The following is a 72089-nucleotide window of genomic DNA, read 5'->3' on the forward strand; positions in this document are numbered from 1 at the left end:
TTAAAAAAAAAAAATTCAAAGGGCTACATGCTCCCCTATTATGTATTGTAGCACTATTTACAATGGCCAAAGAATGGAAACAGCCTGTGTCCAATGACAGATGAATGGATAAAGAAGATATTGTGAGTGTATGTACATGTATGTATTACCAATCCATAAAAAAAGAATGAAATGCCATTTGCAACATGGATGGACCTAGAGTTAAATGAGATCAGACAGTCAAAGAAAGACAAATACAATTCCACTCATATGTGGAACTTAAGAAAACTAATAAAACAAGGAAATATTAGAGACAAACTAAGTAATAGACTCTTAACTAGAGAACAAATTGATGGTTACCAGAGGCAAGGTTGTTGAAGGGTGATGGGGATTAAAAAGTACACTTACCAAGAGAAAGAGTAATGTACAGAACAGCTAAAAAAAAAACAAAAGCATATGCTCTGCAGACTCGACCCTAGGTCATTTCCCTATTTCTGCAAGTGTAACTAGAACTGACATACTCCGTAAGTGGCAGGACTCCCCACATGCAACTTTGGCCTGCAGGACACTGGCTATGCCAGAGCCAAACAGAAGCCTCTGAATCTGCTGTGCCCTCCCTTCCCACACCTACCAGCCAAATCAGTATGCAGTGCGCTCCTTTCAGATTACAAGAGGACCAAAAGCAGTTTACATTCACATGTAGCAGACAACATACATGTACAATTTTGCTCCAGGCCCGTGTTAACTCTCCTACCCTCTATTCTAAGTTTGAAGCAATCTGAGTATCTGGTCATTCCACAGAACATCAAATCGACACTGTTAAGCTTATTGAGTTGGATGAGACAGAAATGGCTAGCACACTGAGGCCCTGATAAGACAGACTGCATCAGCGCCCCCAGTGTGGGAGATAAACCTTATTAAGAATGTTTCCAATTAAATCTCCCCATGAAAGGGAAAAATGACTTGAGGCTCATAGAGCACTCTTTTTAAAAAGAAAATAACCAAATAACATACAAAAAACAAGGAAAAAAGGCACAACTGGTCACCACTATGAGATGATAATAAAATGATAATTTTGAAACTTTCAAGTAAAGGAAAAGAATCAATCATTTACCCTGTTTTTCCTAAACTAACTATACCACTGGTTAACCAAATAGTAGATGAAGGCAAAGTTCTCTATGACAACTAACAAATAATTATCAAATTAGAATACTGCCAACCCCTAATAAATTGATAAAGGGATTGATCATCAATGGCAGTTAATAATCCAACAAGAGACTAGACATTATGTGCCACCTGATGGAATACCACCACCTATGAAAGAATGCTGCCCCCTACACCAACAAAAACAGCAATCTGAATCTGAAGTCTCTAGATTCAGGATAAATTTACTTTCCAAGGAAATACAAAGGTCGGAGGCGTTAGTATCAAAGGAATGCAATCAGCAAAATATGGGAATTTCTACAGGACAAATAACCTGTTTTCCTCATAAACTAATTACAAGGGGAAAAAAATGAGAAAGAGATATGGAGGGGACACAACTCTAGTATATGGATTATAATTGGGTCTTGATTCGGAGTTTATAAACATTGAAATTTTGTTTAGGAAACTTTTTTGTGTTTTAAAGAGTATGTATTTTAATATATATGCTGAAATACTTATGAATAAATGCATATGACATTTGGGATTGAGTCCAAATAATAGGGGAGAGGGGACACACAAGTGTGGTTATGGATGGAACAAGATTAGCCACGAGCCAATTAACTATTGAAATAGAGTGATAGGTACTTGGATCTTCATCATTTACTACATGCTTTTATATGTGATTAAACATTTCTATAACGAAGAATTTAAGATTATCCCTCTCCCCCACCCCCAACAAAAAGCCAAATCACCACTAGAATTCATGAATAGTCTTTCTTTAGTTTTCTTCAACTAGGTCTGAATGACCATTAAGGACCACTGCGTAAGTACTGAAAAACAAACACTTCTTATACAGGTTAATAAAACAATCGAGATCAGATGAACAGAATCATGCAGGAAGGCTACACTAAAGTAACAGGTGAGATTGAGGATTCACTTCTGGTTCTAACTTTTTAGCCTACATACTTAATACCCACTGTCCAAAGAGTATGCAATACATTAGGAAACAAAATATAAACGAATATAACATTTTAGTCACCACCTGCAAGACAAAGGCCACTCAGTCATATGAAATCAACCTAATACTTCACTAAATAAGTTTTAAGAAAGTTACTACATTTCAAAAAATTTTTCTTCTTTATTTAAACATAAAACACATTTACAGCATGCAGGTTAACTTAAAACTTAAAGATTATATGGCGTCTTCCCAAACCAATTATCTTTGAGTGTGTCTTCAAGCACTGAAAATAAACCAACATATTCCACAGGTATATTCAGATTCTTTTCTGTCACCTTCTATCAAATTGAAAGTTATGAACAGTAGCTTGCTTAAATTAGACAAATAATTTAATTGATCACCATGAATAAATATTACTTTTATTTCATTGAGTTTCTCTTCTGAACCATTTATCAATACCATTCAGAGGAACGTTAATAGTAAAAAAAAAAAAAAAAAAAAAAAAAAAAAGACACCGCAAATTGAAACAAGTGTCAATGTTCCAGATGATCAGAAATTTTATAAGAGTAAATCTTATGTTTAATGACCTACCATAGCAAAAAGAGCAATTTACTGAAAAACTAATTTATGAAATTCTTTGTACACTTCGTGAAAGTCTGAAATTATAAATAGAAAAGAACCATTTCAGTATTTTAAAAAACCCTAACATTGTGAATTCTGAACCACATGCTAATTACAATTGTTTGTTACACAGCACCAATACCCGTGATACATCTTACAAGAATGAAACTACCATAATGTTCAGATAAAAGAGAAAAAAAATTCTGCTTCATTTAAGAATACTGCCAAAGAAGCAAGCTTTCTTTTGAAACAAAATAATGTCTATGTAAATGCAGCCCAACAGTTCTCCATTTAGAAAACTATCACCATAAATAGGCTATAGCACTTTCTTTCTTTCTTTTTTTTTTTTAAAGTTAACTGTATTACTTCAATCTTGCTGCACACCAAGTTTTCATCTCAATTTCTGGAGTGTTTCTTTTGACCAATCTGAAAAGCAACACCATCATTTTGAGTGTTAAAAAAATAAATAAATAAATTTATCTTTTAAATCAAAACTATTATAAAAGTGGAAATTACAATAGTTAAATAGAAAAATAAGCCAATTATGATCTGAGTCTTCTGACTATGGCTCCAAATTTAATACAAATATCTGTGTATAAAACTTTTTCAAAAAGTTAATTCTGCCAGCCAGATCCCAATACAGAATTTTCCAACTTTCTCTATTGACTGAATCACCTTAAAATCATCATTATCTGCAAATTTCTGCTAATATAAGTATAGTCACCCCACACATAGATGAGGCAAATATTTAAATCTCCCTCCCTACTACATTTTGAACTTCTGAAAATAAACTTTTGACGTCGTTTTATAAGCTGAGGAAGAAGTGGCAAAAATGGATACACTTAGTACAAATTACCAAATTATGGGCTATAGCCAACAAAATTTCTTTGAGGATTATTAGTGACTTGCACTTTGCTATTTCTAGACTAACTAAATAAGAAATAAATTATAGTGTATGACTTAATGTAGCAGGTTAAAAATACCTCAGGGATTTCAGACCAAAATTCACCTCTAGATTTATAAGCTCACCATTAAGTTCTCCACAATTTTTCTCAATTTCCATTGGCTATAAATTTAGATCAACCAATACAGTAGTTAAGAATATAAATGCTGTTTAAACCTGTAGTATCTTACTTCATTTCATTATAAGAAGATGACAAATCAGTATCTAATTCTTACATTAATTAACAGGCTCACCAGAATGAAGCAGAGTGTTTTCATTCCATCCCGCCATGTTGATTATAGAACTGGGAAGAGAAATAGAATTCCTTCTCCAAATCCTCTTTCTTAAATGGAGATTTGCTTTTGATATTATAAAATATTTCTATTCAAGATAATTCAGCAACAGGCATTTCATGAAGACAATTAATTAGCCGTGCTCAGTCTCAAATGCCTTGTTACGCAGTTTTAAGGTTTCAGTGCTCAAACAGTAGTTTTCAGAAGCAACTTCAGACACAGTACAAATAATTTTAACTCTGAAATCATTTCAAGGGATTTTAAAGTACAGTACTGACCTGATAGATTTTGTGGGCATGTAGTGTTTTAGGTGGTGAAATTAAAGACATTTAATCTAAATGTTCCATTTTCCCTAAAGTAAGGAAGACATTTTATTAAGAAAAGTAAGAAGCAGTAGCAGCTAGGTAACTTAAACTGAGATTAAAAAACAAACACAAACAAACAAACAAACAAGTACAAAAAGCACAATCCTATATGGTACAATTAGCTTGGCACAATGAAGACTAAATTTAAGACACAAAAGACAAACTGTGTAATAAATAGAACCACAGTTGTAAACTGTCATCTTTTCCCCTCCTAAGACGCCAAAATTGCACTCTAGTTGTGTTGGGAAGCAGCAGAGTTTACAAGAAGAGTGGGTAGGAAACGGCTGTACAGGCCAGGTATAATTTATACATTAAAAAAGGGTTATAATTCTACAATTCCCAGGGGGTAGAGGTTATAGTCACTGAATGACTCTGCCTGATATTATGTCCTCTTCATTCTTCAATTATTTTCAACACCTGAAAATAGATGCAAAAAAATTATTTATATAAATTAGTTTAAAACAATCACAAAAAGAATGAAACAAGTAAATAAAACATAACAATATATTTAAAAACATTTTAGCCAATAGCTTAGACCACTTGCCCCCAAATGATTTGATTTTTCTTTTTACTTAGCTTCTGCTTCAAAGAAGCTCTTTGTTTTTATCTCCCCAAGAGAGTTATGAGTGAGCATATGTAGGAATTACATTAAAAAAAAAAAAAAAAAAAAAAGATGGTTAATAAAATGGAAGCCAGTGGACGGTGTCAGTGACATTCTTAAGCCAAAAACCATGATGTTATATTCATGGTAGCTGTAAAAAAAACAAAAAAACAAACCACTAAGAAGTGTGGGTTGGAGAGAGGGATAGGTAAAAACAAGATAGATACAGTAGGAAAAGAAGCAGTGAAATAAACAACTCCAGTTGTTGTCACCTGGTGGCATTCTTGTATTAAGCCGCCCATTTACCTGTGTGTTTAGGAAAACTCAACTTTTTTTTTTTTTTTTTTAAAGATTTTATTTATTTATTTGACAGACAAGAGATCACAAGCAGGCAGAGAAGCAGGTAGACAGAGAGGAGGAAGCAGGCTCCCCGCTGAGCAGAGAGCCCAATGCGGGGCTTGATCCCATGACCCTGGGATCGTGACCTGAGCCGAAGGCAGAGGCTTTAACCCACTGAGCCACCCAGGCACCCCAAAAGTCAACTTGTTGACAGTATTACGGAAGAAAGACAAACAGACATGTAAAACTGGGTTCTAACAGAATCGGTATTATTAACACATTGCTGTCTTCCCCAGAAATAAACCCAGTGTTTTGAAATGTTTTGCTTAATAAGTAAAAATAATTTAAACATTTTTCTACATATTATTCAACTTTTCAACAGTTTATCACTTATGAAGCTCATATACTCCGCAATCATGGTTTAAGACTGAATGATCCAAGGCTTTAAAAAATAAAAACCACTATCCTTCTGGACCAGCAATGAAACAATCCTGTAATCAACTATACTTCTACAATTACTACTTCAAGTCTTCAAACCCTAGTCTGGCTAGGTTAGCTATCCCCCTCATGTGCTAAACTGCTGTCATTACACTGGGATCAGCATTCTACTTTCTAGCTAAAACTTAAGTTATACATAACAAAAGGCCCTGGTCTAACCTCTCTGCAAACAAGATAGGAGTTCAAAGTTTACAAGTGAATTCTAATGCGAGGACAATACCCAAAAGGAATAAACTTTTATCTGTATCTCTATTTATGCTGTGAAAATCCCTTTGCCCACCTACACTTCCAGAAAAGGCAGCCTGCCTATTACCGAACAGCTGCTCTGTACTAGGTAACATCATTTTAACTTGCATAATTCTCAAAAGTGACTTACATTTCACTAACAAAGGGGCTCAGCAAGTCATTACTCCAAACAGGGAAAAACAGAGGCCGTCTCTAATTGGCAGGAAAGCAATCTACTGTATGTCTACGGATGTGACACAACACATACTAATTTATTTGGTAGTCTTGTTAAAGATGCTTACGCCCCACCTTGTAAAGCTTTCATTATATAGGGAATAGAGAAATAAGGCTATCACATATAGAAACACACCCAGAGGAGGCATATGCTCAAGGTAACTGGCCTAGTCTCCTCAGTAAACCAATGTCATTAAAAAGGGGGGATTTTTCTAGATTAAAAGAGACTTCAGAGGTCTAACTGAATGTAAACAGTGGTCATGGATTATACCGTGGTTTAGATAAACCTAAGGCCTTAGGCGGGAAAAAAACAATTAGAGAAATCCGAATATGGACTGGCATTAGATAGTATTAAAAATATTTTGTTGTATGCAATGTATTGTGGTTATGGAAAAAATGTTGTTTTATAGGTACATTAGTTTTAGACCACAGATACATAATTTATTTTCATGCTTAAGAAATTTAAAGGAGTAAAAAAAAAAAATAAGAAGTCAAATACTATAAAAAGTAATATGCTGATGGTCATAAAAATAGGAAAGTTGGGATTTAAACTGTCACTTTTCTAAACAACAAAAAATTGGAGTTTCTGCTATATGATGGAATACCAGCAGCTTACTACCTAGTTGTGTTGTACAAGAAAATGTTCAGAACATATTACTAAGTTAAAAAAGCAGGTTACAAGGGCATCTGGGTGGCTCAGTCGTTAAGCGTCTGCCTTTAGCTCAGGTCATGATCCCAGGGTCCTGGGATCGAGCCCCACATCAGTCTCCCTGCTCAGTGAGGAAACTGCTTCTCCTTCTCCCACTATCCCTGCTTGCGTTCCCTTTCTCATTGTGTCTCTCTGTCAAATAGATAAAATCCTTAAGAAAATAAATAAAAATTAAAAAAGCAGGCTACAAAGAAACATATGTACTAGGAGTAGTAGAAGAGTATTCATCAACAGTTTAAAATTAATTTTTAAAAGATCTTATTTATTTGTGAGAGAGAGAGCACAAGCAGGGGGAGCAGCAGGCAGAGGGAGAGGGAGAAGCAGGCTCCCCACCTGAGCCACCCAGGTGTCCCTTGAAATTAATTTAAATATTCTAATATGCAAAGAAAGCACCAGGAAGATACAATGTATTGGACAGTATCTTTGGATGATATATATATCCTACTTTGCAGGTAGTCTTTATCCTCCTACAAGGAACAATCACTCATGTGATCAGAAACAGATTAAGACAAATCTGTTAGGAAAATCATTTGCAACAGATAAATGGAAAGGACAAAGAAATAACTTAAAAAAAAAAAAACCAATCCAAATTCTTATTTTTTTTTTTTAAGATTTTATCTGACAGAGACAGAGATCACAAATAGGCAGAGAGAGCGAGGAAGCAGGATCCCTGCTGAGCAGAGGACCCTAAGATGGTGACCTGAGCCAAAGGCAGAGGCTTAACCCACTGAGCCACCCAGGCACCCCCGAAACAATCCAAGTTCTTAATAAATCAACAAGATGTTTATTTTGGACTATTAAAATGGAAGCTTAAAAACTATTAATATTCAGGGGCACCTGGGTGGCTCTGTCGGTTAAGCATCTGCCTTCGGTTCCAGCCATGATCCCACGGTTCTGGAATTGAGCCCCACATCGGGCTCCTTGCTCAGCGGGAGCCTGCTTCTCCCTCTCCTTCTGCCCCTTCCCACCACTCATGTGTATCCGCTCTCTCTCCCGTTTCTCTCTCAAATAAATAAGTAAAATCTTAAAAAAACCCACAAAAAACTATTAATATTCCATGCTGGCGAAGATGCAACAAAATGGACAGTATCCTTGGCTAATATGCAATTTGACCTAATCTTTCTGGCGAGCCATATATTAAAATGTATCAAGAGCCTAAAATGGTTCACACTTTCTTGGGATGCCTAGGTGGCTCAGTGGGTCTTGCCTTCAGTTCAGGTCTTGATCTCAGGGTCCTGGGATCAAGCCCTCCATCGGGCTCTCTGCTCAGCAGGAGCCTGCTTTTCCCTCTCTCTCTGCCTGCCTGTCTACTTGTAATCTCTCTTGCTGTCAAATAAATAAAATCTTTAAAAAAAAAAGTTCACACTTTCTTTTAATTCCACTTCTGGGAATCTTCTGAAAATAATCTAAAAGGTGAGGGGACACAAAAAGGTATTTCACACTTGAAATTCTCCAAATAGAAATTTCCATATATGAAATTTGAAATGTGACACATTTGATAATATAGAAAAAAATCAACTTAATTAAATGTCCAATAAAAGGGAATAGTTATAAACCATGCTATATCCACTAGACAGAATATAAGAGCTTTTAAAAACAATCCAGTATCTTACACATTAAAAAAAAAAAACCCCAACTAATACGAAAATCCAAAAAATGTAATATTTTTATTTTAATAATCAATGGCTGAACATTTCCATTTAGAGCTATAATTTAAAAGCCAGATTTAAACTACATACCTGTAGTAATGTGTAAAGATTACACTTGTTTGCCTCCTCCACCTCGAACTGCTACTGGCTGGCTGTTCTGAACAAATGCACCTCCTCCACGAATTGCACTTGGATGAGTTGGAGAAGCCGCTGGATGTTGCCCGGGACGAATAGGCTTAGCTAATATGAAAAAGAAGAACTGACTTTAGAATAAATCTTAACACATGACTGTAGTGACAGTTTAGGTCTCTCCTTTTCATTCACAATTCCCAAATGTGGTTTTTCTTTGCTATTCTGTTCCTCAGAAAATTTTCTTTTTGGTTATGACCTTTTCACCGGGACCTATATAATCCCCAGCCTCTTAAAAACCTTATTCCTCTATGAATGATTACTCTAAAGCATGTAATATTATTACTGACCACTTATTTTCTTGCAAGTCTCTCTTTGCTTTAGGAATGCTCTCTATATAGTTTCACCACTTCTGACCATTCCTGCATGTCCATCTAGTTCTCATTTATTTTCTTGTCCTGTGAATGTAGCTATCCCTCAATCTGCTCTTTATGCCCAACAATGCCACTCTTTGGTAAATTAGAAATACAATACCTCCATAACAACACATAATCAATCAATCAGATTATGTTTTCAAGAAAATAAAAACATTCAAACCAAGCAAAGTTTAAAAGGTTTTAATGTGTTCTACTAACCAATTTGTGCAGAATGTCCTCTTCTGGCCATATTCTTTGACCTGACTGCTTCCTTTATACGATCTACTTCTTGCTGATAGCGTTTGCGATCACGAGATGCATTTTCTTTGGCTTCTTTCAGTGCTGACTCCAAAGCTTTCACTCTTTCGGCTGTAGCTCTAAGTCGCTTTTCCAACTTAGGAAGTTCACAGCGAAGATCTGCATTATCACGTACCAACTACAAGTACATAAAGAAAATAAGTAGTTTAGCTTTAACAAGATGATTTGAGAAAATACAAACATTTCATAATTTCTCTTTAGAAAAAAAAGTAAAACTACATGTTATATTAACATTTTCCATTTAGCCATTTTAACTTAGGCAGCAACACACAAAGAATACATACATCCATGCATATAATCTATATATGTATTTCTCACAGATATAATTTCACTCAATTTTGGGGGGCGCAAGGGGAAATTATTTTGTCTTCTCACTAGGCAATGACCATAAGGTGTAACAGTGTTAGGTCTCTTAAATAAGGTACTAATCTGGTAAATACCATTTTAAGCATTAAAATAAGTGTGGAAAGCAAAACCGCTAAAAATTCCCTTTACTCTAGTACAAACATCACACTTATATGAACAAAGATGTGCAATTCCGTATGCTAAAAAACTTTAAAAATAATTAAATCACATATTATAAGCCACTAAAAAGCAAAACAACAAAAACAAAGACCCACACAATAAGCACAATTTTTTTAAAAAATGAACTGCCTCATTATTTCATATAGTTCACACTCTGGGGCATTAAATGACAGACAAAAATTACTGTATTTTAACTGCAAAGTCCTGTTTACTAAATATTTAAAAATTACCATGAATAAGTACGAAAAACTGACATGCCTGAAATCCTAGAAAATAAATACCCATTTTCATTGGCCTCTTGATAATAGGGTTGTTAAAAACATTAACTTCCCTAAAAATTGCTAGTGATTTATTTATATAATTGTTAGATAAAGCAATAGAATAGCTCAGGGCATGAAAATTCCTTAGACCTCGGAAATACTCAAACACTTGCCATTCCTCAATTATTTTCTTATAATTTTGCAGTTACCTATAAAATAGATTCTTTGTTACCTGTTTGTGCACTTTAGTGAGTTGTTCAAGGTTATTTTCAAGAAAGGAGATCTTTTGCTTTTGAGCAGCACTGCCTCCAGTGTCATCAGAATCGATCTCGGCACTCTAAGAAAAGAAGGTCAATGAATACTATGAAAACACTGAAAGTTAAAAATTCTAACCTCATCTATACAAAAATTGTTATGACAACGTAAAGTTACTCACTTACAGATATAAATAATTAGACATAGTAAGCACCACTTATATAAATACCCACCTCAGTATTATCTTATTACCTTTTTAACTCTGGTGGCGAGGTCCTGAACAAAGAGTTTCCGCAGGTTGTGTAAAGTCTGAAGTTCTTTTGCCTTGAATTAAGAACAGCAATGTTTTTGGAATTTGGTCTTTAAATATTTAGTATAACCAAGGGGAAACCCATTAAACATCCCACCATCTTATTTATTTTCGAGCTTTTCTTACCACTGTCTCTTCCAAACCCTTCAAATCTTGTCTTGCTTGTTCTCGTCTATCTTGCATGACTCTAAACAGCAGAAAATACATATTTTCGACTCTGATTCCATGAAGTTAGTTTTATTTTCAAATAAATTTTACACGCCTTACAATCTCCTTCTAAATCTATAGTTTATTAGACAAAAAACTTACTACTACAGCAGTGTAGAGATGAAATAAAATGTAGCAGAATTCAAAGAATTAGGAAGGAATGGTTCTTATATTTTAGAATATACCACACAGAACACACTAACTACTATTTATCCAAAATAATTCTGCTTAAACTTGGAATTATAAATTATTGAAGACTAAAACATTTTATGTATTTCATATTAAACAGAACTACGGTTGAGATTTGGCAGTTTGTATAACACCAACTCTGAAAGCTGGTCCTGACATGTGACCGTACTAATAAGAGCAGTTCCATTTGTAAATCATCTGTCATATATTCAAGAAGTGAGAAGTTATAGTCATGAGTTTTCTACCTGCTGAGATTCTAGAAAACTGAGTACTAAGTATACTCTCAGTACACCAGGTAAAAGAAATGAGGAACACTTCTTTTTAAATTTCACAGAAGGCTTTTGTGGCAGATTCTGAAATCTTCTAAATGACTTAATGATATTTAAGGTATATTTTTATCATGAAATCCTGACAGAAGCCTGGGCCTGCCATCAGTGAAGAATATAGGACCTTGCAAATTTTAAGGTATATATTAAAATTCAGAAGGTTTAAGAAAAATATCCTTTAGCTGATAAAAACTTAAAAATGTGTCCACTGGGTACATCCAAGAGCAATGCCTGCAGTCCTCTAATTTACTTTTGATTTTTTTTTTTTTTTAAGATTTTATTTACTTATTTGAGAGAGAGAGAGACAGTGAGAGAAGAGAGAGAAAGCACGTGAGAGCAAGTAGCAGACTCCTGGCTGAGCAGAGGGAGCCTGACACAGGGCTCAAGCACAGTCACGACCTAAGATGAAAGCAGACATTTAACTGACTGAACCAATCACATGCCCCCAGTTGTTAGTTTTTAAATTTGAATTAAAACATTTACTCACGTAAGTTCATGTAGTTTTCTGCTCTTTTCCTGATCTGTAGCTTTCAACTTCTCATGCTCTACTCTTAGACGTTCCTGCTCTAACATCATTTTCTGGTTTTGGCTGACAAAAGGAAAAACGTAACACAATATCAATATCAAAAAAACTATCAATTTTCTGAGTGGCACCATTAAAATTCTTTCAAATTCTTAAATTCCATCCTTTCTCTACTAAAATACTCAAGACCACCTGTAATCCTGTCCCCCACAGGGGAAGGAAGAGGACCTGGCTACTTTTAGTCATGAAATATTTCTCATATTTTGGTTTGAAGCCATGAATCTCATTCTGTATTTATCATTAAGGCATTAACATTAAGACCCACATATCAAAATTTGTCATCATTTTTTGTTACTCTCCTCTGGTTCCTACTCAAATCATGATTTAGTTGCAGACCTCCAATTTTTATAAATTCTAGGCTATGTATACATATAGCCATGGAAACACAGAAAATGAAAAACCAAAAATACAACTGTTTTTTTTAAAGTTCTTGAATTAAAATAAAAACTTAAAAAAAAAAAAAACTCCCAACCTTCTAAAACCCACATTTCCAAAAATTTTTCTCTGTTAGGGAATTTTTAAAAAGGAAGTTGATTTTTAAAATCCTTTTTTCTTTTTTAAGATTTTATTTATTTGAGAGAGGGAGAATGAGAGGGAGAAACAGAATCCCCAGTGAGCAGGGAGCCTTGACATGGGGCTCAATCCCATAACCCTGAGATCATGACTGGAGTAAAACTGAGCCACCCAGGTACCCAATTTTCTGAAAATTTCACCTGGAACTTAGAAGTTATGCTCTTAACTAAAAAGATTCTTTACGTGCAAGGCAAAATGAAAATTTTCAATGAAAACTGGACACTTCTGAAAAGATAGTATTTCCTCTTGCTAAACAGTCAATCTTTTTGAGTTAGCTTCTAATATCTCAGAGGGAAGAAAAGTATACTTACTCTTGAAGATCAGTGATGAGTTTTTCTTTTGCCTCAACTTCATCTCTCAAACTACTAATCTGTTTTTGATGTGTTTCTCTGTGGCTTTGGATCTGCTGTTCAACCGCTTGCTGAAGTTATTGGGAGAAAAGGATTTAAATCAGATTAATCAAGATTAAGAATAAGAACAATGGATTAAAGTCATTAGAATCCAACATTACAGCAAACTTGCCTTAACTTCATTTGCAGTCTGAACCTTATTTAAGTGCTCCTTTTCCATCTCATGTACTTTCTCTGTTTGGGTAGAGAGAAAATAGGGAAGAAATAAGCCTTAAAGTCCTTCCTATATACCAAGGAGTCAAAGGTTTTATGAAGGATCTGTTGCTTGGCAGTACTTGATTTTAAATTATCTAAATGCTCCATAGTATATCTTGCTCTCCGGCCTCAGAACATGTTTACTAATAATATAGTTATAGCCTTTATGTTGATATTTTAGCTTATTTTCTTTGCCTAATCCTGGAACAGATGGGTTATGGCATGGTAGGGGCTAAGATAGCTTTCTCTATCCCCCTATGTTAAGATTTATACACCGCCCTCACCCCCCACCACACACACCCCTCATAACTTTGTGGGAAATTCCTAGATTGGCCACTTCCATATTCAAACACAATTTTAAAAATAGGTTTCAAAACCATTTTAAAATATATTATTTCTGTTCTAAGTTATCCATATTCCCACTACTTTCAGTGTAAATTTAATTTACTACAATTATACTAAAGAAAGAACCAATATACGTAGAACTCATAAAAAAAAAATCAAAAGTTAATACCTTGTGCTCGAAGCTGGACTAGTTCTTCACTGAGGGAATCAACTGATTCCTCTAGCTGTCTTTTCTTTTGCTCCACATTTTGAAGGTATTCAGTCAATGATTTGATTTTGGCTTCATGCTTTTGGGAAAAATGTACTGATATGAAGTGCCAAAAAATAAAAATCTCATGCACATTTTTCTTAGGGATAATCTGAACTTAGCAGGTTTTCTCTGTATATCTAAATATGTAATATTACAATGATAATTTAATTAAGGAAACGGTCCCCTGTATAGCTTACAACACTTGCAAACTATGGTACTGAAGGCAGAAATAGGCAATATCCTTACTAGTCTCTCCATCTAACATTACTCTTTTCCCCTACTTCTACAACTCCTATCTTGGATGAATGGCCTCATCCATTCAGTTGCCAAAGCCAGAAAAATGGTTCTGTAGTTGTCTACCCCAGAATTCTTCTAGATTTTTCAAAAGCCAAATCAGTCACATTTTCTAGCAAATTTCTATATATAACATATACATGTCACTAAATATAACGCAGTTAAATTCACTCACATACTGCAGTGAACGAGGGAAGAACTAATTGACCTTTTTACTGTTATCCAAAATAACCCACAGAAGGTCATTTTCCTTAAAATTTTTATAATCAATAAAATGTATATATGGCTGTTCAAAGTGAAGAAACTTTGTTCTGTTATACATACTTGAGAGATACGAAGCTGGCATGCTGCTAATTCCTTTTCATTTTCTTCCATTTTTTTGTTGCTCTCAGTTTGTGTGCTTTCTAACTGTTTGCAGCGTTTTACCATTGTTTTTACTTCTGACTTCATTTTGCTAATGTAGAGCCTTGCAACAGTGAACTCTTCATCTATCATGCCAGTTCCTTCAGGCTGCTGTAAGAAAAAAATAAAATAAAAAATTAAAACCGAAAGTGTCCAGTTTGTGGTTACCTAATTAGACTCTAAAATCTTTTAACAAAATAAGTATTACCCAATATTCATTAAAAAGTATGGAGTTTTTCTTTCATTAAATATTGTTCTTAATAAAGGATAAGTAAACTTAGCTTAATTTTTACCTTTCTTGTTTTCTAAAACTTAATGTTAATACATGCTTACAAGGGAAAACAACAAATGCAACCTAAAAACAAACTGAAGACACTGCCTCTTTCAATTTTTAGATTTCCTCTTCACTGATAATCATATGTAAGCCCAGTATAAAACTTAGTAATGATGTTTAGGGGCAGAGAAAGGATGACTTTTAAGTTCAATAAAGAAGAACCGTGGTGACTGTATATTCCCTAAGTTTCATTAAAAATTCCAGTACAGTATTCAATGTCAAAATTAAGTGGAGCTTGAGAAGAAAGACTGCCTTTGTTTGTAGAAGACAGGATTGTTTAAAAAACAACAACATCTAGAAACAGTAAGCCATTATAGTTAATATTGCAGAATACAAGATTAACTTAAGAAAAGTCACATTCTTATATCAGCAATGAAGAAGGGAATGTGAAATTTAAAAAACAGTGCGGGTGCTTGGGTGGCTCTGTGGGTTAAGTTGCTGCCTTCGGCTCAGGTCATGATCTCAGGGTCCTGAGATCGAGTCCCGCATCGGGCTCTCTGCTCAGCAGGGAGCCTGCTTCCCTCTCTCTTTCTCTCTGCCTACTTGTGATCTGTCAAATAAATAAATAAAATCTTTAAAAAAAAAAAAAAAAACAGTGGCACAGACATTAGAATGAAAAGAAAAAAGTAATACTTAGGCATAAATGTAATATAGCAAATATAAAATCAATATGACAAATCAATGAAGAACGAAACAAAATGGGAAATATTCCATATTCATCGATAGAAAGACTCAATATTAAGATGTCAGTTCTTCCCAACTTGATCTACGGATTTAACATAATCGTAATAACAATCCCTGCAAGTTTATCAACAGACACTAACTAAAGTTTAAAGGGAAAGGCAAAAAACCTGAATAGCCAAACACTACTAAAGAACAAAGTCAGAGGATTGATACTACTCAACTTCAAGATTTATTTTAAAGCTAGAGTAATCAAGATGGTGTGGGACTGGCAAAAGAACAGATGGTAACTGGAACAGAACAGAGCCCAGGAACAGACGCACACAAATACAGTCATCTGTGACAAAGGGGCAAAGGCAATTCAGGGGACAAAGGACAGTTTTTTCAATGAGCTGTCACAGAAAAACTATCAATCCAGATGTAAATAACAAAGCTTGACAGACCTTATACCTTACAGAAAAAAGAAAACTCCAAATGGATCACAGACCTAAATGTAAATTATATAAAACCAAAAATCTCCAAAACAGGAGAAAATCTAGGTGACCTTAGGTTTGGACATGAGTTTTAGATACAATGCCAAAAAACTCAACCCTGAAAGAAAGAATTTGTAAGCTAAACTTTTATTAAAATTAAAAACTTCTGCTCTGTAAAAGACACTGTTAAGAGAATGAAAAGATAAGCCACAGACTGGAAGGAATATGTGCAAAACGCTTACCTGTAAAGGACTGCTACCCACAACATACAGAGATCTCTTTAAAACTCAAGATAAGAAAACAAACAATCCCACTGCAAATTAAAACAGTAAGATAATACTATACATATACATCTCAAACCAAAAAACTGATGACCTCAAATACTTGTCAGCATGTGAAGTAACAAGAGCGCTCATTCGCTGCTGACAGGAATAATACAAAATGCTACAGCCACTTTGGGGGTTTCTTATAAAGCCAATTCTTAACGTATGTTCTAGCAATTATGCTCCTAGGTATTTTTACCCAACTGAATTGAAAAGTTATGTCCACAGGAAAATTTGCATACGAATGTTTATAGCAGCTTTATGTGTAATGGCCAAAGACCTCAAGTAACCAAGATGGCCCTTGATAGAGGAATGGATAAACTGGTATATCCACACAGCGGAGTATCTGGTGATAAAAGAAATGAGCTATCAAGCCATGAAATAACTTAACTGCATGTTGCTAAGAAAAGCCAGTTGAAAATGAAAAATACTGTATGATTCCAACTATATGGTATTTTGAAAAAGGCAAAACTATACCAGAAAAGATTACACTGGCTGTTGTTCAGGGGAGAGAGGTTAATAGGTCAAAAAGTACAAGGGATTTGTAAAGGAGGTGAAAACTGTTCTATATATATATCTATATATATATTTTGTAACATGCATCTGTTAAAATCTATTAAGTGTACGACACAAAGAGTGAATCATGATGTAAAAACCACAAAGTTAATAAAGCAAAAGCAATGCTTAATGATGATGTTAAGAGGAAAAGAATTACATACAAATGACAAAAATACTGAGAATTATTTTTTCTTTCTTTCTTTTTTTTTTCAAAGAACCTATTTGTGAGGCTGACTTAGATCAAAATGCTATAATGGTACAGTGAAAAAAAACAGTCTAGGGAGTCAAGGAACCTGTATTTTATCAATCGCGCTGCCACCGAAAAGAAACAATTCCTTCTCTTTTCTCTCTATTTACCACTTTTTCACTTAAATTAAGACTTAGTTGAACATAAAATGGAAAGACTTTTCTAAAAAGAAGCTGCGGGCGCATCAGTGGTTCAGAAAGCTAAACATCTGCTTTTGGTTGAGGTCATATCCCTGGGTAGTGGGATTGAGCCCCATCTCAGGCTCCTGGCTCACCAGGGAGCCTTGCTTCTCCCTTTCACCCTGCACATTCTCTCTGTCCCTCAAATGAAATAAAATCTTAATAAATAAATAAATAAATAAATAAAAAGAAGACGCAAATCTAGAACAAATTTTGAACACCTATCTCGTGTTTAATGGTATGAAGTAAAATTTACTTTTTCATCCCCGAAGAGTCCCACATAGCTCTATCATATTAGTTCACCCTCAATGTTCAGATGGAACATTCTGGAGGGAAGTAGAGTAAGTCAAGTCACCCAGTATTTAACATTTTTCTTTTGTCTCAATGGCATGAGCCAACATTAAAAAATGATTAGGAGACGAATCCTCCATCAACACACAGCAGCTTTGAATAACAATTAACAGAAGGAATGTGTACTCCATATTGGAAACTTTTATTTCATTTTCAAATCTTGTTAAACTGGGCATCTTATTCTTAGTAGGCTGTCACAATAAACCCTAGTGTAAGTTTGTTCTTTATTACATAATTAAGCTTTAATCAAGAAGAAAAAGTGCAAACAAATACCTACTGCAACATACAAATCTTTCGTATTATATACATGTGTTTGCAGTTAAGAGTTTTAGTTTGCTTTTTTTGGTCTAAGTTTTAAAATTTACGAGGTCACTAATCTTTTCTTCTTATCACATGCCCAGTGCTAACATAACCAATGTTAGCATCTTAAAAAAGATTAGAAAGAATAAAAGACATATAAGTACTGCAACATTTTGATTACTAGTAACTCTGAAGTTCAAGGTAGTATTCTCTCTACTGTTACATGTCTGAAATTTTTCACAGTAGAACTTTAAAATTAGTAGTGTTCATCTTTTTTTATCTTTTCAAACATTTAAAAGCAACCACAGGCCAATTCATTTATGAGTTAACTCCCTGAGCTAATCTTCACTGTTCCCCAGTTACATACTTTCATGTACAGTAATTTATTAACATGATCTCTAAATGTAAAATCTTTACATGGTAGAGAAAAGAACCAAACAGGGATCCAAATAAATGATACTGCTTTTGAGCATCTCATATTCTCTTCCTCTTTCCTCACCTATTTAAAATGAAATTAATAGCTACATCTTCTACACATTGTTGTTTTGAATGAGATAATGGGTATGAAAAGAACTTTGTAAAAGTTAAGTAGTAAACAGAAGTATGAGTTCTCTACTGATAATCATACTTAGTATTTGGTTAGTATACTTACCTTTACGTCATTATTTCCTACAGCAATTCCGATTTCTGCAAGGTCTTTTAGTAAAGATGCCATCATCTCAGCAGCTCGTTTCTTCTGGTGGTTGGTCATTTCCTTAAGTTTCTGAAGTTCAGCATCTATACTTGCTAAGGTTGCCTAACAGAACCCAAAACAAAAGGCACAGTTAAACCTAGTAAGTGAAAGATTACTTCAAATATTGACAGGTATTTCAGTTCACCCAGGACTCACAAAAGCATTATTTTCTATTTTCAGTTTTTTGAACTAACTGATCTACTGAGTTCTGGGATAGCTCCCAATTTAAACTTAGAAAATATTTTAGACCTAGCAGACTCTGTAAAGTAGCCAGATTATGCTCTTTGAAAACCAGACAGTTTGTACCATTTCACTATATATTTTTTTTAAAGATTTTATTTATTTAGTTGAGAATGAAAGAGCAGGAGAACACAGGCAGGGGGAGAGGCAGAAGCAGAGGGAGGAACCCAACATGGGTCTCCATCCCAGAGCTGAAGGCAGTTGCCCAACCAACCGAGCCACCTAAGCATCCCCCCATTTCACTAATTTTTGAGACTGGGTTATGTTTTCTACCTAGAAGTGAGAAACTTCCAAAATAATTAGATTGAATTTTCTTTTATTACCATAGTATATGTCTTATCTTTGGAAACAGAGTCTGAGCAAAATAATGTAAGAATAGAACTGAATTTTCTAGATGGTTTGTGTGTTTTATCTATTTTCTACATATACAGTCACTGGGAAAGTCCACTTGATAATTACTACTTCTTTGATATTATGACATAAGCAATTATCTAGGAGATACTGATGAAGTAGCATTACTGAGTTTAATTAAGTTTAAAATAATAGCTGCTTTACCAGCAACAAAATCACCATAATTTTGAAAAGTCCAGCCCCAGTTGGCCATATTAAAACTAATCACTATACCACAGGTCAGATATTTAAAGTCAGTAAGTTGCATTAAAAATTGCAGTAGCGGGACGCCTAGGTGGCTCAGCTGGTTAGACGACTGCCTTCGGCTCAGGTCATGATCCCAGAGTCTTGGGATCGAGTCCCGCATCGGGCTCCCAGCTCCACGGGAAGTCTGCTTCTCTCTCTGACCTTCTCCTCGCTCATGCTCTCTCTCACTGTCTCTCTCTCAAATAAATAAATAAAATCTTCAAAAAAAAAAAAAAAATTGCAGTTGCTTGGGGCGCCTGGGTGGCTCAGTGGGTTAAAGCCTTTTGGCTCAGGTCATGATCCCAGGGTCCTGGGATGGAGCCTGCACTGGGGCTCTCTGCTCAGTGGGGAGCCTGCTTCCCCCACCCCCGCCTGCCTCTCTGCCTACTTGTGATCTCTATCTGTGAAATAAATAAATAAAATCTTTGAAAAAAAAAATGCAGTTGCTTTTAATAAAGATGCCATTATTTCGGTTTGTTGTTTCTTCTGGACATTTCCCTAAGTTTCTGAGTACCAGTAGTGTGTCCACCCAGTTTAATCTAAAATACCAGGCATACCTGTCAAGTCTCATAAGGTAGTGTATATTAACATCTAAATCACCAGGTATTTCCTCTAACAACTGAGTAGCAATGCTGTACACATATAGAACACTGTAAGGATTCTCACTTCTACTACCAACGTAGTGCTGACAGATTCAGCTTTGTAACTGAGACACAGAGAGAACTGTCATAAAGACTGAAACTGGAGACCGAAGACCAACTTACAGCTTAGAGTTGTAAGAAATTCCCATTGTTCTTCCAAACAGTAATTAGATGTGCTAATAATGCAAACTCAAGGGCACCTTGACCTCCATACTATTAAATTCTGATTTTGGAGATTAACAGGGAAAAATGAATTTCTCATCAGGGGCATGAAACCTTTAAAAATAGATTGACTGCTTTTCTTTAAATAGGTGAACATGGATAGGGAAATAAGTAGTGAACACTGACACTGAGTTCAACTCTAGATGTGGTTTCCAGACAAGAAGTTGGTATTGACAGTAATAAAATGTTAGTAGTATGAGGGCTCTTCCATGATGCTACTGCAAGTATAGTAGTCACAATCACAGTTATATACTACCTTTGGCATCACTCTAGGAGAGTGGCAAATCCTGTTTTATAGCAATAATAACAAATAAAGATCCTTATTTATTGCAGAATCGCAAGGAAGAGCCTTCACTTCACTTCGCTACTAGGTAGGCTCTGTGCCAGGGGCTGGGAATATAATAGTAAACAAAACCCAGGTTATAGAAAATTGTATCTCCTTCTCTTATTTTTATGTGCACATTTCTTACTTAGCAGTCATCTAATAACACTACTGAACAATCAGAAGTTAAACTTATTTTTCCTTTAACATTAGACTATTGGGAATAGCCAACAAGTCTTCAAATGGCATTTTAATTACCTTTTAACAGATCTTCAGGAACTAAAAGATAACTCTCTTCCTTCACCTCTAAGGTTTTATATAAAGGAGGGACTGAAGTTAAGGCTTAGAATGCCTTAAGAAAAGATACTATCAGTATGAAGCTTACTAGAAAGAAGTTAGTTAATTTCAATTAAGAATGCTTTTACTAAAATATTAAGAAAACAGAATTATAACCTACCGATTTCTGATTTAGTTCATCACTAAGCAATTCATATTCCTTAGTTTTATCTTCAACTTCCTGAGATTTCTGATCATAATTGACAGCAAGCTCCTCTAAGGCTTGCAAAACTTCTTTTACTTCTTCTTTAGAGGCATCATTTTCTGCTTGCAGGCGATTCAGTTCAGCTTGCATGTTATCTTGATCCCTTCTCGTAGATGCCAAAAGCTATATGAAAGAATAAAAGTATACAGGTTTTAAAAAGGTATACAAATTTAACAAAGAATAAAATGCGGATGCTATTAACTGTGTGGACACTTATTCATTCAACAGATTTACTGACTACTATATGCAGGCACTGTGATAGACACTGTGGGAGACAGCAAGAAAATGAAAAAGACTTTGTCTTTGAAGAATCTAGTAGAAAAAAAAAAGGTACATAAATAGATGCAATACATGACGGAATGTTAACTAAGCCATAAAGGAGGGAGTGGACATGACAAAGTGCTTGGCAGTATGTATGTATGTATTTATTTATGCTTGGTAGTATTTAAAACAGTATTTCTGCAGGTTATTCATGAAGAAGGTGGCAAGAATTGGGCCAATTTTAGTCATGTGCAAATTAATTTAATGGAAAGGAAAAGGCATACTAGGTTCATGAATAATGAGCACAGAAAAAGAAATTAGTAGATATCTAGAAGATATGCTTTAAAGTTTAGATTTTCTTTGGTCAAAAAGGGGTGGCACCTGAGCTATGCCTCAGGAAAACTTAGCATCAACATACAAAATTTGAACTGCAGAGAAGCCAAGAGGCTAGTTAGAATACTGCAAACGTCTATGATCAGTGGCTTTTAAGTGGGAGAGGCATCTGGAAATTTGTAGGAGTATTTCTTTCTTTTTTTTTTTTTTAAAGATTTTATTTATTTATTTGAGAGAGAGAGATCACAAGTAGGCAGAGAGGCAGGCAGAGAGAGAGAGAGGAGGAAGCAGGCTCCCTGCTGAGCAGAGAGCCTGATGTGGGACTCAATCCCAGGATCCTGAGATCATGACCTGAGCCGAAGGCAGCGGCTTAACCCACTGAGCCACCCAGGCGCCCCTGTAGGAGTATTTCTAATGGTGCAGAATGCTAATGGCACTTAGAAGTGGGGCCATGCAGGGGCGCCTGGGTGGCTCAGTGGGTTAAAGCCTCTGCCTTCAGCTCAGGTCATGGTCTCAGGGTCCTGGGATTGAGTCCCACATCTATGCTCAGCAGGGAGCCTGATTCCTCCTCCCTCTCTCTCTGCCTGCCTCTCTGCCTACTTGTCATCTCTATCTGTCAAATTAAATAAATAAAATATTTTAAAAAAAAGAAGTGGGGCCATGCATGTTAAATGTCCTATAACAAACAGCACAGAATATTATAATGAAGAATTGTGTAGATGTTTATTAGTGACTTTTCTGAGAAAACATGCCATAACTGAAGTACAAAGATGATGTGACCAGGACTAAGTTGACTGATGGTGGCTATCTCTTCCTTATTGAAACTATATAATCTTTGCGCCCATCTCCAAAACAAACCTTGAATGAAGTACCATTTTTTAATTATCCCCCTGCTCTGCCAGATAAGATAAACTGAGGATCTAAACTAGGTGACACACTAGAGAAGAAGAACTTGAAAGAACTATTATCAAAGTAAAGAAGGCAAAAATGTACAGGTTTGATGAAGGCAGACATGGTGGGAGAGTAAAAAAGGTTTCATTCAATGACATTCTCAATCCCACAGTCATACCTTAAATTATACAATTCTCAAAGACAGGTCCAAGCAATTCAGAGATAAGTTATTTTCTTTCTTTAATTATCCCTTTAAACCTCTATATGTGTTTAAGTGAGGAATGACAATACAACATTGTGTTTTTAGTATTTCTTCCTTCACTTACATGTGGAAATACTCTCCACAAAGGGAGGAACAGTCTAAAGTTATCCCAGCCCAGTATAGTAAGTCTTTCTCAAGAATTAATAAGACATGTTTCGGGGGAGATAAGGACATAAAACAGCACTGTACGTCAAGCAAGGAAAGTAGAAGACAGAATTAAAAACTCCAATAGAACTATATGAAAAGAATACTGAATAAAGTTTCCTCTCCCCTCCAGTTAGAACTCAAACTGAAAAAAACAGAAAAACCTTAAGAGGAAGTGAATCTTTGCTTTAATCCAATGATGTATCATATGCACAGTGAAGCATGGGAATATTAAAAAAACTTGTTGATGTACTCCAGTATATTCTAAGCTCTGTAGGTTCTTTTATGTTTAAATAATAGTGACAAACTATAAAGCTTTTTTGAAAGCAGTACATAAGGTATTCAACTTACTTCTTCTTGATCCAACATTTGTGTCTTCAGTTTCTCTACCAATTGGCTCTGTTGATTAATTTCTTCATCCTAGAATTTTAAAGTAGTAAGTTAATGAAGTAGCTCACAACCAAATTCTATTTTCTAATACAAATAGGAAGATTACTATTCCCACAACCAAAATATTTCAGAACTGTTTCACTAAATTCAGCCTAGCTTATTTCAATCTCCTAGAAAAAAGTTGAAATAGCTGGAATTTCTTTCAGTTAATAACTGTAACATCACCCAATTTAAAAAGGCTTGTTTATTAAAAAAAAAAAACAAAAAAAAAACAGTTTAAAAGCAAAAACAATAAACATTTAAATTTATTACTGAAAATTATGGCCAGGCAGCTATTCCAAAACTGCCATATCTGTTTAAAATACATCTAAGGGGCGCCTGGGTGGCTCAGTGGGTTAAGCCTCTGCCTTCAGCTCAGGTCATGGTCTCAGGGTCCTGGGATCGAGCCCCACATTGGGCTCCGTGCTCAGTGGGGAGCCTGCTTCCCCCCTCTCTCTGTCTGCCTGCCTCTCTGCCTGCTTGTGATCTGTCAAATAAATAAATAAAATCTTTAAAAAAAGTAAGAAAATTAAAAAATAAAATAAAACACATATAACATATCACCTAAAACCAAAACCAGAACTATTTACTTCTCGTCTCTCCACTGCTCTTGTTTTCCCCTTCTTTTTCTGGTTCATAATTTATTTTTCACACTACTAACGGACATAATCAAAATAGGAAAACACTATTTCCACTTTATTTTGTTCCCTCTCTAATCTCCTGCATCACCTTTGAGTCCTTAGATCCCTGATTCTAAGAAATCGTTTCATTAAGGCTCTCCAATGACCCAATGCCGAATTTTCTTTTGCAAATTCTTTTAAAAGGAAAAAAATAATTATGTCTCACAATTTCTGCATTAAAACAGAAACTGTGATTTTGTATTTTTATTAATACAGATGACCCTTGAACAATGTGAGGGTTAGTAACACTGACTGTCCCCCACCACAACAGAGTTAAAGATCCACAAATAATTTCTGACTTACCAAAAATTTAACTCTTACTAGCCTGCTGTTGAATGGAAAAGCTTACCAACGAACAAGTAATACATATTTTTTGTTAATGTATTATATTTATTTAAAAATTATTTTTATTTTTAATTTTACATTTATATTTTACATTTATAATTATATATTTTATAAAATAAAATTATTTTATATTTAAATATAATCCATATTTTAATATAGCAAGCTAGAGAAATGTTATTAAAATCACAAGAAAAATATATATTACTGTATTTATTGTAAAAATCCATATCTAAGCGGATCCATGCATTTCAAACCAGTGTTATCTGAGGGTCAACTTTACAATGATTTTCATAAGGTTAACAGAAACCAAAGAAGATGTATATTAAAATTAAAATTAAAAATAAAAATACCTATGCCATAACATTCTAAAACAAACTAGAAGATGAACAATACCTACCTTGTCATCAAGTTGTTTGTATAATTTAGCAATTTCTTCTTCACACTTTCTTCTTTCAGCATCAGTAAAGTTTCCAGTAACTCCAATTGTAGCTGCTGGTTTATCATTGGTAATAGTAATATCCTTATCTACTGCAAAAGCTTCCAAGTTGGCTTTCTCTTTGTCAAACTGCTCATCAATAGGCACTGTCTCTCCTAAAATAAGAGAAAGCATAGTTAATAAACTATCCACCTGTCTAAAATGAATTAAATTTTATTCAATTTCAACAGCTCTCACCAACTTTCTTATCAGCTAAGTCTGAGATTTGAGAATTTGCAATTACTTTTGACTCACCTCCATCTTCTAAATCCAGTCACCAAATCTTACAAATTCTATTGCTTCACCCTACTGTAGGAACCTTGCCATCTGTGACTACTATAGCTTCCAAGATGGCCTCTGTGCCTCTATTTATCAATACAGATAAAATTAGGATTTAAAAGATTTTATTAAATTTTAATTGATGATCCCTAATTCTTAAAAAGTAAAAATGGATATGGTTTGTTATTTTTATTTATATTTATTATTAGTCTCAAATTTATAAAACAGCTTTACATTCATATTCAACAAACTACAAATGACATATTCATAAATTATTACCATTACGCCATCGGTTGAGTTCATTTTCAAGCCACTGAATGGTATTCCGCAGGGTCTTATTTTTTTCCTTTTCTCTTTCATATTTCTTTTTCCACTGTTCTGCAGTTAATTCTACATTTACACAAACTGTGTTCTTAATTGTTTTGGCCCTAAGAGAAGTAATAGCAGGAAAATAAAAAGTAACTAGAATTAAATATTTTCAATTGAAATCCATAGGTGTTACATGTATATGAAGTGGTGTGTGTGTGTGTGTGTGTGTATATGTATTTTTGGTTATGCAATTTGACTATTCTTAATTATCTTTATAACTAAATACAAAGAACTGTAATTACTATAGTGCTTATTCACAAGCTAAGTAAATTTGTGTCAGTTCTCAAATTTGTGAATAGCTTAAAAAAAAAACAACAAACAAAAACAAAAAAACCGGGCGCCTGGGTGGCTCAGTGGGTTAAGCCGCTGCCTTCGGCTCAGGTCATGATCTTAGGGTCCTGGGATCGAGTCCCGCATCGGGCTCTCTGCTCAGCAGGGAGCCTGCTTCCTCCTCTCTCTCTCTCTGCCTACTTGTGATGTCTCTCTGTCAAATAAATAAATAATCTTTAAAAAAAAAAAAAAAAAAAACCCAAAAAACTGATGAGGATAAAAAAACAAGGGCCCCTATTTTCCCAATTCATTTGCAAGGATAAATTAATAAAAAAAAAAGTACTGTTGAAGGTCAAAGATAAATCACCACTACCGACTTTCCTAGGTTAAGCAATTCATATTTGGCTATCCCATTACGTTAACCTATCACATATGTCAACATATACAGGATTATATTTGTCAAGCTTTTCTTTATTATCTGATTTAAATGCTTATTTTCTTTAATGCTGAATTAAAGCTTCTCATATAAATTTGACTCAAGTTAACATTTAACTTTGATATGTACTAAAACTTAATTCAAATCCAAGCAGCTTTAAAAATGGACCTTGTTTACATTATCTCTCAATTTAAGAGCTGCCTAGCATATTACAAAATGCACTGATTTGAATAATACCTACCTGCATTTTCCTAGACCTAATAAACAAAAGACCTATCATTTACACTTTGTATTTTAACAACTAACCTTTGACCAAACAGGAGTGTAGATTTTGTTTCAGATTCATTGTATGATGATGGAGAGCAGCAAATTACAATAGTGGTTCTACAGTTGCCACCTAATGAGTCTTGAAGGATTCTTGTCATTTTACTATCTCGATATGGAACATATGTCTATGAACATAAAAAACATAGAAGACCAATGGGTTTCTAAGGAATAAAATTTGTTACAGAAATATGTTACACTTTAAGTAAGTTACAAAGGGATTTTGGTTATTTTAACGGATTAATATTAAGAGAAGAACTAAGATCTACATACTAATACTATAAATTCCTGTAAGACAACTAATTCACACACACTGATTCAAACACACCAAATCTTTCACTCAAACATCCATGCATCTACACATATGGATCCCCAGAAGACAACAACAAGGAAAGAGAAGATGTGCACTCACGCTCCCCTCAGCCAGAGCAGAAATGACATTGCCAAGAGCAGAAAGGGATTTGTTGATGTTCTTCGCTTCATCCAGCACAGCGCCTTCAGCTCCAGTTTTACTAACCTACACATACGATTTCAAAAGAATGAAACAAAATTTTAAGCTTCTTCAAATTTTCTAAAAAGTTCAGGTCATCAATAGCCAACAAACAATAGCACAAAAACCTTCATGATTTTATTTGGCAAGTATTTATTCTAAACTATCACTATTTCTTGAGCATTAGACTTCTGAGAACGTGGTCAAGTAACTAGTTACATGACAAGAATGTCAATAAGGAGATAACAAATTTTATTTCAAGTTTGTGCTCTTGAAAATAACAAATTTACATGTACATTTGCCATTTACTATTTATTAACCCCCTTTGCTTCATTAAAAAAGGGAAAGCTTTTAACATTTGCTAAAGTATGTTGATACTGTAACTATTACAGACTGAATTTAAATATAAAAGCAAACTTCTTTTAAACAGATGTGAAATACATATGTTAAAGATAGAATAAAATAGTATGTTAACAATACTGGCTGAAGAAAGACCTCTCAGAATTCATAAAAATCAAAGACAGGCTTTGAAGGATGTGTTCAAGACTTAAGTAAAAGGGAATAGGCATGTCATTTTAATCAGAAGAAAAATTAGCAAAATGGCCAAAATTGTTACAGAGATCAATTATTAAAATATTTGAACTTATTTTAATTTTCGCATAAACTAGAATCAGACTGGTATATGGTATAGTCTGTAATTATTAAATAATCAACCAAGGGAAAGAAAGGGGTACAACCAAACCAGAGAAGACTAATGGATAGTTACCAGTTTTCACAGGGAGCCCCCAGGCAGTATGGTAAGGAAAAGGATACCTAATAAAATTTGTAACAATATATGCTAAAATAAATTCTCAATAAAATCATACACCTTAAGTCAAAGGTAACACCTATTGACTGAACTGGACTATGGCACAAATGGCAGTAATTTGGAACTGGTTAAGCATTGTCATCAAAGCTTTTAACTCTCAGAAATATTAGCAAATCCAATTTTATAGTTTCTAATATGTTAATAATGAATAATGTCAAAGTCCAAATTCAAGCAAAAGTTTTTAAAAATGCTTAAGTATCTACCAGAATATAAAGATTTTACCTTTTCACTACCAGCTAAATCAACCAGATAAAGTTTTCCACTCAGCTTTTGTTCTGTTTGCGTGTTCTCTTGTTTTACATTAATAAGAAATATACTGTGACTCCTAGAGCTATGTTCATTCATATCTGCAATGAAATAACACAAACAACTATAAACAAACATGGCATTCCCTTACTAATAAGTTCTAAAGCATTACTTTACATAGAAATCTAATACAGTTAATCAACTTCATAAAGACATTTAAATGTCATAAGACATTTAAGGCAGCTTTGAACCTTAACTAGTGTTAATTAATAAACATCCTACTTACTTGTAACTGCTACATGTCTGTTGGACTTTCCTTCGTCGATGGTATCCATAACTTCATCTGGACTACATACAAAACGCTCTGTGCACCCCTATAAAATATTTTTTGAAGTATGTCAATAGCCTTAAAATTGTTTATCACAGGGCTTTTCTAAACAAGCATTCTGTATTATTTTATAAGTACCTTTACATAGGGTACTCGATTTTTATCTTCATGAACTGAAAGGTTGGTCTTTGAAACTGAAAAAGAAAAATGAAGAGTATCAGCAACATTCTCCTCAACTCAAAAACTAGCTATGAAATAGCTTATTCAATTGATTGTTTCCTTTCCCAAGTGACCTAATAATAGATAAATTTAAAAAATACAACACACCGCTATTAAAAAAAGACTGCAGAAACAGTAGGGGATTTAAATAGAAAACTAATTGAGCAATATAGAATTTTAGGTCCAATGCAACCTCTACCACACACATTTGAAAATAACAATAACCCAGAGTGGTTTAATAGTCTGTCTGAGGGCAGTGAATCTAACTGACAGCTGACAGAAGACAAGGACTCACAACCTCTAACTGTAATTCAATTCTCTAATTACTACCTAAGAAACACAAACACCCATAAATATGTGCTTTAAGTAAGTTATTCAACAAGTCAAAAGCATTCAACTAACTTTAAAAGAACTTTAAAATATACCTGTTTCCTACAATTTAAGTCAATTTCATATAGGTCTCTTAGAAATGATTTCATATCTACTATTAAAAAAAGGTAACATGCTATTTTAAAATGCTAAGAGCAAAATTGTAACTTACCATCTAACAGGTCCCTTATCTTATCCAAATAAATTTCAAAATATGAAACCTGAAGGTAAAGAAATGAAGGAAAAAAGATTAAAATTTTAAAATAATTTATTCACTTGTTCATTAAAGTTAATGGGGTCCAGACTAGGGGACAGAGTTATCAACAACTCAGCCACAGCTCATGTTCTACCGGGAAGATATGAACTCTCTAAACTGGTCATGTAACGAAATAGCAATTTCCATTATGTATCTTCATCTAAAATGAATTAGACTCATGAGAACAGTAAGAACCTTTGAGTTCAGAGCACCTGGGTGGCTCAGTCAGTTAAGCAGCTGCCTTTGGCTCACTCAGGTCATGCATGATCCCAGGGCCCAACAGGGTGTCTGCTTCTACCTCTGCCTCCCTGCCCCCACCTCCACTTGTGGTCTCTCACTCTCTCTCTTAAAAATAAAAACTTTACCAGAACAACAACAACAACAACAACAAAAACCTTTAAGTTTAGTAACAAACTCCTTCACTTTTATAGAGAAGGAGGTGAAGACAAAAAAGAGGTTTTGTGACCCTGTTTAAGGTCATCTAATGGTATAAAGAACCCCAGTTTACTAACCCTAATGATCTTTCCACTGTAACTGTCCAAAGAACTTTAAAAATATTTTTTAAAAAGGAAGAACATTTATTATTTCTTGGAGTAAAATTATTCTAGGTGTAAAACAACACAATCTTTCCGCAAGTTTTATACCTTAATATGAAATTCCAAATTTTCGTCCATGGAGTAAATGTAATTAAAAATATCTTGCACTATTCTTGGAATAATCCCCATGCCTTCTGGATCATGAAGTTTACCCTAAACAGAAAATGAAATGAGACTCAAAGAAATATGAATTAAAAGTAAAAATTTTCAATCTACAATTTGCAGTAAACAAGGGACAGTAATTGTAATTGTGGCCATTTTTTGGTGAAAACAGCTCTACAAATACCCCCAAAAAATCCAATTCAAGTATTACACATTGGTAATTTAAATACTGCATGTCAACAATAAGGGTTACCAATGGTTCTAAGCCTTTTATTTTGGATTTAGATTATCCATGCTTGTGCAATAAACTCATTTTCGAAAGAGGTTTTTAGTCTGTTTCTTCCCACATGTCTTTATTGTTCCTTCAAGTCAAATCAACACAAATGCTAGAAATGTCTTCATTCTCTGTAACTTTATGGAATAAGTAATATGAATTACACTAAAATAAGCAGTCATTTTAGACAGAATGCTCAGATAAATGATAAAAGCAGATGCTTTGTAGCAGCAGCATAAGATAACAAATGGGCTGTTTTCTAGATGAAAGTTTAGGCAGGACCACATCTTACTAATAACAGCACCAAAAACTGTGGAGACATTCTTATTAAAGAGTTGCAGATATTTGGAGAGAATTAATTGCTCTGAATAGAAATGAAAACATATGAAACATTTAAAATTTCAAATTTCCATTATAAAGTAACAAGAAATTTCCATTAATTCTAAAATGCTCATCTTTTGTGGTTATGCTAATAAAACAAAGTTAAGATAGGATTTCAAGTATATAATGTCATTATTTGAACTCCAGGACTGATTAGATTACAACAATGAGGTTATCTGTATATTGTATGTATCAGAGAATCCAATAAAGAGTAAATATGTTTAAGCATGATAAAATAATTTCACAAATAATGAATGAATGCACACTCTTTTCCGCAAACTACAAGGCAAGTACAGATTATAAAATGTTACCTCCATTGTGTGTGTCTTCCCAGAGGACGTCTGTCCATATGCAAATATTGTTCCATTGTATCCTTCAAGTACATCTATGAGAAAATAAGAGATTTTATACCTCAGGGGAATTTTTTTTCCTCTAAAAAAGAGTCATAAGAAATTACTTAAGTGTCTTAGAAAACACTGAAAAAATTCACATAGATATTAACTGTTTCTCATCCATGCATAATAAAATCTACACAAGAAAATATTGGGGGGGGGGGTGTGACTGGGTGGCTCAGGTCATGATCCCAGGGTCCTGGGATCGAGCCCCACATCGGGCTCTGTGCTTAGCAGGGAGCCTGCTTCATCCTCTCTCTCTGCCTGACTCTCTGCCTACTTGTGATCTCTCTCTGTCAAATAAATAAATAAAATCTTAAAGAAAAAAAAAAAAGAAAGAAAGAAAATAGCTGTTGGAAGAATGATGAAGAAGATTCAGATTTTCTTTACACGAATATGAAAGACACCATAAAAGTTGAAGTTTAGTTCATGAAATATTTATAAAGACTGAAGAGAAAGAAGAATATATTAATAGTAATTTTCTTAGTGATGATCCACCTAAGCAATTACTTTCTCTCTAGCCCAGATTACTTTCTGTGGTCAATGAAACACAAATTTTAAATTTCATTGTTTATGATCATCTCTTACATAAGTGCACATCTCAAAAGTCTTTACGTTGTATTTCAAAGCTTTATGTGATCTCAAAGGAAAAATTTTCTGCAAATTTACATACAGATATGAATTCATCTTTACAAATAGGATTGCTGATTAGTGGTTAACTGGTAGTTAAAGCTTACAAGCCCATACAATAGTCCTCCTTATACAAGCATCAAGCCCAGCTGTACCTCAAAATATTTTCAAAATATCTGTGAAATTAAAAATAAAACTGTTCTATCTTTAATATCTAAGTATCTTCCTTTACTAGGCTGAAGGGGAAAAAAAATGCGTAACAAGGTGACCTTTTGATTTTCAGTTTTCAGGGATTTGGTTTGTTCTGTTTTGGTTTTGCTGACAAAAAGGTACTATGAAATTAAACTGTATTCCAGAGGAAGCCAAAGTAAAAAGAGAAGCCTATGTTGGAAATAGCACATGCTAAGTAAATTAGTAAGCAGGCCAATTCTTTTTTAAAACTTATTATTTAAAAAAAAAAAAAAATTTCAACACTGGGTACAACTAACTGGATATTAACAAATTTCCTATAGGCACATTTATTAATGAGAAAAAGAAGGTACTTATTTCCCTGGGAAAATTTTAAGAGAACTCAAATCACATTTAAAATAGGAGGCATTGGGGGTACATGGGTGGCTCAGTAGGTTAAGCTCCTACTTGACTGGCCTCAGGTCATGATCTCAGGGTTTTGAGACTGAGCCCCACGTCAGCTTAATACTCTTCTCTCCACCTCTAACCCTCCCCCAACCCACCTTTAAAAAAAAAAAAAAGAAAGAAAGAAAGAAAAAAAAAAATAGGGCTCCTGGGTGGCTTGGTTGGTTGGGCGACTGCCTTCAGCTCAGGTTGCAATCTTTGAGTCCTGGGATTGAGTCCCACATAGGGCTCCCTACTCGACAGGGAGTCTCCTTCTCCCACTGACCTTTCTCCATTTGTGCGCGCTCTCTCTCTCTCTCATGCTTTCTCTCTCCCCCAAATAAATAAATAAAATCTTAAAAAAAAATAAGATGGCAATGCAGTATTTCTGAACAAGAAATTATCTGGAGAACGAAGTACAGACCCTTTCCAATTCACTCCCTTAACACATAATTGTTCTCAGTATATCAATGTCATACCTTCTGCTTAAGGATGTTTTTATCAATCAAATAAAACCTAAGGAAAAAATCCAAATTTTTGTTATATCCATAAAATACTGGTGGGTGAATTAACAAGCGACTCTCTCAAGATCAACATGTAGTAGCATATACCTATATTATAGAATAGGATATTACAGTATACCTGTGGTTATGTGAAACTGTATTCTATGAGGGCACCAAGGACAGCAAATGCATACATTTGCTTTCGGGACTTCAAGCATAACCTTAAAAATTTCACATGATTACAGAGATTATGGAATATTCAACATTCAAATACTTACTGAGCACCTGCCATGATCTACACTCCGCTCTTGGTGCAAGAGATACTAACAACAACAGATTAGGCAATTTCCTAATGCCACCTTATCACTAAGTAGTTTGACAAACACTTATTAATTAGGAAAATAATTTTTGCCTACCTTCAAATCCATCCCTGACTTTATTTTCTACACTGACTTATTCCCAACAAATCTAAACATACAGATAAAGGGAATACATTTTACAGTGTACATTCCTATAACTTCCACCAAGACTCTACCATTAACACTTTTATAATTTTACTGTTTAATCATGTATCTATTCATTCATCTCATGTTTTAATGTATTTCAAAGTAAACTAGACTTCAGTACACTTTCACCTGAATACTTCACCATGCAGGTATCTTATACTAGGATTCATTTTCCAGTTTTATTCCTGAGGTAAAATTTATATACAATGAAATGTACCGATCTTAAGCATGGATCTTTAAAAAAAATTATATTCATCTATTTGAAAATCTGAGAGAGCATACATCTGTAATCAGGTAAAATTAGACACTTTCTGTCCTGCCTCTTGTTTGCCACCTCCCACCATCCTTCTTCTTACACTGCTGTTTTGTGTTGGTCAAAATGATCAAATATGACAATTTCACATTCAAATTCAGTTACACCATAATGTATGCTGTTCCTCACACTGTGATACTCTTCTCATGTGGGTATGCATTGGTCCATGTGTCATCTCTACCAGGAAGGCAACCTCCTTTCCTTCCTACTCTGTGCATCCTTTAAGACTAGCTTAGACTTTGCTTTCTCCTCCAACCCAACTATATAAACCAGTCATCTCATTCTATGTGTTCTTATAGCATCTACATTTAAACATTATATTTATAGCTGCACATTGCAACTGTCAATTTACTTATCTGCCTTCTTCACCAGCTTTTTTTTTTTTTTTTTTTTAAAGATTTTATTTATTTATCAGAGAGAGAGAGGGAGAGAGCGAGCACAGGCAGACAGAATGGCAGGCAGAGGCAGAGGGAGAAGCAGGCTCCCTGCCGAGCAAGGAGCCCGACGTGGGACTCGATCCCAGGACGCTGGGATCATGACCTGAGCCGAAGGCAGCTGCTTAACCAACTGAGCCACCCAGGCGTCCCTTCACCAGCTTTTAAACTCCTTGAGGCCAGGGCTGTGCTTAACTCCAAGCACAGTGACTGGCACTTAGTAAGAAGTCAAATGCTTGCTGAATCATTATTGCCATTACTAACACAGAGCACCTTTCTAAAGCCTCCCTCCCTGTTTAAAATATACTTTTGCTGTTCTTGTGAGAAACAGAGATGGACAACTATGGGTATGTACTACTTCTCTCATACTTTGTAAAAAAGAAAAACATTTAGTAAGCAAGACAACAGCATAACACCTTCGAAAAGTCACCTCTCTCTGAACTTCCTCAAGAGGAAACGTCCTCATCAACAAAGGGGAAGGCTTAATTAAGAGAAGGCTACGAAAATTAGAAGTCCTCATATAAAATTATTACTGCTAACATCTGAGAACATACAATGTGCCAGGCTCTTATAATTTTTCATAAATTAATGTATTAAATCCTCAGCAAACTCTATGAAAGGTACTATTTGTAGTCCCACTTTATAGATGATGAAACTGAGAAAAGAGATATTAATTTGCTCTACTTCCACAGCTAGCAAGATGGAGGTGGGATGCAGACCCAGACAATCTTGGTTTTAAGGACATACTCGTAACCACTGCACTGTACTATCAAGGAACACAGGAACCAAAATAAATACATGGCAGGCCACATCTGTTTAAATTAAAAGTAAATGCTGTGGCAGCCAGTTCAGGTCAGGAAGCTATGGTAGGAAATCTATGAAGACCTGGTATGATGGGTAGCATACAGCAAGTACTGAGTAAGTGACAACTACTTCATACATGGAAGTAAAAAGATATCACTCAGATTTGGAATTCACTAGAGAATACCAGTGGGTTAGCCTCATTCAAAATAAAGAAAACTTATCTAATGAAGCTACAGAAAGGAAAAAGGAATAACTCTGTACATAATAAAGTTATATGTGTGTGTGAACATATATATATATTCACACACACACAAACTTTTACAGAAATTCATATTATGAAACAGTGCTTCAGCCAACTGACAGAGGAGCCCAGACAGTACCAGTTGCTTCAGGTTACCCTTGGCAGCTTGCTCATCAAATCTACATCTCAGAAGAAAAACCTACTCCCACATCATTTTGCTGATCGCTACATACCATAAGTTTCTAACCTTGGTCTTCCAAAAGGTTTGTTTGCCAATGACTGTCCCAACTCCACCCTGCCATGTATTTAATTGGTTTCCCATCCTCAGACCTCACCAGGAACCCACCATTTACCTCATTTCTTTCCTTAAATCCATGTTTATTTCCTGGTAACTCCTCCACATTCATAATCTTGTCCTGGACAAGTCCCACTACCTACTATATCCAGTCTCCTCCAAAGTGGTTGAGAGCATTTGGATGAAGACAAAAGGAGTTAAGTCAGGTGACACTTTTCTAATATAAATTTCTGTGGCAAAGCTGCCACAGAAGCTGGAGACAGTGACAGAGCTTTCTACTACAATAGTTACTTGAAGTCTAATTTTGTTGAGTGAAAACACTGTAGGCTATGAATTATCCCAAGCACAATTATTGTTGATTAAATCACGAAAGTAATTTCTTCTCTCAGAAGAGAAGAAACAAGCAGCAATTGGTATCTGTTGTGCTTGCTTCTTCATATCAGGCCCTGGGTAAAGTTCTTTTACATGAATCCTCTTTTTAAATCTTCACAGACTCTTATTTTGCAAAACAAGAAACACAGACATAGAAAAGTTAAGTAACTTCCCAAAAGTCACAGAGCTAAGAAGTGGCAGAATCTAAATTCCAATCTAGGTTTATCTGATTCCAAAGCCTATCCACACAGCAAATAAAGGAACTGCTATTCATTGGGGCGCCTAGGTGGCTCAGTGGGTTAAGCCTCTGCCTTTGCTCAGGTCATGATCCCAGGGTCCTGGGATAGAGCCCCGCATCAGGCTCTCTGCTCAGAAGGGAGCCTGCCTCCTCCTCTCTCTCAGCCTGCCTTTCTGCCTACTTGTGATCTCTGTCTGTCAAATAAATAAATTAATAGAAACATGTACCTTAGGACTTTAGGACAACAGATTCCAAAGAGTTCTAAGAAAGGTAAGATATGAGACCATTATTAAGAGACTATATAGGGTATAAGCTTTTTAAAATATTCAGAAAAAGACTAATGTCTGAGTAGACCTATACTGCCCAGAAAATAAAATGTTAACAGACAGTATAAGACAGAAGGTAGTCCCATTTTATTAACACCTTCTTCAATATTATCCTGAAAATGAAACAACAGAATAAACAGTCAAGAGAGACTTCAAGGCTGAGGTCTGAGACAATGAAAAGAACGGTTTTAAGTGAGCTCAAGTTTCTAATTATAAGAGAATATTTCATAGATAAAAATTTCCCAGCTACTATAGCTGATTTTTAAAAGCCACGGAGAACAAAAGCAACACAAGATGACTAACTTGTAAATGTTATACTTATTTTCAAAAAGGAAAAATGATAGATTATTTTTGGTACACCAAAATTTCACTGAGGAAAACCTACAGTTGAACTAAACTCATTTCCTGTACCATGACTTCATAAAAGGACCCAAGTTTTTCATCATATTCTTGTTGACATGCTGATAAAACTAAAAACCAGCGAACTATACAAGAGAATCGGAAGTTGGCTGACTACCCAGTGCAACTTTTAGAAGACTAGTAAGGACCACAGCCCATTAAGCATCTTATAAATGATTTAGAGTATATTTTTCAAACAACAATGTCTATAAATAAGGAGTTTAGCAGAATTCCAAAATCCTGCTGGATTTGGATTAATTTCAATAATCCAAATATGCTGAGAGCCAACACATATCCCTAACAAGATAACCATAAAAACAAAACTCAAAATATAATCAAGAGCTAAAACGAACAACAGGGGATCCACACTTTAAAAGCTAACAGTCAAGGGCCCCTGGGTGGCTCAGCTGTTAAGTGCCTGCTTTCAGCTCAGATCATGATCCTGAGGTTCCTGGGACTGAGTCCCACATTGGGCTCCCTGCTCTGTGGGAAGCCGCTTCTCCCTCTCCCATTCCCCCTGCCTGTTTCCCTCTCTTGCTGTCTCTCTGTCAAATAAATAAATTGAAATTTTAAAAAAAAAAAAAAAAGCTTACAGTCAAATTTTAAAAACTTCAAGTATTGAATGGGATTTAATGTTGGCTCCAGCAGATGTGAAAAAGACCTTAAACACTTAAATTGCTCTTGAGCTCATGAATCAATACCTTAGTATTTTTTAAAAAGTAATGTAAAATCTTAGTCTGTACTGATGAAAAAAGTACACTGCAATACAAAGAATGTAATATAATTGTGTTCTGTAACAGATCCACTTGGAAAACTATTTGATGCCTACAAACAAAAGATGACACTGCCTGTTCTTCCTGCAATCATTTATAGAATCAAGTTAATTCTCCAACAGCTTCTATGAGTTTTTCAGCATCCAGTCCACTCTCTCACTAATACCATTCCTGTTCTAATTCTTGATGGTTCCGGTGTCCATGTAACAGATGATCCTACTAAAATACCTAGTTTTCTCCAGATGCCAACTAACCTCTAGACCTTTTCATTACTACCTATACTGCCTTCCTAATGTTAATTAAGTACTACCTCCTATTATTCCTTCTAGTACCCTGATTTCAAAAAACATTTGAGCCCACAAAGACTGTAACAAACTAATCTTACCACTTCCTTTCACTGTCCCTCAAACCCATTCCCCCCAGCTGTATTCTCCTTCCTCTCATTCACCTTAGATTCCATGGTTCACTATTATCATTCTCTTGATTCATCCTCAATTCTTTTGCCCTTCTCCCCCTCTTTTATAATCGCCTGGCAAAACCCAACTAGGTAAATTCAGCTCTTCTGGCAGCTAACCTCAAGTGGGCCCTTGGCAATGCTGCCTGGCAATACTGCCACATTTCTTTAGTCCCTTCTCTTCTACTGCCAGACAACTTCACTCCTTCTCTTAGAACTGCCTACCCCATCTTCACTCTGGGCTAACTTTGTACCCGTGATCATAAACAAAATGGAATTTTGAAAATCTGTATTTTCTTCCATCACACCTATAGACTTAGTTCTACCCAAAAACTCTACCTCTTCTCCTCTTACTGGATGAACTGTTTGTGCTCCTACTTAACCCTAACCTGTCCACCCTTATACTGAATTCCATCCTCTCCACTCTAGGGAATGTTACAAGACAGGTTTTTGCCACAATCTAAGAAGTACTTTCTAACAATTAGAGCTGACAAAAAGTAGAATAAATTATATCACAAAGTAATGGCTATTTAACTCGAAGATTCCTTTGACAAAAGGGAGTTATGTAGTAATTGGAAGTCCAAATAATCAATCACACCCTCTCAGCTCCAGGGTTCTATGGTTTTAGAAAGTATAAACTTGAAAAAGCTTAGTATAAAGTAATAGTATTAACTGGAACGTATGCACTTTTCTCACCCTTGGTAACCTCTGTTAAATTCTTCAAGTGTTTTTCTGTTGAACACAAGAGGAGTCTTTGGGGAAGAAAGAACAATGGAATGGAAGAATGACCAATTGCTACCATTTTCTACTACTATTTAGAAACCCATTTAACCATTTTGTAATCATTCTCAAACTGCTGCATTTCCAGAACTGCTACCTTAAAAATTCTCTTGGGAATATCTAATAGAACTGCATCTTCCAAGAACAAGTGTGTAATTCTAATATTCTTATACTACCTTTCACTAAGTATTGTGTATAAATTACATCGTGGAGGGGTGCCTGTGTGGCTCAGTCAGCTTATCAGCTGCCTTCCGCTCAAGTCATGATCCCAAGGTCCTGGGATGAAGCCCCACGTTGGGCTCCCTGACCAGCAGAGAGCCTGCTTCTCCCTTTCCCTCTGTCTGCAGCTCTGCCTACTTTGTGCTCTGTCAAATAAATAAAATCTTAAAAAAAAAAAAAAAAAAATTAGATCATGGAATTTGAGCCATAATGTGTTTACTAATTGTATCTGATCTTTTCATTATTTAAACAACTGTCTTCTACAATTTAAAAAGGAGTGCATTAAAAATGAAAAAATTGGGCAGTGGGAAAGATCACAAAATTTTACCTTTTGTTAAGACAACAGCATGTTAAATATATTTACCTTTAACAATCTTCTTTGCACAGTCATTATACACTTGCTCTTGAGAGGTGTTTGACTGGAACACTCGGTCAAATGCATACGGCTTGGACTGAAAAATAGAAACAAAGATTTCAACTACACAAAGTAAAGGTGAACGGCCACTTCTAAGTTCCTTTAAAGATGTCATTATATATTTAACCTTCTAAATAGAGTACCTACTATATATATTACTTCGTGTCACAGAATCTTGTGGAAAGGACCTTAAGGATCAAATCCAATAGAATGAACTCCACAAAACCAAAAATGTCTATTTTTGTCTTTGTTCTATTTCCAGGGCTTACCACTACTATAACAAGCACTCATACACTGCTGAGTGAATTTTATTTAAGGACTGTCTACTCTGGCAAGCACTAAGACTATACTTTCAATAATAGTATCATTTTGCCGATAAAGAAACTAGAATCCTGAAATGTAAAAAAGGTGTTAATGACAAAATTAAAATTTAAATTCAAATCTCCCACCAATTCAGAGCTCCCTCCACTACTCCCATTAGGCTTTTCATTTTACTGCAATAGCTTTTCAGTCATTTCATTCATTTAAAAATTTTTATGGGATGCCTGATATACTAGACATACATCTCACTAGAATGATGACCAAGACAGAGACATGCTTTAGTGGAGGTTAAGTAATAGTGGGACAGACATTAGACAAATAATTATGTGACTAGCATTCTGACTCATGCAACAGAATGCTATGAGAGCATATAAGAGAAGAACCTGAATCTGGGAGAAGGCAGAAGAATGCCAGGGAACCACTCTGGAGAAAGGATATTTAAGAACTGAAAAAAAGAGTAGCACCTAGCTCATTGCTTGCCTCTTCAATATACTAGTCTCGGGAGGGTGAATGCAGGAAGTACCCTAGGTACTGGACACATAAATCCTAAGGCAGAGGGCGCCTGGGCGGCTCAGTTGGTTAGCTGCTTCTGCTCAGGTCACGATCCCAGTGTCCAGGGATGGAGCCAAGGATCTGGATCCCTGCTTAGCGGGGAGCCGGCTTTTCCCTCTCCCTCTGCCTGCTGCTCCCCCTACTTGTGCACACTCTCTGTCAAATAAATAAATAAAACCTTAAAAAAAAAAAAAAAAAAAAAAGATCCTAAGGCAGAAATGAGGCTGCAGAATGCAACAAACCAAAAGTTAAGTTGGAAGTTATGGAGCAAAGCTCCAATGTGACAACACAGTAAAAAGGCAAATAACAGCAGTATTATTTTGAAAAGTTCTGACCTTGTGGGTCTCCTGAAAGGATCCTGGGGACTCATTTAAAGAACTGACACAGTCTGAAGTTGAGCCAGAGGGATGAAATGAAAAATATTAGAGTATAGCATCCATGCAAGTGAAGGAAAAATTACTGAGGGAGTGATTGTGTCAAATTTAGCTGTGAGGTCAAGGCAAAATTGAAAATAGCCATTTAAAAAGGTTAGCGTGGAAAGAGATTAAAAAAGAATGGGAAGTAGGGGCACCTGGGTGGCTCAGTTCTTAAGCATCTGTCTTCACCTCAGGTCATGATCCCAGAGTCCTGGGATCAAGTCCCATTGGGCTCCCTGCTCAGAGGGAAGCCCCCTTCTCCCTCTCCCAGTCCCCCTGCTTGTGTTTCCTCCTCTCTTGCTATGTCTCTCTCTGACAAATAAATAAATAAAATCCTAAAAAAAAAAAAAAAATAGAAAGAAAGAAAGAATGGGAAGTAACTAAGTAGAGAAATCTGGCTGAGGGTCTAAAGACTTTTTTTGTAAAGGACAAGATCTGAGCAGGTTTAAATGTTGGCCGGAACAATCTAGTAAACTAAAAGAAAAAATAACATATACAGATGTAAGAGGAGAGCAAGGAGGTCTAGTATTTGAAAGTATATGCTTGCTCTCTACCCTTTCTTAAAGGAAAGGAAGGAATCTAGACCTTAAATACAAAACAATCATGGCCATCCAAAAAATCCTTAACTTTATAGAATACTTCCTAGGCCTCTGCTAAAAAAGACCTTACTTTTTAGGAATTATGATTCACAATCTCCTTCCCCAAAACTTGGAATAACAGTTAAAATGAAAGTACAATGAAACAGACATTCCTAAATGGCTATCCAAAATCATTAATAATTCTCCTTCCCTTTGCAGCTTCCCATTACATAGGCTGGGAAGCTAACTACCTGATAGCCTAGTCTCCTTGCAACCAGTGGCCACATGACCCATTTCTGGATACTACAAAGTAAGTGACGGTCTGCTGAAGGGTCTTGGGAAAGGGTTTTGTTTTTTTTTCTTTGATAAAAAGGACCATCTCAGCTGTAGCTGCCCTTTCTCCTTTCTGGAATGATGAAGCTGTAGCATCCATCTTAAAAACATGAAGAAAAATCAATAGCTTAAGGATGACAATAGATAACAGATTCAGTAAGGAGCAGCACTAGGGGCCCATCTCCAGACTTTTAACATGTAAGAATAATAATCTCTTTAAATCTCTTTGTTGTTTGTTTGCCCTCTGCAGCAGAAAGCATTCTTAAAGGATATACTATGATGACTTCACTTTGGCATCAATTAAAAGTTGGCATCTTAATGTCTATTCTTTGCCTGTGAGACAAACATAAAAGTGTCCTTAAAAAAAAAAAAAAAGATAGATTGATTTATTTGGCAGAGAGAGACACACAGACACACAGACACACACAGAGAACATAAGCAGGAGGAGCCAGAGAGGAGAAGCAGACTCCCCACCAAGCAGGGAGCCCGATCTGAGACTCTATCCCAGAACCCTGGGATCACGACCCCAGCCGAAGGCAGCCACTTAACGACTGAACCACTCAGGCACCCCTAAAAGTGTCCTTTTGCTAAAATTCTACAAAGACTTTAACCTTCAATTTTACAGGTGCAACGAAAAAAGAGACAATCTATTCTTTTAGTGATTATACAAGACGTATTTGTGATAAACAATTTTTAAAACACAAGTACATTCAAAATAACAATCAGCAGCCAGAGATAAACCACACTAATTTTTTCTATGTGAAAAGAAAATAAATTTTCCTCTTCATGTATCCAGAAAACATTTATTTAGCACCTGTAAGGTATCAGAAATTGTAAATGAGTAAAAGAATTTTAGAAATGTTATTTAATTAGTACAGACTACAGGGTTCAAAGAACAGAAAATAAGACTGGGTAGAATCTTGAAATATACAGCTCCTGGGTGGCTCAATCAGTTAAGCATCTGCCTTTGGCTCGGGTCATGATCCCTGGGTCCTGAGATCAGGTCCTATGTTCCTGGAATCAAACCCTGCATCAGGCTCCCTGCTGGATAGGGAGTCTGCTTCTTCCTCTACCCTTCCCCCTGCTTGTGCTTTCTCTCTCTCAAATAAATAAATAAGATCTTAAAAAAGAAAAAAATCTTGGGGCGCCTGGGTGGCTCAGTGGGTTAAGCCGCTGCCTTCGGCTCAGGTCATGATCTCAGGGTCCTGGGATTGAGTCCCGCATCGGGCTCTCTGCTCAGCGGGGAGCCTGCTTCCTCCTCTCTCTCTCTCTGCCTGCCTCTCTGCCTGCTTGTGATTTCTCTCTGTCAAATAAATAAATAAAATCTTTAAAAAAAAAAATCTTGAATATAAAGCTAAGAAACTGTGTAAAATAGGATCAAATACAAGTGGTTCAGTAATGTTAACAGAACTGAAATGGAAACAACCTCTAGCATTAAAGAACTCACAATCTGGCAGAGTCAAGAACAGACTGCAACTAGCCAAAATACACATTTAATAAAAATGCATAAAAATATACTATGAAAACAAAAATTAAAAAATGATTAACTCAAACTGTGCTTGCAAGAAGCAAATTAATCAACAGAAAATAGGCAATAGCATAAAGAAAACTGCATCCTTCCAAAAGAAGTAATAACATACTAAAATAAACATTTAAAAAATATAAAGAACAAACACCACTGAGCTTGAAGTTATCCCATTATCACATCAGTAAAAAGGGTGGTCATAAACCATTTAGAAAGAAATATACCAAAAATAATGGGTAATAGGGACACCCAGGTAGCTCAGTCAACTGAAGCATCTGCCTTCAGTTGAGGTCATGATCCCAGGATCCTGGGATCGAGTCCCCCATCTGGCTCCTTGCTCAGAGGGGAGCCTGCTTCTCCCTCAGCCTGAGGCACTCTCTGCTTTTGCACATTCTCTGACAAATTAAAAAAAAAAAAAAAAAAAAAAAAGAAGAAAGAAAGAAAGAAAGAAAAAAGAGGGTAACAGTAAAACTTTCCTAAAAAGTACTTTATGCAGGTTTACTATGGCATTTACTATGGTTACTATGGCATTCCTTACAGCAAACATGCAAACTAAAAAATAACTAAGCTGGGATCAAGTGTTATGTTCTATCACTGTTGAATCAAAAATTAAGTGCTAAGCATTAAGTTGACAAAGATCTTTTAATTCCAAAACTAAACTATAATTTTGGTATGTAAGGTAAATGTTTAATTAGAGATCTAGTCATGAAATTACTAACTGATAATAGCTTCCTGGAATGAAAAACAAGACTTATGAAATATAAAAATTATTCTAATAGTCTACAATTAAGGGACATCTCCTAACCAAAACTTTTCAAATAAATTAAAGAAAGGAAAGCTCATTATCTGGACATCCGTATCTTAAAAACCTGGTTCTTGGCCTTGAAATGTATATTAGGTAGTCTTATTTCTATGAACCTTCAAAGATACTTCAATTCATAAAATATATTCACACCTGACAGGCTTCAAAGGGACAAAACCAAATAGGAATAAGCTTATTTGAACTGCAACCACAACGTAGATTTTTTTTTTTCTTTTTAAGATTTTATTTTAAAGTAGTCTCTATGCCTAACTTAGGGCTTGAACTCACAACCTTGAGGTTAAGAGTCACAAGATCCACTGACTGAGCCAGCCAGGGACCCTGTATCTTAGATTTCTTAAGTGAAGTGGCTCCTGTCTATATCTGGAGAGACCAGACTGAACACCAAATCTGGTTATAAAGGTCACCCTCCTAAGCAGGAATATACCTTTCTCTGGAATTCTGAATAGTGACCCTCAGATCACATGGGATTGTATCTTACCAGACTTTGCTTAGTCTGACAATGATTGTTAGTTAACATATCATAATTGTACAGGTATGTGATGAGGGCTTCTTTCTCTAAGATTTATTTGAGAGACAGAGAGCCCGCCTGTGCATGCATGCACATGTGTGAATACTCATGCAACCTGGGCTAGGGGCAGGGGCAGAGAACCTTGTGGAGCAGGAGGCAGAGCTCAATCTTGGGACCCAGGAGAACATGACCTGAGCTGAAAACAAGAGTCAGGAGGAAGGCTTCTTCTCTTTCAATTTTCACTCTTATGGTAATGAGGATCAAACACCATAACATCGTTCATTTGAAAAGAGAAATCCTGTTGAGCTATAGACAAGGACTAGACAAGATGATCTAATTAGGTTTTACTTTCCTTTAATTTCAATGAACTGCAACAGCCTGTTGTTGGTTCTGACGGTCTATTCGGTATACCATATAAGGAACCATGATTGGTCAAGATACTTAACAATACAAATATGCACATTCCACTTTTACAATTCATAAAAGAGTAACTTTTTCTATTGATTTTTTTTTCCTGGAGTTTTCAGCAGGCTTATTTCAACTACATAAGATGTTACCCTTGTCCTCTTTTGTGGATAACAAGTTCTCTTATTTAAAGCAAATTCTATTTTTATCAAGTAAAGGTTTTCCTTAAATAATTCACTTAATTCATTTTTGTGATGTGGTATTTATACCTCTTCAACAAGCACTTAATTACCCTAAAGAGTTGTATAAAGACTGTAAAACATAGAGCAACACTACAGGATTACAAGATTTGCCTGCCACAGGATATATTATATTAAAGTCACTGATGTAACAAGAATAAAAAGTTTTGACAAAAGTGAACTTAGATGAAAATGAGAATCCTCAGAAATTATTTTCTACAGGAGCACAGACTATATCTATAATTCGATCACATTATAAACTAAAATACTTACCCTTTTACATTTTGATTTAACCAGAAGATTGTATACAAAATGTTTTAAGATCACGTTTAAAATAATTTAGTTTTAAATGCCACACTGCAGCAATCCTTTCTTAAAACTGTTCATTTGGAATCAGGATCCAGTAAAATGAAAACAAATCTAGAGATTTTTAGAACTTTAAAATTTCACTCTCCCAGCTATACCTCATAAATTTTCAACAGCCTTTGAAAAAATTCATTAAAAAAAATTGAGATGTCTTGTAACCAATAACTTAGTATGTGCAGGATTAGCTTTTGAAAATAATGAAGTAAACATGCTGCCTTACATTTCTTAGGGCTAGGTGACTCTGCTGTATTTCTGCTTAAACTTTAAAATAAAAAAAATTTTTAAAAAAGACTAAAGATGCTTACAAGTTTACCTAAAGGCCAACTGTTTATTACAGATTCACAACTCAATCACTTATCCATTATATCTATTATTATTTATATCTATTTACATTGTTCAGGAAACTTAAATAAGAACTTATAAGAACTTTATTCAAAGGAAACAACCTAAAATACAAGTGTGCTTACTGTGGTAACTATTTTAACTCTTTCCTCCTATGTCTTATTTGGGCAGAAAGCTGCCTTCTCAATGTATTTTGGGAATCCTATCATTCCAACAATGAATCTTGGTAATAATTACAGATTTGCTTAAACACACACAAAAATCTGCAAAAATAAGATATTCTTTATACAAGTCTAAAAGGAAAATCGTTTTGATGTATCAATCACTGTTGAGCAGCTGAATAATCACAAAAACTATGAGAAACTAGTAGCCAGTTTGCCAGGCCTTGCAAGCTTCCTGATTCCATGTCAGAGATATCCTAAAGCAAAAGGATGACTACTGTGCTTAACTTCGTAGTTTTACCAATGTCATTTATCGTTTTTCTCATGAACTTGTTAACAAAAAAACCAGCCACACAGTAGTAGCTGGCAGTTGTTGGTAATCTAATGACTTCTTTGCCAAATGCCTACAGAGCAACAGAGAGCTAGGACATTCAATTTCTAAAGCTGAACTTTGCAAACTTTCACATAAAAATTCTTAAAAGAACTTCAATCCTGTCTTGTAGGTCAATGCTCTTCACCATCAGTGTCCCATCTCCTATGACCCCCTTTGTTGCTTTTCCAAACTAAACTGTGCAAACAATATGCTAAATATGGAATGCCATCAGAAAAAAAAAAAACATTTAGATTCTGTACCATGATAGCAACGTAGAAAAAATTCTGCCACAATGGCATTACCAAAAAAGATAGATTTATTTTAGTCACAATTCACTCTTCTGTAAGCAGTGTCCTACTACCTACCCATTTTAACCTTCCTGAACGGGGGTTGTAAAATATTTGCAGATACCTTTCAAGACCAGAGATCAGACCTAAAATAAAATAAGTTAAAAAAAAAAATCAACCTTATATTCTGGTTTCCTTGACAATAATCAACCAACTCTGGTCATGTTTTATACCACAAAGGACACTACTTCTCCATCCTTGAGATTTATCAAAATCGATTTTTCAAGGTAGAAGTAGGGATCTAGTACTAACAATAAATCCAATTTACTGATCAAATTTATTTTCTTTTTAAAGCTTGCATTTGTAATACCCTGATACAAAGTTAACACTCTTTGCTATACTGCTACCCCATAAAACCCAGTAAGAGTATATAGGTCATTCTGGGCACCTATTTGACCCAGTCTGAATTGGCCAGATCAGCTAGAAAACTGAAGAAAACTTGATCACTCCTATTTCAAAAGAGAACTCAGTCTTTTTACAGTGGCCGATTCGCAATTTCTAATAGTTAACATGAGCATTCATTCATCACTCAAAGGACGGGTGGGTGAACGTAAGAGATACAGGTATATTTGCAGTCATTCGATAATTTTTCCTCCTCCCGAGAGAAATATGGTTCATCACGTAGCTGTGCCTTCTGTTTCTATACAACTAGGTATGTTTACTACTTAAGGTACAGTAGGGCTGTTCTTGAACCTCAACATTCCTAGCTGAACTTTAATCCTGCACGTGTTACAAATGGTAAACTTGCGGGCAGTCCAAAACACCAACAGCAAGTGCGCACATACAAGCAGAAACGTACGCAAATATGCACTAAACTCTCCCCGGACAGTTCCTCCAGCGCCCCAGGTGGGGGAGTGTCCCACACGGAGACCAGGCGCCTCCCTTCTCTCCGAACTTAAGACCCGGTGAGGGCGATCCAGGAACACCCGTGGAGCTGCGCAGTCTCCCTCCCCAGGGTTATTTGAACCGGCAAACTCTACCGGGGGGCGGGGTTGGGGACACCACTGCTCGTTCTCAATTCTGCACCCCGCCACTTCCCAGAACTCCGGGCCCAGCCAGGAGCAAAGGAGCAGGACGGGGGGGACCGGGCTCACTCACCGCAATCATGACCGTGTCTTCTCCCTGAAACTTGGCGATGTACTTATCGCCGCGGTTCACCTCAGACTCGTTGAGAGGTCTGAAGCGACACATCACTTTGATGTTGCACTCGGCCGGGTCCGCCATCTTTCTCGCTGCCGGGGCCGGAGGCCGGGAGCCACTCCCCGCCACTCAGTCTGGAAGGAAGCGGGCCCGAGCTGAAAGTAAGGGTCGCGAATGTCGAGAGAGTCAGCAGTCTGCAGCGCCGCGCTTCCCCCGACGGGAGTGGCCGGGAAACCCGGACTCGAAGCACCGGTGCCGGTAGCCGTCGCCCTGAAGCTCACTTCCGATCCATCATGGCAGCCATGGCGGCGGCGGCACGGGTGGAGAGTCCGCGGCTCCTCAGCTTCTCTCTCTCCTCGGACTGGGCAAACTACAGGGGATCAAGAGGATTCCAGACCCCGGGAAAGTCGCCCCCCTACTTCTTCGGAGACAGAAGGCCGGGCACACCTTTTGCTCGCCCGGCTGTCCGCTCGCCGGCTCGCCGGCAGCCGCCCGATCACTCCCGAGGCCGCAGACCGGCGACTGGGCGTCGGGATGGGCGGGGCGCGAGGAGCACGGCGCAAGCGCGGCGGGTCCCGGCTCCCTGACAACCAATCCGCGTCCGCGCCCGGCCGCGCCGCCGCCCTACCGCCACTCTTCGCCCAGGGGTCGCGGATTCAAGTTTTACCGGCCGCTCACTGGCGGAGGTGCCTTCAGTTACTCCAATGCCTGACCTGACCGCAGAACTTCCCAGAGCGAAGGCAGATGCGTTTAGCTTTCTTTTCTTCAGGGGTCAAGGGATTTGTTAAAACTTACGTTGTAGTTTATTTAAATACAGTACTATATTCCTAATAAGGAAGTGTTTGCTTTCTATTTGGTCTGGAGATAAAATTGGTTCCTAGTCCGCCTTATTAGAGCGCCTTGTCAGAGAAAAGATTTGAATGAAGGGTGACGCGTGGCTCTCCAGTTGAAGCGGTTACTATTTCCTGAGAGAGTGGGCTGGCGAGTCAAGAAAGAAAAAGGAAATTTATCCTAAGGAATGAAGAAAATTACTAAACAAAGGTGAAAAGTAGGGTGAGCGGGGAGAAGGCCCTCAGTCAGTCAGAGGTCCCACTTCTCTGGTAATAAATATATGGAACTCAACCCCGGAGGAATGACTGACCTGAGTCATTCCTGGGTAAAAGGCCTGGATAAATTTGTGGATTACATGTCAAAGGGAAACCACTCAGCCGTTGAAGTTTTTTTTAGAACGGTGGATAGAATGGTAGGTAGAACCATAATGGCTCTCAACTGGAAGTCGCTCTGAGGTACTGTGAAAGGAGAACTGCGAAGACAATCAGGAACCCTTCGTCTGGGTCTCAATTATAGTTTGTAAAAAGAATGATTGCATTATAAAAACCTCCAGGGCTCTCTGCGCTCAAGACATGCCTCCAGAAGTTAACCCGTAGCTCAACATAGAGGTTTGTTGATCCACAGCAATAGAAAGCTCACAACCGAGGAGCTGGGGGGCAGCTCACCAAAGGAAAAGATGGAGTTACACAGCTCTGGAGGAAGTGTGGAGTTAGGGCAAAATTTTGATGAAGTTGTGTTTCAGTAGGCTCTAAATAAAGCAAAGCGTTGACATCACGTCTAGACTACAAGTGGACCTTAGGTCCTGTTTCCCTGGGAACTACAAAATTAAGGCAGATGTGGAATGTTGTCTTCAGAAACCCCTGTCCCAAAGCTCTGCACCAGGCTTGAGAGTCCATCAGTGCTGCTTCTCTAGGTCTTAGATCCTCCAAGCAAGAGTAGGATGTTTTGTTTATACTGATAAAGTTTCAAACAGTGATTCTGATAGTCTATAATTTTAGGGAACAAAGTTTTCAGTGAACAAGAGACTAGCAGTCACTCAAAGAAGGAGGTCGTGGCACGTGGGCCACTAGTTTTCTACCTATGCTGCAGGATCTCTTGAACACCCTCTCCTCTTCCCTCTGCTCTTTGCTCTGAGCCCATTTCTTCAACAATTGCTTGACTCTCTTATCTTCATATCTACAGACCTGACATTCCCATTTCTCTAGCTGCTTACAGGCTACCTTGTTTAGGGTGCATGTCAAATTTGACATTCCAGAGACCAAATTAATTATCCTCTTCTTCCTGCCAATACTCAGTTCAACTTTCCAGTTTGATTACCAGCCTCAGCATTCTTCTGCACTCCCAGGTTAAAGCAGTTCCAGTCACCTATCACTCCACTATTCATCTTCTATACATGAGGAATAGAAATATGGTAGTCTGTCTCTAAAGTCCCTCAGCTTCTATTCCAGCATGCCCATGTGTCTTCAGCTCAGAAGGTCTGGGGAATTATTGGTCCAGAGCAGTGATCTGCAAATTCTCCATGGTGTAGGGGTTCCAAAAAGGTGACTCGGGATTTCATGATATGGGGAAGGAAAGGAGATTGATGGAAGGGCCAAGGAATTAGGCTCTGGAAGCATCTGCTATTCAAGGCACTTCAGTTGCAACTCTTGCCTCTTCCTTCCTTCTGCATAGCAGATATGGAAGCTCAAACTTTATGAAAACAAAATCCAGAAAGGGAAGTGTCTTGCAAGAACCTTCTGCTTTCAGATATGACATACATAACTTCTTCTGGACAAGGAAGCATAAAAAGCCTGACCCTGCACAGGATCAAGAAGGAAAAAAAATACTATGTGAAAAACAAAATATTTCTAAAAGTTGTCCTGTCACATTAGTGAGGAATAGTGGTTTTAAGCAATAGGCTTTAAGAATTATTTTCATAGGGTCCCCTGGGTGGCTTATTCAGTTAAGTGGCTGCCATCAGGTCAAGTCATGACGCCAGCTTTTTTTCTTTTTTTAAAAAGTATTTTTATTAGCATATGATGTATTATTTGCCCCAGGGGTACAGGTCTATGAATTGTCAGGCTTACACACTTCACAGCACTCACCATATCCCATACTATCCCCAATGTCCATAACCCAACCACCCTCTCCACACCTCCCTCCCCCCAGCAACCATCAGTTTGTTTCGTGAGATTAAGAGTCTCTTACTGTTTGTCTCCCTCCCAATCCCATCTTATTTCATTTTATTCCTTCCCTATCTCCCAACACCCCCACTCTACCTCTCAAATTCCTCATATCAGGGAGATTATATGATAATTATCTTTCTCTGATTGACTTATTTTGCTCAGCATTATACCCTCTAGTTCCACCTATGTAGTTGCAAGTGGCAAAATTTCATTTCTTTTGATGGCTGCATAGTATTCCATTGTGTGTGTGTGTGTGTGTGTATGTGTGTGTGTGTGTGTGTGTGTAAAACGTCGTATTTATCCATTCATCTGTTGATGGACTTCTAGGTTCTTTCCATAGTTTGGCTATTTTGGACATTGCTCTATAAACATTCAGGTGCACATGCCCCTCTGAATCACTACATTTGTATGATCCCAGCTTTTTGAGGAAACTCCATGCTGTTTTCCACAGTGGCTGTACCAGTTTGCATTTACACCTACAGAGCACAGGGTTCCTTTTTCTCCACATCCTCACCAATACTTGTTATTTCTTGTATATTTGATTTTAGCCATTCTGACAGTTATGAGATGATATCTCATTGTAGTTTTGATTTGCATTTTCCCTGATGATAAGTGATATTGAACATCTTTTTATGTGTCTGTTGGCCATCTGTATGTCTTCTTTGAAGAAATGTCTATTCTTGTCTTTGGCCCATTTTAAAATTGGCTTGTTTGTATTTTGGGTGTTGAGTTGTATAAGTTCTCTAAATATTTTGGATACTAACCCTTTATCATTTGCATTTGTCATGTCATTTGCAAATATCTTCTCCTATTCAGTAGGTTGCCTTTTAGTTTTGTTGATTGGTTTCTTCACTGTGCAGAAACTTTTTATTTTGATGTAGTGATAATAGTTTATTTTTGCTTTTATTTCCTTTGCCTCAGGAGACATATCTAGAAAAACTTTGGTATGGCCAGTTTCTCTGATTTTTATGGTTACATGTGTCACATTTAGGTCCTTAATCCATTTTGAGTTTATTTTTATGTATGGTGAAAGAAAGTATCCAGTCTAATTTTCCCAACACTTTTTGTTGAAGAGACTGTCATTTTCCTATTGTATATTCATTTTTCCTTTGTTGATGATTAATTGGCCATATATTGGTAAATTTATTTCTGGGTTTTCTGTTGTATTACATTGATTTATGTGTTTATTTTTATGCTAGTGCCAGTTTTAATTACTACTGCTTTGTAATATAACTTGAAGTTTGGAGTTGTGATACCTCCAGTTTTGTTTTTCTTTTTTAAGATTGCTTTGGTCAAGTTCTTTATGGTTCCATGTAAACTTTGGGATTGTTTCTTCTAGTTCTGAAAATGTACATTGGTATTTTGATAGGGATTGCATTAAATCTGTAGATTGCTGTGGGCAGTATAGACATATTAACAGTATTTGCTTTTCCAACCCATAAGCATGGAATGTCTTTCCATTTCTTTACATCATGGTGAATTTCTTCTATAAAACACTGAAGAAAGAAAGTCATCCTCTTTGTTTAAACTTATTTCTAGATTAACTTGTTACAAATAACAAATTTTTTTTGTTTTTGATGCAATTATAAATGGGATTGTTTTTTTAATTTCACTTTCTGCTTCGTTGTTGGTATAGGAAAACAATAGATTTTTTTTCTTTTCTTTTTTACTTATGATTTTATTTTCAAATAATCTCTATACCCGATGTGGGGCTCTAACTCATAACACTGAGACCAAGAGTCATATGCTCTTCTAACTAAGCCAACCAGATGCCCGGGAATGTAACAGATTCTTTCTCCTCCTCCTCTTACCTGCCCCTCCTCCTACTTCTCCTCCTAAGATTTCATTTATTTGTCAGAGAGTGCGCGTGCACACAAGCAGGGGGAATGGCAGGCAGAGGGAGAAGCAGGCTCCCCACTGAGCAAGGAGCCCAACCCAAGACTTGATCCCAGCACCCTGGGATCATGACCTGAGTCAAAGACAGATGCTTAACTGACTGAACCACCCAGGTGTCCTGCAACAGATTTCTTCTGTACATTGATTTTGTATCTTATGACTTTACTGAATTCAAGTATCAGTTCTGGTAGTTTTTCTAGTAGTTTTTCAGTTCTAGTAGTCTTTCAGGTTGTCTCTAGTTTTCTTTCCAGTCACCTGCAAATAGTTTTACTTCTTCCTTGTCAATTGGATGCCTTTTAATAATTTTTTTTTCTTCTTGTTGTTGTCTGATTGCTATTGCTAGGACTTCGAGTGCTATGTTAAATGGAAGTGGTAAGAGGGGCGCCTGGATGGCTCAAATGGCTGAGTGTCCAACTCTTGATTTCAGCTCAGGTTATGATCCCAGGGTCATGGTATTGAGCCTGACTTTGGGATCATCAGAGAGTCTGCTTTAGATTCTCTCCCTCTCCCTCTTCTCCTCCCCCTTCCCCGCACATGTGAGCTGGCACATGCACTCTCTCTTTCTAAAATGAATAAATCTTAAAAAAAAAAAAAAGTGGTTAACATGGATATCCTTGTCTTATTCATGACCTTAGGGGAAAAAACTCAGTTTGAGGTTTGAGTATGATGTTTGTTATGGGTTTTTCATATAAGGCCTTTATTATACTGAGGTATATTCCTTCTTAACCTACCTTGCAGAGGATTTTTATCATGATGGATGTTGAACTTCGTTAAATGATTTTTTTCTACATCTTTTGAAGTGATCATATGGTTTTTAGCTTTCCTTTTATTGATGTGATGTATCAAATTGATTGTTTTGGGAATATTGAACCCCCTTGCATCCCAGGAGTAAATCCCACTTGATCATGATGTATGATTTTTTTAATGTATTGTTGGATTTGGTTTGCTACTATCTTGTTGAGGATTTTTCCATCTATATTCATGAGAAATATTGGCCTGTAGTTCTTTTTTTGTGGTGTCTTTATCTGGTTTGGGTATCAGTGTGATATTGGCCTCATAGAATGAATTTGGAAGTTTTCCTTCCTCTTGTATTTTTTGGAATAGTTTGAGAAGAATAGGAATTAAGTTCCTATACAGATTTCAAACACTGAATCTCCATTGTGGAAGATAGCCACCAAAAATGGTCCTCCAGTAAACCATGCATGTCTGGGTTCAGACCTCTCTCCTTGAAGGCTGGCCTTTTCAGAAGTGTGACATACTGGATGCTATATTAGATGAAATGAGAAGAAGTCTTATTACTTCCACTTAGGTCTCTTGAAACACTCTTTCAGGGAGGTCTAAGCCACAACATAAAAAGACCAGCTCCCCTGAGAATGCCATGCTAGAGAGGCTATACTTATGTAGGTCCTCTAATCCACAGTCCCGGCTTATCGCAGCCTTTCAACCATCTCTACCCAGGCACCAGACTTGTAAGGGAGGCCACCTTGAACTATCCAAACCAGCATACCCAATAGATGAATATCAGTGAGTAATCTCAACTGACAACCTTGGAACAGAAGAATCACCCAGCTGAGGCCTGCCCAAATTCCTCACCCATAAAATCACGAGATGTCATAAAATGGTTCTTGTTTAAAGAAACTCAGTTTTGAAGATTTGCTACATGACAATAGACAACTGGCATAATAACCCACAACTTAGAGCTTAAAATTTGTCTCCTGGAAATGACTCTATAGAATGTTACTTATTCATAGTATATATACTTAGATGAGACTATATTTTAGATTAATTATAGTTGGAGGGGGCCTAAGAATATAACCCTTGCTTATAACATCATTATTATAAGAAAATTTGTTTTTAATTTAATGTGAAATGACTTTTTAAATGGGCATTTAGAATGGGAAATTCTAGTCTCATTTTTTGAAATGTGCACAAGAGGGGCAGTTAAGCGACCCAACTTGCTTTCCACTCAAGTCATAATCTCAGGGTCATGAGATCGAGCCCCACCATGAGCTCATGCTTAAGATTCTCTCTCTCTCTCACCCTCTATGCCTGCCCCTCTCCCTGGCTGTTACCCCTTCCTAGTCCCAGCCTTTACTACTACATTCCTGGATAACTATAACGGTGCCCACCCAGCCTCTTTCCCATTTGATCATTCAGTATGTATGGGTTAAGCTCCTACTTTGAGTCACACACCTGAGATATGTGCTGGGGATACAGTAGTGATAGAAACCAGGCAATTCCCACCCATGTCCGCTATTTCATGTACAATAATTTTCACATTAAATTTCCTAAAACCTTGCTTTTATTACATCATTTCATTGCCCAAGAACCTACAGAAGAACTTTTTTCTTATTTAATCAAATTCTTCTGCTTAGAAGAATTTGATGCCTTTTATCATCTGACTTTCCCTTACTTAAGTAGGATTTTTATATTGTTGAATATCTTACTTTCTTGACACCTGGCAACTGGCCCTTGCTAATTTCAAGGTCCTGTGATCCCACCCTGACCTTTTTTTTTTTTTCCCCACCCCGAACTTCTTTACTTTACGTCCATCCAAATCCTATTATCTTTCCCCAAATCCCACCTTGTGCAGTTGGTTTCCCAGACTAGAATTCTTTCACAAATCAGACAGAAAACCTGGGCACTCTATTTGTTACCATATTTTAATTCTTTAGAAGATCCTTGTAAAATGTGTTTATCAAAATAACGCACATCCATGGTTTAAAAATAAAATTACAACCGTGAAAAACAGAAGTTCTTGCTCCCCCCGCTCTAATCCTCATTTCTATTCTTCAGAGCAATCACTTTAACTCTTGTAGTTTTTCTGATATTTATCTCCGTGTCCTAAATGACATTTTTTTCTACTACTTTTTGATTTACTATTCTTCTTAAATGAAATTATAACTCTTTTATACTGCCCCTCATCTGACTAAACACACATATTTTCTTCCCCTTATCTTTCCGACATATTTCCATCACCAGTGTTAGTTAATTAGCATACAATTACATTCTTCTTCTTTTTTTTAATTTAATTTTATTTATTTTGAGAGAGAGCTGGAGCAAGGAAAGGGAGAAAAATCTCAAGCATACTCCCCTCTGAGTATGGAGCCCTATGCTGGGCTCCATCCCATGACCCTGAGATCATGAGCTGAAATCAAGAGTTGGTTGTTTGGTTGTTCACTTAACTGACTGAGCCAGCCCGGCCCCCCCAGTGTTTACATTCTAAGTAATTATTATTCACAGCTTAGGAAATTGTGCATTATAATTACATTGCCTTTCTTTTGCAACTTTTTTTTTTTTTTAACTGTCTTCTCACTTCTCTTGTTGTTGAAAAGTCTGATTCCCTCTGGCCCTGATCATCTGTATGTGATCTGCATTTTTCTTCCAGGCAGCTTTTAGGTTTTTTTTAAATCTATACTTCTCTTGTCTTTCTTACTTGACATCTCTGAGATTTGTTCTTCTTTTTGGAAGATTCTTTCATGTGCATTTTTAATTTTAATTTTTTTTAAAGATTTTATTTATTTATTTGACAGAGAGATCACAAGTAGGCAGAGAGGCAGGCAGAGAGAGGAGGAAGCAGGCTCGCTGCTGAGCAGAGCGCCCAATGCGGGTCTCGATCCCAGGACCCTGAGACCATGACCTGAGCCAAGGCAGAAGCTTTAACCCACTGAGCCACCCAGGCACCCCTCATGTTTATTTTTAAGTCTTATCTTGGTTATTTTATATGTGCATGTACACATATATGTGATAAAATTTCTTGGAAATGCTCATGTTTTTGGTATGTTGATCCCAGACTGAAATTTATGTGTCTGTGTGTATACATATGTGTATACGTGTTAGTGTGTGTGTATGTTTTTCTGAATTTGTATTCTCTAAATGAATGTTTTAAATTTGTTCTTGCTTCATAGAACAGTATCTTCTCATCATTCTGTGGAACTATTTTGTTTATGTTTTAGATTTTTTCTGTTTTGTAAATTTTCTCTGTGGTTTGTTTTCATCTCTCTCAAATGTGTGGTGACCCGGGTATTCTAACATCTTTGAGTAGGAAACTAAAACACTTATTGGAAGCTCTGTGCATGTAGGTTGTTTTGTAGGTTAATGGCCTCACTGCCCTGGGATCAGGCAGGATCTAGCAACCTCCCTAGAGAAATTATAAATGTCATTTTGCACAGACATCTCTTTTGGACTGGTCAGTTTCCCCACAGAGGAATTCTCCAATTTCTTGCAAGATGAACGTTAATCTGGTGGCCAGTTTTCTTTGAAGTGAATAGGATTGGCTAATCTCAGCCTTCAGTTTGTACACTTTCATATCCCTGTTTTCAGTAAGGCAACTCACCTGCAACATCAGCTGTGTCTGGTGTCCGTGAATCCACAGCCTCTCCCATTCAGCTTCTTCAGGGAGTAAGTTTTCTTCCTTCTGTTTTGCTGGGGAGGGAGCCAATCTTCTGGCACTTTAGTAGGGGGTCAATTGCATTTTAACACTGCCTGTATAATCTTTCAACTAAATCTTCCTATTTTTCAGCTCTACCCCTGCCTCCTGGTGTCTACAATTCCTGAGGCTTTTTGTATTCTGTATGAAGAACTGTCTTACTTTCTGGCTTTCTGCCCTGCAAGCTTAGGTTTTAGCATTCTCTAGCCTATTTAAGCAGTTACACATTTTTTTTTTTTTTAGATTTTATTTATTTATTTGAGAAAGAGAGAGACCATGAGTTGGGGGAAGTGGTAGGAGGAAGGGGATAGAGGGAGAAGCAGACTCCCCACTAAACCAGGAGACCTATACAGGGATGAGAGGCTCAATCCCAGAACCCTGGGATCATGACCTAAGCAGAAGGCAAATGCTTAACCAACTGAGCCACCCAGGCACCCCTAGACAGTTACACATTTTTAACACTTCGCTGAAATCCTGTTTGCTGATGATTTTCTTTCAAGTTTTCTTTTCAGTTGTGGCTTTAGGACTTTTGTATTTCTTTACTATTATTTTAATGGAGCATTAGGGGGATCAAAAGTATATGTGACTATTCAACCTGCCAAACTTAACTGGCTACTCTAGCTGTTTAAGTATGTTTAACCCCAAGAATATAATAAGTTCCTCCAAAGCAGTAAGTGTAACTCATTTTCCCCAATGATGTTTAGCTCAGTATCCAAGATCTCATAAGTGCTAATAAATTCTGTACTGTTTGAAATTGGAATTCAATGAGTGACTATTAATTATGGTCCTCTGCTCAAGAGGTGGTGGGATACAAATGTGGGTAATTTCTCATTGAGGAAGTCCTAGTCCAGAGGAAGAGTTAAAATAAGTATAAATCACAGGGATAGATTCTATAAAAGCAGTTCCATAAGAGCACAAAAAATGGATGTTTCGGAGAAACTCCCTGACATTTTAAAAGTGAAGTCAGAGGAAGATCTTATCCAAAATCTGTCGCTCATATACAAAACACTGGGTTGGATGTACTGTGGTTTGACCAGGTCTACCCTGGTCATGTCTCCAATGCCCAAGGTTTCATTCTTATTCAGCTAAGATCCACTATTATATATAATAATATATATTTAATACATAAAATACATAATACATAAAATAATATATATTGTATATAACCATCACAATTATAAGGAGACTGCACATAATTGAGAAAGTAGAAACTAAATAAGAGTTTCTTATTTACTCATGTATTTACTGTGATTTGGCAAGGTTGTTAATTATTTTTTTAAAAAACCAGATGTGTATTTTCTACAATTTAAAAATTTTTTCAGACTCCTTTTATTTTTTAATTTTTTAAAAGATTTTATTTATTGATTTGACAGATAGAGATCACAAGTAGGCAGAGAGGCAGGCAGAGAGAGGGGAGGAAGCAGGCTCCCCACTGAGCAGAGAGCCCCCAGACTCCTTTTAAATAAACATATATGCAACCATGGGGCACCTGGGGTGGCTCATCAGGTTAAGCCTCTGCCTTCGGCTCAGGTCATGATCCCAGGGTCCTGGGATGGAGCCCGGCATCAGGCTCTCTGCTCAGCAGGGAGCCTGCCTCCTCCTCTCTCTCAGCCTGCCTCTCTGCCTGCGTGTGATCTCTGTCAAGTAAATAAAATATTTTAAAAAACAAACAAAAAACATATATGCAAACAGTTCTCTATCCCTAGGAATAAGTAGGGTGATCCACAAGAAGAGCAGCAAGAATTTTACTGCAGCCAGTCCATTTGCTCAAACCAAATTAATAGAGCAATACTCTACAATGACATAAAAATAGTTCTTTTTAAGTCTGCCAAAAATTTTTGCCATATGTCTTGGGTTGGGTTTGATGGGAAAAAGTCTCTAAGGCTGAAATTTGCTTGCAGAAGGTTAATTGGGGTGTGCTCTTGGCAACACCGCCTGCAGGAAAATGTGCAAAGCAGCATTAAGCAGAGAAGTTGAACCGTGATGAAGTTGCAACAGAAACCTCAAATGATTTTATGGGAAAGCTCCAGAGCAGGATGACCCATTAGAGTTGTTCTAATTGAGACAAAAGACTAGTCATTGGATGTTGGCTACCACTGGTGAAGGGACATGATCTTCAGGAAGACAGCTCTTTTCCCTGGAGGGCAATTCCCAGGGAGGCTGGGGGTCACCACCAGCCTTCATCGTAAATGGGGGATTCGGGAGTTGAGTGGCACGTCACAAAATCGATTAGACCAATATTGCAGTTCACTTAAGAAGTCTTTATATTGTGTATCTCTGCAAAGACTTGATTTTTTAAAAAAGATTTTATTTATCTATTTGACAAGAGAGACACAGGAAGAGAGGGAAGACAAGGAGGAGGAGTGGGAGAGGGAGAAGCAGACCTCCCATCTAGCAGGGAGCCTGATGCAGGGCTCCATCCTAGGACCCTGGGATCATGACCTGAACCAAAGGTAGATGCTTAATGACTGAACCACCCAGGTGCCACAAACTTGATTTTTTTAAAAGAGTTTATTTTATTTGAGAGAGAGAGCACAGAGGGAGAAGGAAAAGCAGACTCCCAGCTGAGGAGAGAACCCAATGAGGGACTCGATCCCAGGACTCTGAGATCATGACCCAAGCCGAAGGCAGACACATAACAGACTGAGTCACACAGGCACCCCTTGATTTTTAATAGATTAAGAACTGTCAGTCTATGCTCTTTCACCCACTGCTGTTTTCTTCACCAAAAACAAAACAAAAATAAAAAAAAAATTGAAAGGTAAACAACTTAAAATTCATTTTCAGTGAACACCTTCCCAGAGTTCAGGCACTTTTAGCTTTTCTAACTGTTAGGCATAATAAACTCCTTCTAAATATGTTTCTTAATGTTGAACCTTTGAAAGCTTGAACCTTGATGTGTGTCACCACTGCCCACCCACCTCTCAGCTCTGTCCATTACTATCACTCCCTAAGATTTAAAGGCAGGACAAAGCTTATTTAGAAAGGTAATAAAAAATTCTCTTATTTTGGAGGACCTGAGGTATTATTGATAATATAATTGTTAATAATTATAGTCTGATGATTTATCATAGGCCTCAGTTATAGACAGGATGAAATTGGAAGACTCTTCCAGTCAAGAAGGTGAACTTTCTGTCATCCTCATCCTAATCATGTTGTAACATGTCCGTTCCAGGTAAGCCTTCTGCTTTAATCCAGACCAGGGCATCCTCACCTTTGGGTTTCGGCTGTACAAATATGCAACATAATCAATTGCTTACTATGGCAAAGCTGTGTAAACACAATCTTAATAAGGGCTGTGGTCTTTTTTCAAGACTCTGGAACTGTAAATATATCATTTATGGGGAGTAATTAAGTCATGCTGGCAGTGAAATACTGTTATAATAGCTTATCTGAGAGATGAACCTATTAGGCACCAAACCTCTTATTCACACTAGAATGGATGTGTTTGTTCGTTGTTTCTAAAAGTGGTTTGTACTCAGCACATTTGCGGTTGGTGGTTCTAATGCTCATGAAAATAAAGAGCTGTCTTTACTATTGATGAGTGAGGAAACCACTAGAAAGAAAATGTGTTGTTAAAATTGAGAAAAACTGCAGATCTATAGAGCACTTTTATTTGGGTTATTTCTTTGACTTTCAAGATCTAAGCAACTTACAAAAATGTTAAACTAAACTAAAATATAAATACTAATGTTTTTGATAAAATGGAATAAAATACACATTGATTGATTTAGCAAGTCAAATGGAAACTCTAAGTAGGGTATCTATAATTCACACGCAGCTTTTCCATTTTGTCGTTGGTGTGCTGACAATAAGCACATGACTTACCAGCATCAGAGTACAATGTCCTGACTACAAAATCTTCAAGTCAATATAGGAAAGTAGTTTAAAGTATCTTTTGCCAAATTTGACTCACTGTAAAATAACTCACTGTCCTTTTTCAGGACTTTAAGGAAAAGGTAAGATCTGGCTAAGCTCATAATGGAATTCTTTGTTATCTCTTTACACACACACACACACACACACACACACATATTCACACACATACATGCAACATAGGTACATGCATCTATAATACACATATCTGTGATATATATTTTATGTATATATAATCTGTAACTTTGATATTAAGTCATTTATTTATTTATTTTATATTAAGTCATTTATGTCTACCTTATTATTTCCTCCTCACTCCCCTCAAGTCAAATCCTACCTACTCCCCTGTCCCACTTGTTATAGCCTTGGGAACGACAAACAGAGACAAATTCTGTTCCTGCAGGTCTTGAAGGGAGCTCTACCAGTCACTGAATGAAGTCTAGGGCAACCTCAGAACTCATCCTTGAGCTTGCTTTTTGCAGTCAGGAGTTCGTATGACAATTGTTTTAGCTCAGCTGATGAGAAACAGGCCTCAAGACTCAGCTCTCTGGTTTCTACTGTCAACCTGTGGCCACAGCACAGCTTACAGGAATCTCACAACCCACAGTACTATCTTCCAGGTTTGAGGCCCTCATTCCTTTATTCTTCATGTGACAAATATTTATTGACCACCTAGTAAATATCAGGCCTGGCAGTTACAATAGAAAGAAAAGACAGAGCTAGATTAGTTCACTAGAAAAAGCTATAGAATTAACTGAGGTAAGAATCAGGTAAAAGACAATTTCTTTTTCCAGCACTATTTATTAAACGGTTAATCATTTCCCCACTACTTTATATTACTACTTTCATTTAGAGATCCCATACCTCCATAGGTATGTTTCTGGGCTCTCTATGATTAAGGATTCTATTGATCTATTTGTGTATTCCTTCACCTTCAATTTTTAAATTTACAGAAAAAATAGAAATAAAAATAAACCTTTAAACTTACAGCAAAGTCAAAAGAATTTCGTAGCAAACTTCTGTTTACCTATCACCTAGATTCCATATTCATTAACATTTCACTATACTTTATCATGTATCCATTCAGTATCCATTACTCTATCCATTAATCCATCTTTTTGGTGCATTTCCAATTAAATTCAGATATCAGTACACTTTTACCTAAGTACAACAATATCCTTTATAATTAATCTTAACTAGAGGTGGCTGGGTGGCTCAGTCATTAAACATCTACCTTTGGCTCAGGTCATGATCCCAGGATCCTGGGATCAAGCCCCACATTAGGCTTCCTGCTCACTGGGAAGCCTGCTTCTCCTTCTCCCACTCTCCCTGCTTGTGTTTTCTCTCTCTGTCAAATACATTTTTTAAAAATCGTAATTATACAGTAAATATATAGTTTCACTGTTATCACAACTGAGTTTTTCAATTGTGTATCTCAAGAATTTTGATATTTTAAAATAATTTCTTATTAAAATGATGAAAAAGAACCTTGAAGACTTGCTTAGCCAGGGATAAAGAGCTTATGACCCTCTCAAGGCTGGGCTCTCAATTCTAGACCAATTGAAGGAGGGGAGCTTGGATAACTTCACCCTAATTATCTGGGTTCTGGGATCTTTGAAACTGTGAGATACCTGTAACTTCAAAGATTTAGCTTCATGTTGTGAGGAGAAAGTTTAAACATCTCTGAGAGCAGATGATTCCCTTGTTCCCTGTTTTTAGAAAAAATATGTTCATGGACTTTTTGTTAAAGATTTTATTTTGTAGTAAAAAAGATCCAAGAAAATGGGACGCAATACTGTTCTCACAAATATTTCCAACATTTGTCTACACGGCAGGAGTTATGTCCCTGCAAATTATTATTTCTTTAGGATAATGTTTCCTTCTTAAATATGGATTTGCTTCTTCTGTCCTTGAAAATTATTGATTATTCATGCAGATATATATAAACAATGCGCGTGCGTTCTTGCTTAAGCTAAGATCAAAGTACCTGGCATATAATAAGTATTCAATAAAAGTTAATTATTATTAATAAAAATACTGGCCATCCATCAGTCAAACAGGATGGAGGCTCAGACTATTCATATTTTGACATAAAAGGGAGTGAGCTCCTGCAAGGCTGAGACATTAGACATATCTGAGTTACAGATTACCGCAGAACATTGTTGCTTTGTCAATTATTGTGGTTATTTAATTTTCCAGAGAAATGAACACTAACTAGCAGGAAATTATTGGTTAGGAATTCCTACTTGAAGCTAAACAGATGGACAAAGGAAAGCTTTGAGAGGTGGACAGAGGATTATGGGAAAAAATATGGAAAACCTCTGATTTCCCTCTCTTCTCCCTCCCATGTATTTCCTCTGCTAGATGCTCTAGCTTTCCACCTCAAAAATCTCTCCTCGGTAGAGGTTTTGAACTTAGTCACACAGTAAGGCACAAACTATAATCTTAGACAGTTGAAAGGATTACCTCTGCCAGGGTTATTAGCATTTTAACTGGGCTCAGTTTTCATTTAACCCTTCTAGGCTGCTTCCAGGGGGCTAGGCAGGTAACATAAATGAGCCAAATGGCCTGGTCCTGGGCCACAGGGTCTGGTGGGGGCTGGGTAAAAATTCAGGTTTTTAAAATATTATTTGCCAAACAAAGCCTGTCAAAGGATCAGATTCAGTCTGCAACCTGCTGGCTTATAGCTCATGAGTTAAAATCTAAATGTGAAATTATAATTATTATTCAGTGGGAGGCTGAAAATAGTGTGCATGTGAGGCTTTTTTTAAGAGAGAAGCAGGGAAAGGGTGGAAGAAGCAAAGGGTTTAATAGTTTTTCCAGGTATACATACAGTTCCTAGGTGGTTCCCTACTTTTAATCAATGGAAAAAAGCCCACGTTTGCAAGACGGTGTAGCTCTGGTTTCAAATTCCTATTGGGTGTAGCCGCTTACTTGCAGTAGAGTCTTGAGCAAGTCACTGAAGCTCAGCAGTTTACTCATCTGTCCAATGAGAACGGTTCTTTACCCTTTAGGCTGTTGAGAGGATTCAGTAAGAGAACACAGAAAATGCCTGCCTCGTTAGGTAGTGCCAAGCACATTTAATCAGTGGCTGTTTATTGATTCCTAAACCTGTCTGTAACCATGGCAAATAACACAGACATTTCCCTTTCCAATGAGGAATACAGGCTTTAAAACAAATACTTAGATAAATAGACATCCCATAAATATTAGAGCTATTCTAGATTCATATAATAAGCGGTCCACTCAATCATGTGTGTGCACAGATACATTTTATTTGTTGACTCATTTGTGAATGAGAATAAGTTCTACTTCCCTTGAGGTGTTTCATTCTTACAGTGGCATCTATTGAAAAAAAAAAAAAACTTTGTCTATTTAAAAAAATAAATTAATTTTAATTTTAATTAAAATAAATTTTATTTAAAAAATAACTTTGGGGCACCTGAGTGTCTCAGTCGGGCTTCTGACCTTTGGTTTTGGTTGAGGTCATGATCTCATGGGTCATGAGATCGAACCCCAAGTTGGGTTTTAAACTCAGCAGCAGTGGAAGGGGGGTCTGCTTGAAGATTCTCTCCCTCTGCCCTCCCCCAATTCAGGTGTTCTCTCTCTCACCCTCTCTCTCTCAAATAAATAAATCTTTAAAAACAAAATAACTTCTGTAGTTATTATTAAAGTGGGCTCCAGTGTGGAAAATGCCTTAATTTCCCCCCAAATCAAATAAATAAGACTCTAGTCAAGGCAAACTGATCAAGAAATAATTATTGTACTTCAGGTAAGAATAATGCACAGTGTTGCACACTATCGGGGATACAGAGAAGCATGAGATCTAAGATCTTCAGTTATCAGGTGTTTTTAAAAAAATAACCTGTTAGTAATATCTGACTTGAGCATGTTTTGGTTTTCTTTTCCCTGGATGTGGGTATGAGGCGTGTTATAGATCTGGAGGTTGATGTGCACGGTGCTATGGAGATTTGCAGTCTATACATTTTACAGTAGAAGACTACATGATAGCTAATACTGTTCTATCTTATGTAACTATCACCTTCCACAACATAAACAAATATTGTAACCAAGGACAATCTTAAACCTGAAAATCAGTTGGAATGAATTCTAACAGGAAGAAAATTGTCCTGATACCCACCAGCAGCCCATATGTGGCATCTCTCCAGACTCCAGGGTTTTCTTTCTTTCTTCCATCCTTCCTTTCTGTTTTTTAAAGATTTTATTTATTTGAGAGAGAGCATATGAGCAGGGGGCGGGGCAGAGGGAGGGGGAGAAGCAGACTCCTCTCTGAGCAAGGAACCCCTATTCCGGGCTGGATCCCAGGAAGTGGGATTGTGACCTGAGCCCAAGGCAGATGCTTTACTACCTGAGCCACCCAAGTGCCCCTCCTAGGGTCTTCTTAACTTCTCCAAGTCAGTTGTTCTCTGTAGAGCAAGGACAATATCCTCTCCTTCTCAAGGACTGGGAGAATTAAAAGAGATGATGGGTGTGAGCACCAGCTATTTAAGTTGTCATTGTCTTTCTCCAGTGTAGTTTGAAATCACTCCTGTCAACCCACTAGCTCTTTGTTCAGACTCTGGCCTGTTCTTGCCTGGACTTCTGCAATCGTCTCTGCGCTGATCTCATCCCCAAACCATTCTCTATCCTGCTGCTAAAACGATTTTCCACAGCCACTTACACAACAACTTAAGAGACTTTCAACATCTTCCCTTTACCTTTTTCTCTTTTATGAGGTATTATTTACATACAATGATGTTCACACGTTTTAAAGTGTTTGGTGATTGTGTACAGTCCTGTAACTATGACTACCATAGCCCCTCTGCCTCCCACCAACTGTTCCTTTGCAGGTGATTCCTTCTCTCTACCCCGACCTCCAGGCAACTTTGTCAAAACATTAAAAACTCCATCAGTTGGGACGCCTGGGTGGCTCTGTTGATTAAGCCACTGACTTTGGCTCAGGTCATGATTCCAGGGTTCTAGGATCGAGTCCCACATCGGGCTCTCTGCTCAGCAGGGAACCTGCTTCCCTTCCTCTCTCTCTGCCTGCCTCTCCGCCTGCTTGTGCTCGCTCTCTCTTTCTGAAAAATAAATAAATAAATAAAATCTTAAAAAAAAAAAAACTTCCATCAGTTATAAAGGTATAGGAAAACAAAGCAAATAATAAAACTGGGGTGCCTGGCTGGCTCAGTTGGTAGAACATATGACTCTCCATCTCAGGGTTGTGAGTTCATGCCCCACACTGGGCATAGAGCCTACTTAAAAATAAATATATAAAAATTTTTTAAAATTAGTGAAACTAACATTTAGTACATTGTAATTTAGCACATTAGAAACATTAAGATTCAAGTGTTTTATTTCTTTGTAAAAAATTTATCAAGAATAATTTAGATAGGAGCACCTGGGTGGCTCAGTCGGTTAAGTGTCTGCCTTCTGCTCAGGTCACGATCCCAGGGTCCTGGGACTGAGTTCCACATCAGGGTCCTTGCTCAGTGGGGAGCCTGGTTCTTCCTCTCCCTTTGCCTGCCACTCCCCTGCTTGTGCTCTCTCTCTCGCTTTTTAAATAAAATCTTTTTATTTATTTATTTGACAGAGAGCGAGAGAATGAGAGAGAGCATGAGACGGGAGAAGGTCAGAGGGAGAAGGAGACTTCCCCGGAGAGCTGGGAACCTGACTCGGGACTTGATCCTAGGACTCTGGAATCATGATTGAGCTGAAGGCAGTGGCTTAACCAACTGAGCCACCCAGGTGCCCAATAAAATCTCTTTTAAAAAAAAAATAATAATTTGGAAATGCTTGCCTTCTTCTTGTCATATAACTTGCAATATGGAGCAAGCAACTCTTCTATGCCTGGGTAAATTGCCACGTTTCTAAGTTCTAATCAGGTTCCAACACTGTATCCTTTGTGCTTTTAGTGTGGTATGGTGTCTCCATGAATTCCTTCAGTGTGAATTTTTTGCCAGCCTCACTTCCTCTGGTACCTCTTCATTCTTTTCGTCATGACCACTTTCCCCATTTATGTTGATACGCTGTCTTCACTGAATTCCTTTGGCTGCACCTCTGGAGGCGACCCTGAGAGGAGGGTCGCTGTTTCCACTGTTAGCTCTTCTTCTATACCATAGGTGCTCTACTCAAGTTTCACTTTTACTTTATCTCTTTTTGCTTGTTCACTGCACTTTCCTCTTATTCAGCTGATTCCTTCTATTACTCACTTTTTTAAAGTGTTTATTAATTTATTGAGAGAAAAGGGGCAGCATGCATGTGCTGGGGGAGGGGGGGCAGGGGAAGAGGGAGAGAAGCTCAAGAGATTGCCCACTGAGAACAGAGCCCAACACAGAACTCGATCTCACGACCCTGAGATCATGACCTGAGCCAAAATCAAGAGGTGAGTGCTTAACTGACTGAGCCACCAGGTACCCCTTTTTTACCCATTTTTGTAGAATGTCATGTGAGTTTAATTGCTGGGATACAAAAAGGCTACACAGCTCCACAATTTGCTGTTTGTGCAAAAACTGAACAGCAGATGTGCAACAACTGACAACTGATAGATTTGGGGAGAATTGATGTTGTGGCCACCAATTGTATCCACATCTCTTATGTGCACAGAGATTTGTGGACTGAAGACATAGTAGCCATCAGGGTATGTGGTTACTCTACACCATGAAGTATGGTAACTGATTTTTGAATTATATTGTTGGAGAACTGGTGTTGCTTACCTAAACCATGGTAACCAAAATTCACGCATGCAGAAACTGTACAAAGTGGGGCTTCTTGTCTAGACGGCAAGGGGAAAGCCTTCCACTTACATGCAAGTTATATTCAGCCACTTTCTAGAGTGCTTTGGAAACATCGGACTGAAATGCTAAGCACCATGTCAGTGGAGGACAATTAGATGCCATATAGGGAAAGGAAGCTGTAAAAAAACAGTAGGAATTAGGCAGATCCTGGTATGTTGCTGGGAGCTCAGGAAACCATTGAAACAAGAAGACGGGTCAACTCTGTGGAATTGTGACCAGTAGTCACTGTTATTGACACTGCCTGTCCTTTTCATATTTGCCTGAGAATCAAAGGCTATGATGTACTCAGAAATATCTAAGAGAGCAGTAATAGCCAGAAGAGTGGAAAGGGCTTAACATCAAAACACTCTGCACTTAAGGAGCCATTTCTAGAACCTTGTTTGCTCTGTTAATTTAATGAGTATGCATCTTTAATGCAATGATGATGATTCTCCCTTCTCCAGGGATGAGGTGTTTTTTTAAAATTTAATTTAATTTAATTTTATTTTTTATAAACATATAATATATTTTTATCCCCAGGGGTACAGGTCTGTGAATCGTCAGGTTTACACACTTCACAGCACTCACCATAGCACATACCCTCCCCAATGTCCACAACCCCACTCCCCTTCTCCCTACCCCCTCCCCCCAACAACCCTCAGTTTGTTTTGTGAGATTAAGAGTCACTTATGGTTTGTCTCCCTCCCAATCCCATCTTGTTTCATTGATTCTTCTCCTACACCCCAAAGCCCCCATGTTGCATCTCCTCCTCCTCATATCAGGGAGATCATATAATAGTTGTCTTTCTCCAATTGACTTATTTCGCTAAGCATGATACCCTCTAGTTCCATCCACATCATCGCAAATGGCAAGATTTCATTTCTTTTGATGGCTGCATAGTATTCCATTGTGTATATATACCACATTTTCTTTATCCATTCATCTGTTTATGGACATCTAGGTTCTTTCCATAGTTTGGCTATTGTAGACATTGCTGCTATAAACATTCAGGTGCACGTGCCCCTTCGGATCACTACGTTTGTGTCTTTAGGGTAAATACCCAGTAGTGCAATTGCTGGGTCATAGGGTAGTTCTATTTTCTTTTCTTTTTTAAGATTTTATTTATTCATTTGACAGAGATCACAGTAGACAGAGAGGCAGGCAGAGAGAGAGAGAGAGGGAAGCAGGCTCCCTGCTGAGCAGAGAGCCTGATGCGGGACTCGATCCCAGGACCCTGAGATCATGACCTGAGTAGAAGGCAGCGGCCTAACCCACTGAGCCACCCAGGTGCCCGGGTAGTTCTATTTTCAACATTTTGAGGAACCTCCATGCTGTTTTCCAGAGTGGTTGCACCAGCTTGCATTCCCTCCAACAGTGTAGGAGGGTTCCCCTTTCTCCACATCCGAGCCAGCATCTGTCATTTCCTGACTTGTTAATTTTAGCCATTCTGACTGGTGTGAGGTGATATCGCATTGTGGTTTTGATTTGTATTTCAGGGATGAGGTTTTAATTATTAATTACAAAAAAAATACTGCAAGATCTCGATGTTAATTGGAAATTTTCTTTAGGAGATACAATTAACTTAAAAGCCACTAATTTTTTTTAAAGACTTTACCCATTTATCTGACAGACAGCGATCACAAGTAGGCAGAGAGGCAGGCAGAGAGAGAGAGGGGGGAGAAGCAGGCTCTCTGCCGAGCAGAGAGCCCGATATGGGGCTCAATCCCAGGACCCTGAGACCATGACCCAAACCAAAGGCAGAGGCTTTAACCTACTAAGCCACCCAGGTGCCCCCAAAGCCACTAATTTCTCAAGGTCCTTTTTTGGGGGGGAAGATTCTGAGCATCACACAGGAAGAATCTATAAATAAAATCTAAATCCTTTTTCAAAAACTTGAGTCTGGGGCACCTTGGTGGCTCAGTCGGTTAAGCGTCTGCTTTCAGCTTAGGTCATGATCTCAGGGTCCTGGGATTGAGCCTCTCTCATCAGTCTCCCTGCTCAGCAGAGAATCCATTTGTTTTTCCCTCGCCTTCTGACTGCTGCTCCCCTTGCTTGTGCTCTCTCTGTGGGTCAAATAAATAAAATCTTTTTAAAAAATGGTAAATAAAAACTTGGATCTGTTTTGCCTTGAGAACTCCTTGACAGCTCTGCTGAACCTTCCTTGCACTATACGGTGGGGTAGATTCCTCTGTGCAAAATTTACTCTCTCTCCATCACTTGGGGTCAGAGGTGCATGTCTGGTGAATGCTCCCCAGATTTCCTTGAACACCTCCCCACTTTCCTGCACAGCATCATTTTCCTTAATAAAAAACCTTACATATTTCATCCTGTCTCGGTATCTGCTGCTCAGTGCATCTGGACTGACACATCCTCCTAACAGCAGTTCTATTTCTATTCTCATTTCTATTCTCTTAGTTTTCCATGAGCCTATGTCAGCCCATTAGAAAATATGGAAAGAATGTGAAGATATTGGAATTTCAACCATCTGGAAGAATTTTACTCTAATCATAAGGGATTGAAGCAAGCATCTTCATTAGAAAACACTATACAAATATAAAAAGACAAATATTTTTAAAAAGACAAATATAAAAAGACAGCTGGGTGCTTAGAGATTTGGGAAACATGGATATGAGTAGTCCTATTTTTCGTGGTTCCCATATTATATTGGTATCTAAATGACGTGTGTGTGTGTGTTTAATGCAAATAACTGGCTTCTCTCCTCCACTTCCCAAGACCTATGGAGACAATCTCCAGAGATGGGGCCCAGGAATATGTACTTTTTACAGAACTTTTTTTTTTTTTTTTAAGATTTTAATTTTAAGCAATCTTTATATCCAGCGTGGAGCTCAAACCCATAAATTTGAGAGATCAAGAGCTGTACCCTCCCCTGACTGAGCCAACCAGGTACCCCTTACAGAACTTCCTTATGATTCTAATTTACCCCAAAGTTTGAGAATCATTGAACACCACTGCCCTGTTGTTGCTCCAGAAGTTCTTTTCCTGGAAGTAATAATCATTCAAGAGCTTGTGACCAGTTTTCTCCCTCATAGTGTTGTGCCTCCTTATCCCGTGTCACCTGATCCTTTGTAACCTGAGTTTTTTTTTTTTTTTTTAAGATTTTATTTATTATTTGACAGAGAGAGAGATCACATGTAGGCAGAGAGGCAGGCGGTGGGGGGGGGGGGGGGGACACGGTGAAGCAGTCTTCCCACTGAGCAGAGAACCCGATGCAGGGCTCAAACCCAGGATCCTGAGATCATGACGTGAGCCAAAGGCAGTGGCTTAACTCACTGAGCCACCCAGGTGCCCCTGTAACCTGAGATTTTTAAGACAGATGAAGTACAGAAAAACTTGATGTTTCATGACTCCTTTGTTCTCAAAAAGCTATAGATACATCTAACTGTCTTAAATGCAAAGGTAACCCATCTTTATTTAACTCTGTCTTCAGATTTCTATGTCAGATTTTCCTAAGGTGACACCCACATGCATGTATTTTCAAATAGTTCATACATGACACTGGTGCTGTACTTTGGGCACATCACGTTCTAAAGAAACGGTTACTCTGGGTTCTAGAAATCGACTCGGGCTTCTTATCTTTTTACAGAGATTGCCACATTTAGGGTCTTAATAGCGGTGGAAAGGAAGAGACAAGTTCTAGCCAGTTTCTGCGTTGACTGTTGGATCTCGGTGGATAACTGATAAGGACTCCAGACCACACACTTTCTGAGGAGGAGGAATGGAAATTCACCAACTCAGTAAACAAGGAGCATCAGTTTTCCACCAACCTTTCCTTCTAACCTGAGAAAACTAGTATTTTGCACAATAAATATTCCTAAATTTAAAAGCTTTTGGATTACTCAAATATAGTGTGTATAGTTCCTTTTTTAAAAGTGTGAGCTCTTGCACTAACTTAGTTTTTCATTGGTGGTACTGTTTTCAGTGTATTTGTAAGTTTTTTTTTTTTTAAGATTTTATTTATTTATTTGATGGATAGAGATCACAGGCAGAGAGGCAGGCAGAGGGAGGGGG

At 37.1% G+C, this 72089-nt stretch overlaps 1 protein-coding gene across 1 annotated transcript; it reads right to left on the bottom strand.

The window, feature by feature from the left end:
* Positions 1-4278: 4278 nt before the first annotated feature.
* Positions 4279-48181, bottom strand: KIF5B (kinesin family member 5B). The gene is made up of 26 exons (XM_059184213.1): positions 48046-48181; positions 39608-39695; positions 31264-31337; positions 30244-30348; positions 29516-29564; positions 28894-28949; positions 28714-28801; positions 28404-28528; positions 27236-27340; positions 26806-26951; positions 25704-25852; positions 25068-25261; positions 23568-23636; positions 21242-21448; positions 18643-18786; positions 14467-14655; positions 13768-13885; positions 13171-13232; positions 12960-13069; positions 11980-12081; positions 10897-10957; positions 10713-10784; positions 10438-10542; positions 9322-9538; positions 8648-8797; positions 4279-4719 (listed from the first exon to the last, which is right to left on the bottom strand). Exons 1-25 carry the CDS (start codon positions 48169-48171, stop codon positions 8667-8669), a joined length of 2892 nt encoding a protein of 963 aa, XP_059040196.1. The 5' UTR covers positions 48172-48181; the 3' UTR covers positions 4279-4719; positions 8648-8666.
* Positions 48182-72089: the final 23908 nt, after the last annotated feature.

The sequence above is a fragment of the Mustela lutreola genome, chromosome 8 (genome assembly GCF_030435805.1).
Source record: "Mustela lutreola isolate mMusLut2 chromosome 8, mMusLut2.pri, whole genome shotgun sequence".
NCBI classification, from domain to species: domain Eukaryota; kingdom Metazoa; phylum Chordata; class Mammalia; order Carnivora; family Mustelidae; genus Mustela; species Mustela lutreola.

Coding starts and splice junctions, on each gene's coding strand:
- KIF5B (XM_059184213.1), bottom strand. CDS start 48,171: ATGGCGGACCCGGCCGAGTGCAACATCAAAGTGATGTGTCGCTTCAGA. Junction 14,656..18,642: donor TAGGAAATAATGACGTAAAG/GTAAGTATACTA, acceptor TTTTTCTTACAG/CAGCCTGAAGGAACTGGCAT. Junction 10,958..11,979: donor AGAAAACTACATGAACTTAC/GTGAGTAAATGT, acceptor TCTGCTGTTTAG/AGTCATGCAAGATAGACGAG.